Source organism: Lynx canadensis, chromosome D3, assembly GCF_007474595.2.
Source record: "Lynx canadensis isolate LIC74 chromosome D3, mLynCan4.pri.v2, whole genome shotgun sequence".
Lineage (NCBI taxonomy): Eukaryota > Metazoa > Chordata > Mammalia > Carnivora > Felidae > Lynx > Lynx canadensis.
Genome location: NC_044314.2, coordinates 4,573,633 through 4,640,074, shown reverse-complemented (window position 1 = coordinate 4,640,074; position 66,442 = coordinate 4,573,633). Strand labels below are relative to the sequence as shown.

General features: G+C 41.5%; 1 protein-coding gene across 1 annotated transcript; it reads left to right on the top strand.

Moving 5' to 3' along the window:
• Positions 1-8,737: 8,737 nt before the first annotated feature.
• Positions 8,738-36,202, top strand: CD3H18orf63 (chromosome D3 C18orf63 homolog). The gene is made up of 11 exons (XM_030335671.1): positions 8,738-8,871; positions 10,852-10,930; positions 12,711-12,767; positions 14,870-14,981; positions 15,558-15,599; positions 17,158-17,234; positions 22,437-22,546; positions 23,365-23,461; positions 24,984-25,037; positions 34,934-35,959; positions 36,146-36,202. The coding sequence occupies exons 1-11, from the start codon at positions 8,738-8,740 to the stop codon at positions 36,200-36,202; spliced, it is 1,845 nt and encodes a 614-aa protein (XP_030191531.1).
• Positions 36,203-66,442: the final 30,240 nt, after the last annotated feature.

The following is a 66,442-nucleotide window of genomic DNA, read 5'->3' as shown; positions in this document are numbered from 1 at the left end:
AGTCCCCTTTAATATTTCTTGTAAGCCTGGTTTAGTGGTCACAAATTCCTTTAGTTCTTCTTTCTGTTTGTCCGGAAAACTACCTTTTAAGTACTATATTAGCATACGTTAACTTTTTCCTTCAAAAATATCTAAATCTCTAATATGTATAGACTACTTGGTTGATCCCTCAATAATTTCCTATTAACAATAATATCTAAAATTTTCTAAATTTTGTATATTTTTATTCACTTTCAAATAAAGCACCTATGACTGAAGTTGTTTTTATCCATGTATATTTATAATACCAAATGTCAATTGAGAATCTCTGATCAATTGGACTGCAGCAGCAGAAATGAAAAGTAGAGAGCAATGGGTATTATCTGACCACAAATCTTATACAAATGTCTGAAGTTCATTGCACAGGTAGGGCAATTTTCCTCACTGACTTCAAACAATGACAAGTTAATTATATGCAGGTTATCTTATTGTAAATACATTCTTAGGCACATTTTCCTTATAAATACATCTTTAGGAGTAGGCAAATAATGAGAGTAAATATTTAATTGTAGAACATGGTTGCAATATTAAACTTATTTTTAAAAATCTCTTTTTGTCTCTAGCACAAGTAAATAGAACAAGAGTAAGATGGTATAGATAAGGAAAATTCCAGATATCCTATTTAACTTTGTAAAGGGTTTAGGGTTCCAGACAGTTCTATGAAATTCAGTTACTGGTGTTCCCAAGTCAGAAGCTTGTAAATCATCCAGGTCATCCTCAAAATTGATTCTATCACTGCATTCCAGAGATTTTTCCTCGTAAACATCTAATGAGTGCTCTTTTATTCCTCGTACCATTTTGCCAGATCTGCCTTTCATGATTAGTTGCCTACTACCTGTTTACAATATCTCAACAGGTTCTTCTTCCTTCTAGTCTCCAATTCCTCAGTCCCATATTCCATAGAACAGTGAGTCTAAAATTAAAATCTGATCACATCACTTCTTGCCTAAAACTTTCCAATGTCTTCCAATAACTAAAGTTCCAATTCCTTACCAGAGCATCCAAAATCATTCAAAATCTGCCTCTCTCCAGCTTTATCATTTGCCATTTCCATCCCAAGCCTACAGCCTAGCAACAGTGAGCTATTTTTAGATCCCTGGAGATAGAGCATCCTTTCCTCACTCCCATACCCTTGCTCAAGCCCCCTTCTCTACCAAAGTATCCTTCTTACTCCTTCCTCCCAACTCCTTTTTCTTGGTCTAGGACTCAGGACCCTTTCTGATTCAGCCTAGGGGTCACCAATGGAGGAGGCATGTGCTGATCACACTTTCCCCTCCCACTAGTGCCCTCTCAGTATTCCTTGATTCTCTGATCATCTCTATCACACACTCACTAAGTCATCATTCTACGGGTCTGTCTTTCTCACTGGGCCCAGAGTTCCTCGAGGGAAGGTACAGTTTGGTCATAGCTATGTCTCCATCACAGGGCCTAGCACTTAGTATGTGCTCCATAAGCATTTTTGAATGAACATAGGTACAAATGTGATATAGAAGATGGCATGTAAGAACTTGGAAATATAATTTTATTACAACCATACAGAAAAACGTGAACTAATTTATCTGTCACTAGCAAGAGAATTAGCCAAGTTTTCTAGCTTTTCCTGAGACATCTACTAAAGGTAAAATTGTTTTCTTTCTTTCCCAGTCTAGGAAACAGAGAGAGTCTAATTGCTGCAGCAGCATGATAACAGTTAAAATGAACAATGTGCACATATAGGACCTACCCAAAGTGCTCAATGCATCCACATAAATGTAACAAGTAATGTGAAGGATGAAGAGGGCAATGGAGTTCTTGCAAGCTGGAATCCCCATGTCAGAAAGTTACCTACCTGAACAAAAATATCATTTAGGACCTGTAAGGTTGATGCTAGAAGGAAGTAAATATTAGTCTCTAGGTATCCTTCTTTTCCTGATTCTATCACTGATTACTGTTTCACTCCCTGCCACCTGCCATCACCCTACTCTCTTCCTCGGCACTCTGGCAGAAATATGGATAAATAGCTCTCTCTTTGCTTTCTTATAGCAGGGCCAGAATATTCAAATGAACTTTGCTAAAGGAAGCAAAAAAATAATTTACCACCACGTACTATGATCCTAGAGCCTGATATAGTCTATTCATCTTTAATAAATGAAGCAGCAATGTTAATTCAATAAGTTCGTCAAATTCTCAAATCTCCTTAAGTGATTATGAGGTGCACACCCAGTAAGTCCCAGGCTCCCTCCATATATTTGAGGACAGCTGATTATGCTCTACCCATAAATACAATCTTAGACATCCAAACTCTTCAAATTCCAGGCAAAGGTGCATGGTAAACACAGCCTCAACCCCCCACCTGGGGTTTATCATCATATGCCAGCTTCCTGACTAAAGACCTGACTCTTCCTCACGTAATCTTTCTTAGAAATGACTTCATTTTCTGGGGTGCCTGGGTGGCTGAGTTGGTTGGGCGTCTAACTTTGGCTCAGGTCATGATCTCACAGTTTGTGAGTTTGAGCCCTGCATTGGGCTCTGTGCTGACAGTTCACAGCCTGGTGCCTTCTTTGGATTCTGTGTCTCCCTCTCTCTGCTCCTCCTCTGCTCACATACTCTCTCTCTCAAAAATAAACATTAAAAAATTGTTTTTTAAAAAAATAAATGGCTTTATTTTCATGTGGTACTAGCTTACCCCCCCCCAAAAAAATGGCCTAATTTTTGTATGTCCAATTTAAACATGATTTAATACAATGCAACAGCCTTAATCATCATAAAAGAGATACATTCAGTCAAGCTGGAGGTGGAATCTTTAAGAGGATTCTTTCCCATCTGGAATGCCTGTGAGTGATAAACAGAAACATAAGTAACTCATATACCTGGTAAATTAGCCTGTCCACAAGCTTGTCATCAAAATGTATTCTGTCAGTAAAGTTTTTCCCAGGATAAAAATTCTGGTTGGTCCTATTACATTATGTGCCTTATTAATTAAAAATTATGATTTAATGTTTAGTATAAGTGGAGGTACGTATATGTTTTGAAATTTAATAATATAAATGAGCACCAGTGAACCCTTCACTTGACTTGGGGACTACAGTTCCTCCCATATCCCATCCTTCTGCCATCCAAAAATCATTATTATCCTGAATTGTGTTTAACATTTCCTTGCTTGTAGAAAAAATAGTTATGCACATATACCAATAATTCATTGTTCAGCTTTAAGTTTATTTATTTTGAGAGAGACAGAGATAGCATGAGTGGGCGACGGGCAGAGAAAGAGGGAGAAAGAGAATCCCAACCTGGCTCCTCTGTGCTGCCAACACAGAGCCCGACATGGGGTTTGAACTCATGAAACCATGAGATCATGACCTAAGCCAAAACCTGGAGTCAGACACTTAACCGACTGAGTCATCCAGGAGCCCCCATTGTTTAGCTTTGCTTGGAGAACTACTGAGCTTTACAAAAATGGGATTACAATGTATGTAGCCTTCTAGGACTTTTTTCTTTTTAATGTTTTATTTTATTTTTGAGAGAGAGAGAGAGAGAGAGAGAGAGAGAGAGAGAGAGACAGGCAGAACGTGAGCAGGGGAGGGGCAGAGAGAGAGGGAGACACAGAATCCGAAGCAGGCTCCAGGTTCTGAGCTGTCAGCACACAGCCTGACGTGGGGCTCGAACCCACAGACCATGAGATCATGACCTGAGCCGAAGTCAGACGCCCGACTGGGCCACCCAGGCGCCCCAGGCTTTTTTTCTTAATAAGAATTCCCTTCACAACATTCTTCATAATAATCCCAAACTGGCAGCAATCTAATTGCCCATTTAACCTCAGAAAGGATAAAATGAAGCATATACACACACAATGGAACACTATCCATTATGTAATGGAAATGAAATGTAAGTAATGAAAATAAGACACTGCTACTCTCAACAATATGGATCTCATGGACATGTTTATGAGCGAAGCTAGACATAAAAGAATTCATGTTGTATGCTTCCATTAATAGAAATGTTCAAAATTAACAAGATTAACTTACAATTTTCGCAGTTGGGACAGTGATTACTTCCGGAGGAAGTGGGTAAATGGCTGGGAGAAGGCATGAAGGGGAATGTTGGAGATGCATGAAGGTAATGTTCTATTTTTAGATATGACTGGTGGGTAAACAAGGATGGGCATTTTCAAAAAACCATAAAACTGTCTACTTATGACTTATTCACATTTTGAAAGATTTATCCATGTTTTCACAAAAAGCAATATTTCATCTTCATGGAATAGAACTGGATACTTAGCACTTGGGTGTTATGTGATTTCAAGTATTTTTAATTCTGCCGTGTTAAAATCGTTGAAGTCAGAGGCCGTAAGTTCAATAGCAGAGATATTAAGAACAGGAAGTGTTGACAGGTGTGCTTTTCAGAATGAGGAACACTAGGTTTATCTTTATTTAAATATATAAGAAAGACCATGGAGAAATATGCATTTATTGTTAGATGTAAGCTGAATCTATATTTATTTTTGACATTGTCTTCATGCAGTTGTTTTTTTCCCTATGTGTATATCCCAGGTAGGATAAAGAGCTTTTCTGTAATCTTCAGCGGTTTAATAATTCCAATGATTGTGGACATAAAACCAGAGTATAAAAGTTTAGGACAAAAAGTTTATTTGTTGGAATGTTTGTTTCAGAAGATTTTATTTTGTTCACTTAATGTTGCAAACTACATTTGTCATAGGGGGCTGATTTTGCTCATCAATCTCATGATAATTAATTACTTACTATGATCTCCCAGCTGGTTATAAGTAACCAAACAATTAAGTATTGAGCACTTTCTCAATGAGTTAGGAATATACCTAAAAGGACTCCTCTTTGCCAAAGTTTTTTTGCAAATACAAAATAAGTAATGATTCCAATAGATCAAACATCAATCACGAAACGAAATCTCATCCTTTCACGATAGAACTTCTGGAACCTGGTAAGATATGAGGTTGAAAAATGGCTCTTTGCTTAATAAAAAATATGCTGGCATTCCACACAGGAGGTTCCTCCTCTTCTCCAGGAACTTATATTGGAGTCTGCCAGGATTCAGTGTAAGGGCTTCTTTTCTTCCTACACTCTCTCGGTGATCTGGTCTTGTGGCTCTATTCTATTTTATTTTTTTAAGATTAGCTTTTTTTTAATGCTGATTTTTGAGAGAGAAAGAGACAGAGCGTGAGCAGGGGAGGCGCAGAGAGAGACAGAGACACAGAATCGGAAGCAGGCTCCAGGCTCTGAGCTGTCGACACAGAGCCCAACGCAGGGCTTGGACTCAGGAGCTGTGAGATCATGACCTGAGCCGAATTTGGAGGCTTAACCGACGGAGCCCCCCAGGCGGCCCTCGGGGTTTTAAATACCATCTATTACACACACATCTTTCCCCGGACCTCCTCCTCTTCACTTCTCAAGGTCAACATGTCCAGAATGGAACTCGTGTTGATCTTCATCCCCAAACTTGCTCCTCCCACGGTCATCCCCCTCTCAGATGATGGCAATCCTATCCTCCCAAGTCATTAGTACAAAAACCTTGGAGTTAAACTTGACTCCTCTCTCTCAGACCCCACATCATACCATGTCCAAAATGTATTAGATTTAACTTCAAGTATCTTGGGGCGCCTGGATGGCTCAATCGGTTACGTGTTGGACCCTTGATTCCCACCCAGGTCATGATCTCGGCGTTTGTTGAGTTCAAGCCCCGCATCAGGCCCTGCGCACTGACAGCTTGGATCTTGCCAGGATTCTTTCCCTCTCTGTCCCTGCCCCTCCCCCCGCCGTTTCTGTCTCTGTCTCTCCAGATCAACCTAAAAAAAACCCAAAAAGAATTAGGTATAACTTCAAGTAGCTTCACAGCCCAATCCAACCTCGTCGGCCCTCTCCTGAACCTAGCACATCCCCTCTCTCTCCCGGATTACTGCCATTGCCTCCTGACCACTCTCCTCCCTGTCCCTGTGTCCCCAGCAGCCCCCTCTGAGCACAGCAGCCCGGTGCGCCTATTACAACACGCACAGCTTAGGCCTGATGCCCTCTGTCCGGCTTGGACTTCAACCTCTCCAGACCCACTGCACCCCTGGTCACCTCCTGCCTCAGGCCCTTGCACTCGCTCTCCTCTGCCCCACAACCTTGTCCCCTAACATCCGAGTAGCCACCCACTCCAACCGCCTTCATGTCTTACTCCCGTGTCGCCTTCTCCACGAGGCCTCCTGGCCTCTGTCACCGCCTCTCCCCACACTCCGTCTTCCCGGCCCGCGTTATGTTTCTCCCATGCGCCTAGCACCATCTCCCATCCTCGTATGTTGCTCATTTATCCCATTTCCTGTCCCTCAAGGAACAGGAACTTGTGACGCGCAAGCAACGTGTGAGGTCCACGACTCCACAGAATGCTGTTCGCTTAACGCCCCGTCGCTAACTCCTGGAAAAGCTCCAGGCACACAGCAGGCGCTTAATAAATACCTGTCAAACGGACGGGAGGCACGCCTAAGGCGCCTGCGCCCTACTGCCTCTCCGCGGCACGCGGCAGAACGTTCCGGCCAGGGCCGATTCGGCCACCGCGGGCCTTGCGGGCGACACAAAAGGCTCGCTTGCCTCTGTGAGGGCCAGGAAAGCGGCCCGCACGGCGTCGGCGCCTGCGGCTCCCCCGCGGCCGCACTCCGCCCACACGGCCGTGCGCTTCCTCTGGGGCCGCCGGGCCTCGCGCCTGAGCCCCGCGGACGTCAACCCCGGCCCGTCCCTCCGGGACCGGCCGGGACGCCGGGCGGGTGCCGGCGTCAGCAACGTAGGCGGGAAACGCTGGGCGCCCGGGGCACGCCGGGAGCACCCGATAGGTGGGGCGGGCTGCGCACGTGACACGCGGCAGGCCGGGACGCTCGGGGCACGCCGGGAGCGTGTGGCGCGCGGGGCACGCTGGGAGGGCAGAGAGGGGAGCGCGGGAGAGGCGGCTGAGGAGCGCGGGCCCTGAGGCCGGGAGGCGAACGGCCCTCGAAGGCGAACCAGGGCCGAGCGGGAGACAAAGGGGTGAGGGAGCCGGGCAGGGAGCGGGGAGGCCGCTGCAGGCCGTGCCGTCTCCCCTTCCGCGAGAAGGGAGAAGGCTCGTGCTTCTCCCTCGGGAGGCCGTGGCTTCCACGGGTTTTAAAAACGTGCTCCCGGACGTGGTTCTCCGCCAGGAAGCGATCCGCGGCGGCGTGGGGGACCCCGTGCCAGCGCCCGGAGCAGCGCGCGCCGACCTTGTGGGCCAGTGGTAATGGCGGAGGTGGGGGTGGGCGGGAGGACGGGCCCCAGGTTCCAGTCTTCAGGGTTAGTCACAGGGTCGGCGCTTACACCCTGGATTTCAGCCGAATGAAGACCTTGGCCATGTTTCCACCGCGGTCCTCTAGCCTCCAGGCCACAATCTGGCGCACAGGCCGCGGGCTGCTCAGACCCCGGCCCCGGGGCCAGGCTTGCTTGCCAGTGGGCTCTGCGAGCCGTGGAGGGCGGGCCCCTGCTGCTGGGTGATCGCCCCGAGGGAGGGCAGTGTGGTACCGCGGTTCCCGAACGACACGTGAGCGCGGGCGGCAGGGTATCCGGGAAAAGAGAAGACGCTCTCTATCTGCGACTTGGCCTGGTCGCGAACTCGAAAAGCAGATTTTTGCGCGCTCCTGAACAGAGCAGTGCGGTTTGCGTGCTTTTTTCTGGCTAGTCTTTGAAGACAGGCGGAAGAGGAGGGGGACTGCTCGAGGGGCAGAGAGATGGGGACAGAGGATCTGAAGCCCACAGGCTGACAGCAAAGAGCCCCGTGGAACTCAGAAACCCGGAGATCGTGACCTGAGTGGAACCCAAGAGTCAGAGGCTTAACTGACTGAGCCATCCAGGCGCCCCATCTGCCAGAAGATATTTAAAGGAAGAACGACAAAGTCATTTCCGTGGGAAATGGGTTTTAGAAATAAAAGTAGCGAATCACAAACTTTCGCCTATGTCTTTGACTGAACTTCTTTAAAATATGCACAACACAGGGGCGCCTGGGTGGCTCAGTCGGTTCAGCAGCCGACTTCGGCTCAGGTCATGGTCTCACGGCTCGTGAGTTCGAGCCCCACATCAGGCTCTGTGCTGACAGCTCGGAGCCTGGAGCCTGCCTTGGATTCTGTGCCTCCCTCTCTCCCTGCCCCTCACCTGTTCATGCTCTCTCTCCATGCTCTCTCTCTCTCTCAAATGTTAAAAAAATAGAAACATTAGAGAAGTTTATTAAATAAAGACAATGTGATAGAAATAGATCTAGTACCTAGATTAGAGGAGGCATTTAAATAGCTGCTTTTCGTATTATTGTATTCAAATTATTTAGGATATAAAACTTCGGGCTTAAAATTCTAGATCGTCTTTTTGAAATGATGAAAATTTTCTAATGTGTACTGTGATGGTTGCATAACGGCAAACATAGTAAAAACCATTGAATTGTATGATATAAATAGGTGAGTTGGAGGTTATTTGCATTACATCTTAATAAAACTTGTACCAAAAAGTTCTAGCAGGTAAAAAATTCTTAAAGATAAAATGTTAGTGATATTTAAATGCTGAAGTCTGCTCATTTGTTTTTACTGACTTATTCCAACACAATATCAAATATTCTGTGGTGGGTTGGTATTAAATCCGTATTGGTAAGAGAATTTATTACCGCTTTATTGTTGTTTATCTTTAAAGGCCTGATAGCTGAGACATTCAGTCAACAGGAAAATATGAATGATTCGAGGCAGCAATCATTGTTCTTCATCACATCTCCAGATTTACACAAACTCTGTGCTGTCAGGATAATACTGAGTAATGGGGTGGCGGATACTGAGATTAGGAGTACGCAAATGAAGATGTGCAGGTAAAAAGTACACTTTATGACTGAGGCTTTCTAAATTTTTTGAGACTTATACGTTCTGTTTTAGAAGTATCTCCTTTTGGGGCGCCTGGGTGGCTCAGTCGGTTGGGTGTGCGACTTCAGCTCAGGTCACAATCTCGCGGTCCGTGAGTTCGAGCCCCGCGTCAGGCTCTGGGCTGACGGCTCAGAGCCTGGAGCCTGCTTCCGATTCTGTGTCTCCCTCTCTCTCTGCCCCTCCCCCGCTCATGCTGTGTCTCTCTCTGTCTCAAAAATAAATAAACGTTAAAGTACCACAAAAAAAAAAAAAGAAGTATCTCCTTTAAAGCAAACTACTCTTCTACTCAATCTGTGTATATAGTTTTAAATAAAGGAATTCAGTTTTCTTCTGACCAGGTATATCGGATTACATTTGGGGAAGGACTTAAAATACTTGAGATGGAATATCACACTATTGAGTTTTTATAGTTGTGACTTCTTGTGTGATGTTTTTAATTTAAATTTTTTACAGACATTGATGAATTAGATCAGACTCCCCAAAACTTAGAGATAGAAATTAATAAATATTTATTGAGTACCTACTGTTTATGGACACTTTAGGAGATACTGTAAACACTTCAGATGACAGTTTCTGTCAATTTTCTGGTCAGCATAAGATCACTTCTGAAGACTGTTTCTCCAAGAACTATCTTGAAATATCTGACCCAAGGTAGTCTGAAAAACAGCTTGGTTGAAGCCTAAAGTATAACTCCATGATTGCTGAGGACCCAGCATGTATTAGTCCCTTAAATTGTTTGAGGCACTCAAAGAAGGACTCTTAGAATACATGACAAGATTACATCTGTAGCTGCCTTTCTTGGGGAGGAGCAAACAGAATATTGCTAAGAGCCAGAAATAAAGAAGACACTCTCGAGTTGTCCTCCCATTTTGTTCTTAATTACAAAACTTTCCTTCTTCCCTTTGTATATTCTCCCACTCAAGTGCATCCAGGAGCCTGTACCCTTCCTGCTAAGGTGTAGTTTGAAACCTGTTGAACATTTACCTACGACTCCTTTTGGAAACAAATAGGTGGAAAACCTGAGATTTTCTGCTGTTTACTCTCAAACCATGCCCACAGAGAGGGATGTCTTGACTCAGTCCCAGTAGCTGACAAAGAGGCTGGGACAGATTGAGAGGAGACTTCACTATGTCAGACAAAGGCAAGCACTGCAAAAATCAAGTGCTTGCTGCACTTGGTTCTGCACCAGCGTTCTGAGGAGAAACAGGTTGGCCCATCTTACTTTTTGAGGAAACCCCTCCCCGCTCCCCCCACACACACTCATGTCTTTTAAAGTTTGTTTTCCTGATGATGAATTTTGAAATTTTTCATATTTCCGTTTCTAGTCCCTTTCATGTTTTATCCACCTTTTCCTTGATCTTTGAAACAAAATTGATGGTAATTTGAATTGTGATGATTGTTGTTATGAGTTCATTCGGCTGTTGAATGCTAAACTGAAACAACCACCCTCTTCATTTTGGCTTGGAAAAAATTTTCTTTTTAAAGGAAAAGCATCATGAATCCTTATAGTCTTGTCTCTAATGCCTCCTGATCACCACTTAAAAAAAGGAAAACAGAAGAAACAGAAGTTAAAAGAGCTGGATTCTTAATGTTTAGACATCTTCAAATCTATACTTGGACAGAAATGGAGTTTTAAATGAGGAATCTAAGTTCACAGATGAAAGAGATTGGGAAACTCAGATGCAGGGACATGTTTTCATATTAATATCAACATTTGGAACCTAACATTCTTAAATCTTGGATGAATACCTAAATATTCAAGTTACCATGTTAAGTGTGGGGAGAGATACAGAAGTCTGTAACACAGTCCTTCCCTAGAAGAAATGTAAACTTTTGAATAGAACTAAGCAACTGTCTAAATGTTCTGATAAAGTGAAACCAGACAGTGGGCAAATCCACTTTACGATTAATACATTTCATCTCCACAGGCAATTGCTGTTTTTGTACCAAGATATTCTTACATCACCTGTGCCTGGAATATTAAACCAAATTTGGGTAGTGATGGCGGTTAGTATTTTAAAATTTTATGAAGTGTTATTACTAATTATTGGGAGCAATATTGATAAGAGAATTAATTATAGCTCAAATTGAATGTGGTTTATGAAGCCAAATTACCTGTATTATAGTTTGAGTGAATCAATTATAGACTTTAACTTTGATATACCTGATATTTAAAATTCATTTTCATGGTTCTATTTTAATATTTTCTGTCATAAATACTAAGATAAAGACTATGAATGAGTAAAATCATATAGCATAATTTTTTTAAAATAGCATGGGCTTAATATTTTTCTTATATTTTTTTCCTTAGAATTCCATTAAAGTAAAGGAAGAAGTTTCCCATTCCAACATATGTCCAATTGTTTTTAAAGGACTTAGATCGACAGTGTTTTTAATTTGGAAACTGTATTTAAAATTTTTTTTTTATACTTAATAAAATTAGAATGAATTTTCCCAGTGCTGTGTGTTACTGGGAATGATAATGAAATGCCAAAAATCTTTATAAAAATTATATTATTCTGTGATTTTTGTCAAAAATCTTTGAGAAAAGATCCTCTTACTCTCAGATTTCATTTCCTCAGAATCCAGTGAAATGAACATTTATTAATATTAATAAGCTATCAATAAACTTTTAGTTCCTTTATTTTTTCTTCTATGTTATATGGTTATATATTCATCTTATCTTTTCATTCTTGATATCATTTTTAAGAAGGATAAGCTGTTCGTAGACAAGTAAACACTAATAACTCTTATTTGTGTTCTTTTCTACCTGAAAATCTTTATGGAACAAGGAGGACATTGTTTCAGAGTTCTCATAAATTCAAATATCCTAATCTTGGCAAGAATACTAAGAGGAAAGCAGGCATATAAAAATATGTTTTGCTTTCTTACAAAGATATTACATAATTTTTTTTATATCTAAAGTAGAAAATGGAATTATTACACATACTATTTTAAACTTGCCATCCATTTCCCCTTGAACAGCCTCTCCTGGATGTTATTCTGTTTCATGGTTGAGGCTGTGAAATATTTTATTGTATTGATGTATAACAATTTAGTTAATATTTTCTAATGCACGTCTGAATTTCTAGTTGTACTACTATAGTGCTTCAGAAAGCATCATTGAAATTATATCATTTTTATTGGTCTGGAAGTTTCTATGGGTTAAATTCCTAGAAGAGGGATTGCAGTGCATTTTATACTATATACATTTATACATTTTATACTATAATCTAGATAATGCTAAATTACTCTCTGAAAAGCTTGTGCTGGATGGCATTTTCATAAAGAGTATATTGAGAGAACCTGTATTTCCATATCCTCATAAACACTAGATATTAGCAGCCTTTACATATCTGCCAATCTGTTAGGTTAAAAATAGTATCTTCTTTGAATTTCTGTGTCTTTCATTGGTTAGTTATAGCACTTTGGCCTTTTGAACTTTCTCTTGATCTTACAGTTGTGTCCATTTTCTTTATTCATGCCTAGAAATTTACTGTGTGTTAAGAGAGATGTCAAATATTATAGAAATGTATTAGCCTTTTCCTTTTCTAGGTTTGTATCACTCCCAAAAATGCTTTCTTAACTTTGAGAATGTACCTACAGATTCTGTTTTAGAGAGAGAACGATTATCACTTGCTTCTCCAACACATAGGAACTGTTAGGATGATGGCCTGATGATGTGTCCTCTGCTGTATAATGTTTAAATTCTTTTTGTATTTTTTTATTTAATAGTATATTTAAGTCATTTTTATAAATGTGGATTTTTGTTGTTTTGTTGTTATAGATACCATTTTATAAAGCTGGAAAACTTAATGCCTATGTTGAAAAACACGGAGCTAAAGTAAGTTCTTAAGAGAATAATAATTCCAAATACTATTTATAATGATTTTGTATTCAACTTCTTTTTGTCATCAAACAAAACTTAAAGTATCTTTCTCATAAGTTATTGCCATGCATGTGAAAGAACCTGCCTTTTTGGCTTTTGAAGTTTGTGTCGAATTTTTATTATTTCTTCCATAAATTCTTGATAAAATTCATCAATCAAATTATCAGGGTCAGGCATTTTCCTTGTGGGAAGGTTTTTAACTATAATTTCAATATCATTAATAGACAATAGAACTATTCAAGTTATCTAATTCAAGGAATGTGTTCATTTCCTCTAACTTGTCACTTGTACTGACATAAAGTTGCTTCTAATACTCCCTTAATTTCCTTTGCTGTAGAATCAATCTGTAGTGATACCTCTCTCATCCTGATACTGGTAACATGTGTCTTTTTCCCCACCTCCCTAATCAGTCTTCCTAGAGGCTTAGCAAGCTTATTGATTGCAAAAAACAAGCTTTTGGTTTTGTAGATTTTCTCAGTTGTTTTACTGTTTTGTATGTCATTGATATTCATTTTGGTCTTCATTATTTGTTTTCTTATGCTTATTTTGGGTTTAGTTTACTCTTCATGTTTTAGTTGCTTCAGGTGGAAGCTGAGGTCATTGATTTGAGAACATTCTTTTCTAATATAGAGACATTTAGTGCTACAGATTTTCTGTAAAATATATGTTTTGTTTTTATTTTTTCTCTAATTCTCCTTTGATTTCTTCTTTGAACTATGGGTTAGAAATGTGTTATGTAGTTTCCATATATTTGGGGATTTTCCAAGGATACTTCTATTATTGTTTTCTAATTTAATTGTAGTTAGAGAGCGTGTTTTGTATAACTTGAACCTTTTTTTAATTTATTGAGGCTTATTTTATGGCCCCAAATATGGTCTTTCTCTGGGTTCATGTTTGAGTTTAATGTTGCAAGTTGGCCTCATCCTGCTGCTTGAAGTCCTATTGATAGTATCCTTAATTAAAATATCTGTGAAACAAATTGAACAGATTTGGTCTTCTTCCTTGCCAGCAAATTAGTTACTTATATCCTGGGAAAATTCACCAGACCAAAAGGTCACAAAAATGAGGGGTGAATAATCTTTGGGAGACAATTCTCCTTGGCATGTCTTGCTAAGAGAAGCAATGGCAGCATCTTCTTCTAGGCTATATTTGCAAGGATATTTGTATAGAAAACAACCTTGGTTCTTTCCTCAGCCCTGGGTATTTTCCTTACATGCACGTGCTAATCCGTACTTAGCTGATGACTCAAGACGGACTCTGCTGATCTCAGAGTTTGCTCTCTGTTCAGTTCTCTCCCTCTAATGCTTTGCCCTCAACACCAGCTCACTTGGCTTCTTGGACTCTCAGCTGGCTCCTCAATGAAGGGAACCCATGGCTCTTCCAGGGTTCTCCTTCCCTGCACCACAGCCTAGAAACCCTCCTTAATCAATACAGAGGAGGTAATTGTAGGTTTCCCGTCTCTTAAGGATTGCTCGTCTTTATTGCTAGATGTCCAATGTCTTGTGAACCATTGTTTCATATAACTTGCCCAGTTTTTTAGTTATTCTAGGGGGAGGATAAATCTGAGCCTATTACTTCTTACTACTCAGAAGTAAAAGTCGGGATTTTTCAAAATTCTCTACAAGTAGAGACAGGGTGCTGGTTTCATGTGTGCCTATGTAAGTATTTAATTGTTTTCTGATGTTGAATTAAAGTGAACAACAAGGAAAATTATTATAGTATAGTTCTGGGCTGGTTTCCTCTGTGCAAAGCAACATACAAAGTAAAGTGTAAGGTCCTACCTAGCACAGGAGTTCAAAAGTTTAGGTTTATTGGGCCAGGATAAGGAGGGAGAATTTGGGCATTGTAGCATGATAGTCTTCCTGGTTTCAAAGCAAATATGTTTTAACACTTCTTTAACTTTAGAACAAGATAGGATTACCTATAGTGATGACTATAACTCATATCCAAAATAACCCAGTTTGTTTGATGGTGATCTAAACAAACATTTTCTTTGAGTTTACAGGGGCATGCCAATTGCTGTGAATTTGCCTATGTTTTTTCTTTGATATGTTTAGGTGGAGGCTCCACAGAGAGTAATCCCTGTAATTCTTCAAAACTGCCTTTCATACTCACTCATGGCTAGGCTTGCTCCAGCCTGGAATAAAACTGGCCATCTCTTGGTGCAAGGTGACTTTATCTCTTTCAGTCATCAGGGGTTTCTGAACTAGATTATTTCTATTATGGGCATCTATTTTAAATTTCAAGATATATCATTTTGAGGGAATAGTTTTTAAAGTTTCACCCCAACTAAGCCTTCTTAGGCAAGTCTACAACAATATAAATGTCCTCTCCTTACTTAGGATGGTATCCAGAGGCCTACTGATGTTTTTTCAAATAATTTTTAAAAATTATATAATACTTGATGTTTGGAAAGGAATAACTATAAGTTATGGAGAATTATGATAAAATGAACACAAATTACCAACATTGTTGGAATCAGAAGGCTCTTCTGGATTTTGTGTTGAGGTCTGTCCATTTTCTAAGTATTTTATGCCAGGAAATAAATATTAGAAAGAAGAATTTCTGAACTTGGATACTTTTTGAGTGTATTTTTTTTCCGAACTGTCTTCGGATATTCCTTTGTGTAAAACTGCATTTTAAAATATTTTGCTTAGCTTTGATAATTACACAGAAAAAGATTTTATTTATCAAGCATGATTTATAAGTTATAATAATAAAGCATGTCCTATGAATTTTTTTAAGGACGAGAATTTCTTTCTCAGATGGGAAAGCAAAGTGCTGTTGGTAAGTAAAAATGTAGAAGTCAATAGATAAAACATTAATATGGTCAACAGTTGTTAAATAAAACAATGTTACCGATTGTTGGGTTTACAATCAATGATTAGGTTATGTCATAATTGAATCGGTTGTTAATATAATCACAATTTACCCAGGATATCACCTCTGGGTCAAAATATATGTTCTTACCTATAAGAGAAAAAGTTAACTTCTCTTAATTGGAATAAAATCTATATTTTTAATTTCTCTACTTAGTTAAAATTATGACCCTGAAGGAATTTAATTCTACAGGCATTTGTAATGTATAGTTTCCAGAATCATATAATTAAAAATTGTTAGTATCGTTGTAAGTAAAAGATTTATTGCTTATGAGAACATAATTCTTCTCCTTAAAAGAGTAAAGAAAGATTGTCTAAAGAGACAAAGATGATCTAAAATACATAGTTTACAGTGTAATTTGTTATTGATAAGCATGGCTGTTTGGCAGGTAGACCTGTTCCTAAACAGTAGTCTAGAGAGAGCAGAGAGGTGGAAATCCTAAATCCAAGGAGACATTGATCAATCATGGTAGCTTTCACCACAATTTGTTCATCGCCTTAAATCCTGAGCTAGCACCTCTAATCCAAAACTATTCGCTTTGAGTTAACTTTCAGGCTGAAGCCTATTCGCCTTCCTTACACTGGTTTTATTTTTAAGTTGGACAGTGGCAGTCACTGTGCTCTAGCTCTGGACAAATGGGTTCATTACAGAAATTCAGTTTCATCCCCACTGTCAAGAGACTATAGCTGCCAGAGATTAAAGAGAAAAGTTCAGGAGAGCAAAATCCCTCACTCTTGTATTACAGTTTTTCTTTTAGTTTTACCAAATGTAATATTCTACAGCAAAACTGACAAATTGTTAAGTGTATATAGCTCATCGGATTTTCACAGACTACACATATCCTCATAACCAGTTCTCAGATCAAGAAACAGAACATAACCAGTTCCCTGGAAATCCCCTCATGCTTTCATCCAGGTACTACCCCTTCCCAAGATAACTACTCTCTGACTTCCATAAGTAATTTTAATTATAGAAAGCAAGGTAGAAGCTTTGGGTCTCTATGAAGTCTGTATTTTATCTGCTGGTATATTGATAAGCATTTGTTAGGAAAAGACTATGAAGTCAGGAGCTCGGCATGGTACCTCTCCTGATTTAAGAAGACAGTGTCCATTTTTCACATATAATATATAATAATAGACATGAGGCTTGTAAAAGGTATTTACTGAATTTTTCACTCAACTGTAGGATGACTTGCTGTTTTATTGTAACCCTGCCCTATGACCCCTCAACACATACATGCCCATATATCAGTGTTGTTTCAGGCCTCTGTCTCATCTGCAGACTCTCAAATATTATATGGTGATTTTTAAAAATTTTACCACGTGAGGAAAAAATACATATTCTTAACTGAGTTTCTAACGTGGATAAATTAAGTTAAAGTCCTTTCTCTCATTACTAAAATAGTTAACTTGATAAAATGGGGTAATAGTTCCATAAAATTCACAGTTAAATATTTTATTTTCAGTATTAGACATCAATGTAACTGAAACTCAAGTTTGTCTAAGTATAGAAGCTTACACAATCAGACTGCCACCACCTGAGGTACCACATATTTTGATTTCTATAATTAACTTTACTAGATTTATTATATACTTAATGTACTATTATTATTACCAACATGCTAGTAGATTTTAGTTTTTAATAAGAGTGATAAGAGCTTTTTGTTATCAATATCCATAGTATTAAATGCTTAATATATTGATATTGTTCTAAATCTTTTACTCAAAGAAAACAACATACTGTCAGTTTAACACAGATTTAATCATATTTTCTTGTTCAAAAAATCTCTTTAGATGACTTTCAAGACAACCCTCCCTTGCCTCAGCATTCACTACTTGCCTCCGTTTTCACCTCCAAATATTAAAAGCACTGTTTCAGTTCATACTAAATATCATATCCCCTCATTAGCATTCTAGTAGCATTTTTTTTGCATCTATTTTCTTATAATGGTTTTTGCCTTCCTAGTAGAAGGATATGTCTTTTGTTTTACTAATTCTCATAACACCCAACATAGACACTTACAGATTAATAGTAACTCAATAAATATTATTTTCTTTCTTCTGTTTCAGTGGTTCTCGGTAGAGGGTGGGTAGAGAAGGAAATGAATGATTTTGCTCCCCAGGAGATATTTGGTAATGTCTGGAGAAAAATTTGATTATGACATAGGGAGAGGGTTGTGTTGCTACTGGCGTTTAGTGGTGTGAGGTCAGGGATGCTGCTAAAAAATCCTATAGTGCGTGGGATATCACTATAACTCCACCCTAACAAAGAGTTATCCAGCCCAAAGTGTCAGTAGTGTCCAAGTTGAGACAGATGACTCCTCCTTTGCTTAGTGTGACCCTCTAATTAGTTATAGATCATACTCATATTTTAAGAGCCAGCTCCAATGCTACTCCATTCGTATTTCTCTTTAATTTTTTGATTACCTGTTATATTGAGGCACTAGGCAAGTCAAAAGTAAATAAGATCTAGTTTCTGGCCCTTAAGAATTGTGTAAGCAAATAGGGAAACTGACCTGCATAAAAATAAATGGAATGGGCAGCATGACATGAATATCTTGTACTGAGAGGAAACGTCCCAAAGCTTGGAGCCATGGTGACCTCCCAGCCTCTTTTAAACCTTCATGCTATTATGCAGCATACTCACATACTTATTTGTGTGTTTATTATAATTATACTCATTTTTCATATTGCCAATTTACTTTATAATAAGCTTCTTAAGGACTAATATCATGCTTTACTCCCCTTTGAATTTTCTATAGATTATACTTGTGTTTTATATACCCGAGTTTCGAATCAATTAGAGATTGACAAAGAAGAATAAGACATATAGAAATCAGAATACCACCTTTATTATTAGGATGAGAATATAATTTATGGTCCAAAATGGATACTTTTGAGAGTGAAAGGGGCACTAACCTAATGGAATACTGGCCTAACCTGTATGAACTGGAGTCTGTTAAAAGTAAAATCAGATCAGTTAAAGTTGTATTTATTGTATTTATTGCATTTATTGCACATAAAAGAATAATTTGTGAACCAGGAGTCTTCAAGCCAACAGTGGAATGAAGCTCAGAAGGGTGTTGTGACAGGACAGCTTATATAATGAAAATGTGGAAACTATTTTATCTTTATAATGATTGGTTATAGTAATGGAGTTTTCAAAATGACAGGTAAGGTTAAAAGTTACTATCTTACTCTGTTTTGGAAAACAATTTAAGTTTTATGATTTTTAGAGTATTTACAAGAAATAATTGAAATTAAATTTGACTTGTTATACAATGAGCTAAATTAGGTTTTACTTGCATGGCTTAACTGGTTTTGTCTGCTTAAGGAATTTTCAAGTTTGGTCTCCATTTTATTTAATTCATATATGGTCACACTGTTTATTATTGAAAAAAAAAAACAGTTGTTAAAGAATGTAGCCTATCTGAACCCTAGAATTAAGTAGATTCCCCAACTACGTATGAGAGTAGTGGAAACCCAGAGCTCCCTTGGGAGATCAGGCACCAACCCCAATATGACAGAATGCAGTACACTACTCTTTGCCAGCAGGCCAGCTCCCAAGAGGAGGAAGAAGGAATTGTCCCAATTTTATCAACCAGGTAAGTCACCCCATCTGCCCTAGGGAGGAATGAATGAAAGGGCAGGGAGATACCAGGAATATGTGTTAGAGCTTTCTCAACATGGAAGCAAACACCAGAAATGGGGAAGACGTACTTCTGTCTTCTACTCAACATTATGTATTCAACGCACACTTGTTCTATTGATTCCCTAAATTATAATTGATCATTAGCTCCTCTAAATCTCACTGTACCTAAATTTTTGATATGGCATTTTTCACATTCCTTTATAAAAATTGGTTTCATACATGTCTGTGTTCCTACTAAGTTGTAATCCCTTTGAGAGTGTTGGTTTTGCCTTATTTGTCTTTGTTCCCCATGTAGACTAGAAGATAATTACATTGAATTTTCCTTTTATCAAAATCTAGTATTGGTTATAGGTCAGGTGAGGGGAATAAAAGTGAGGAGGAGGATGTTTATCATCTCACCCCTTTCTAGTTTATTTTCTATACTTTCATTCCCCTTACGGAAGCGAATTGGGACAGAGGTTAAGTAACTTGCTCTGGGTCATGAAGGGTAGTAAGAAAGAGATTCAGGATTTACAGTTTTTCCTTTGACTCTGTTCATTCTTCTATACTGCATCATACTTCCTTCACCTAGCCTTAGGTTTCTTGATTCAGATTTGTATGTCCAATAGAGCCTGACAGGAGTGGATACTTAAAATGTATTGAAAAAAAAATACAACAATTAAATAACCATGTTTGACAATATAGTATCAAACTAAGTGTCGTAGGAACTACATGACTTTAGAGTTCAGAGAAAAAGGAGATGTTTGAGGGAATTCATATTTGAAACCTTTGGAACTTAGACAGTGTTTTCTACCCTTTCCTTCTTGAAATCATCTGAAATTTGATTTCCCTGAAATTGCTTTATCCAGAATTTCGTACCATTCATTCGTGGTTCTTCTTTCTCTTGTCACACTTTTAAGTGTTACTATTTCCTAGGGTTCCATTTTCAGCATGCCTGTCTTTTCCTTAGCAGGTTCAACTAGTTCAGTGGTGAGCTGGTGCACTGGTACCTCCCTAATACTCTCGTATAGTTGCAGCTTGCCCTCTCAGAAACTGTCACAGGAGTGTACTCATGATGTGCAGTCTTGGTTATGTGTAACACTGAATTATTTATTTGTCACCCTCCCTCGCCTCAACTGTGTTCTTCCTTTGTACTTATTCTTGGTTACTGGCATCAACAGCTAATAAGTTACCCAGCTACAGACTTCAGAGTTATCCTTGGCTCTTGCTTCCTGTATCCAATCAGCCATTAAAGCCTCCCTTGATCTCTGAAATCTCTTCCTCTGTCTCCATTTCCATTGCTCTAATTTAGGCCCTCTTGTTTGCCCAAACTATTAAAATTGGTCTCCATATTGGCCTTTTTTCTAGCCTTTCCTCTTATTTACTCTCTAATTCTTCACAGTGTCAGCAGAGTTCTCTTCCTAAAACAGACAGCCCCAACCTAAATATCTCTAGTATCTCAACATTGCTTAGAGAAAATAAAGTCCAAATTCTTTAGATTGGTGTTATAAGGAAGAAGTGATATTTACCGAGTACTTTCTTGTTAGTGAAGGTCTGTTCACATAAGGACATGTTATAAATATTTGTTAAGTAAATACATATAAGAGGTTAAATGTCTTTGGGGGGGTGTGTATGGTGAACACTTGGGTAGTTTTCCAGTCTTCAGAAAAATCTGTGTTGAGAAAATCCAATATAGACCTTAAGTGCTGGTACCGTGGAGATCTCTGCAGCAATTTTCTTGGGTCTCTGAATAGTGTTGAGATAGGCAGAAGAATATAAACTCAAGCTAATGTAAGTGGGTGTATATGAGAACCCATAAACTGTGAACATTTGGACATACATATCCTCTCTGGATTCAGTTTTAGGTGCTGTTTTCCCTCAAATAATCTACTTATTCACCTGTAGTCAGTCTTCCCTGATGTTCATAGCCATCCCAGTACTGACCATCCTTTCTTTTGTCACAGATTGGACAATTCATCTCTTAAGCACAGTATGTCACAGTGCAAGATTTATCTCCAGTGCACAGGACAATATTCATTCTTAGTGTCTTTGCTCTCTTACCTCACAACATAACCAGCACATCTTATCTTCCTGTTCCTACATTCATGTTTTCCTGCTCTGCCCTGTTCCCTCATTTCCATTAGTCTTAATAAATGCTGTCAGAATTCAGAGAAGGATCAATCACTGAACATAGAGGAGATGGGTCTAGCTCTAGGCCTATAAGGCTTTTACTGGTAGAACTCAGATAAATCAGAGTAAGGGCAATGCTTTCAGCCAGTGTATTGTTATGACCTGTCTAGGCAACAACAAAAAAATTGGCCTGTTTAGTTGAAGTTTAGTGAAAAGCAGTACAGAATGAAGTTAGGCCATTATTTCCCAAAAGCTGTATGATGATATGTTAAAAAGGGGATGAGGGATTATGAAATTATGAACCATTCTCTCTGACCCTAATACAGTGTCCTCTTAGGAGGACATTAATACTTTATTCTTCACTTCAATGAAGTCCCTCCTTATCTTTGACTCACTGTATTAAAATGTCCCAGAGGGTGAGGAAATGTAAATGAAGAATTCTTGGCAAACTATAAGCTTAAATACCCTGCAGATAGGGCACCTGAGGACCAGAGGAAAAGCATTGCAGGAGATAAAGGATACAGAAGGAGAGTTGAGTATTGGCTCTCCCTCCCAAAGACCAAATAGAGGAACAACTCTCTGACTCATTCTCCAGTAAAAAAAAATTTTTAAAGTAAAGAAAAAATTAGTAAAGATGCTATTCTGACAAAATGCAAATACCTTCCTTTAGAAAGAATTCAACTTCCTATAAACTAACATCATCAAAACATTGAAAACCACTTGCAATAAGTACAAGATAGGCATTGGGGTTGGAAAGTGAGAGAAAGCATAAAATACATGATATGTTGTATAGAGAGAAGCAGGGTGAACTGAAACACTGATTGCATTATGTGAGGTGCCATGCACCTCCAATGTAACCAAGCCTTTAACACGACTTTGTAATTGACTGTGTGCACATGTGTGTGAGATATGTGTTTTTTAATGTTCCTTTTGTTTCACAAAATCTTTTGAGGACTAATGCATTAAATCTTATTTCTATTAAAGCTAAGAGAATTTGATATTTCTCAGAGTGTTATAAAGGATTTTGATACTAACAAGAATGCCATCATTGAAGGACATTCAATTTTAAGCAACTGGTGCTACGTTTTGCCAAGGTGAGATTTCAATTTGTAGCATCTGGGGTGGGTCCAAGGTGTAGTGGTTCTCTCTCATTTTGCTTCGACATCAATGTGTGAAAGTATAAAGGAATTTTTGAAACTGACTTGTAACTTGAAAAGTGTTGTCATACTTACAGAAGTCATCAATGTCCTTTATCAAATTAGTAAAATAATTTTATTATACACTTAAATTTTTGTTAAATATAATTTTTACAAAAGTAAAATTTCTAGATAGCTCATTATGAAATTTCACATATTATAATATCAATAAAACCTTATAAACTTTACATATAACTAATGATTCATTATCATTTGACATGAGCTGTTTTTTAAGATTGTACCATCTGTAGGGGAAAATGGCTTATTATTTATATAAATAGGACTATTGGGATGCAATTTTAACCTGCTTAGGAAAAAGAACTTTAATTAACTAAGAGAATATGCATGGTAATTTAATCATCAAAGCAGGGAAGAGGTAGATAGGGAACACGGGTTTGACTCTGATTCATTCAACTCTTAATAGACTTTTCCCTAATGTCTAACAGTTATACGCATGCTTCTGTGTGGCAACATTTTATTAGTCATTATTTTGTGTTTATAACTGGCATGTTGTTTGTATCAATTCAATTTCACTTTTCCCTAACAATTCTGGTTGTTGAGATTTACTACAGTGTGTGTTAGGAACTAGGAGCAAATGATTAGTTTTTACTTATGTAAAGAGAGTTGCTAAATCTTTTTGAATACTTCCTAAATTAAGTTACATAGTTAAATAAAATGATATCCAAGAATATTTTGTCAACTCTTATTTTTCATAGTATGAAAAGGGGACAAATAATAAGTATTCTTCACACCATACCCCCTGACTGTCCTTTTCATTCATATGAAGATTTCCAGATGCACTGGGATGACCTGGTAAGGAATAGAAACGTATATTATGTTAGAAGCTATTTGATTTTGCTTCTTATGATTTAACCCAAGTTTAGCTTTCTCTTGAGAGAATTTCAGCTTGGTTCTTAATTTTCAGTATGGCTATAAACTTCCAGAAGATTGTGGAAATATTAAAATATACTGCAGCATCTACTTCAAAATGATAGGAGAAAGGATCTTCACATATCCTTTACACATCATGTATAACAGAAGCCCCCTGCCAGCCTCATGATCCAGTCTTGCTTCTGGCCCTGATGTACATCATCCTTTTCAATCTTCTCTGCATCCAAATGAAACTGCTTTCCCCTCTAACTTCTTTTTCTTCTGCTTGAGTGTTTCTTGTTTTCCTTAGTTTTTTTACATTAAGGATGAGCTTAATAATGATATTTTTTCTCTTAAACGCCATTGCAACATTTTAGGCAACAAAAGGAACTTCAGAGTGCCTAGAAAAATGTTTACATGATTGCTAGTAGACAGTAAATAATCCTAGAAAATAACCCTAGAATTCTCCTTAGTCAGGGGCTCCCTCCAGTGGCATTTTGGATATTACTGAAAGGGTGGAATTAAAAGAATTTGTCTTTTAACAGAGATTTTTCTTTTTGGAAGATTATTTCATCTCACAGGCAAAATTTAGAGGATCTCACTTGCACTTAATGCACCTGAATGATTTAAGAAAATGTCTTTCTTAACATTACTTTAAATTTAATAATAATTACATGTGTTCAGGTGAAACTCTTCAATTGTAATTGATACTGATTTCACATTCCTGTGTCTGTATTCCGACCTGCTAGAGTTTCAGACTGGAAGAGGGAAGAGCCATAATGTTCTCTTTCTGCATTCTACACTTCCTAACCCAAATCTTAATGTAAAATTGAGGCTGACAGAGATCAACTGCTCCCTTTCATTAGATGCAAAGACATTGTTCCAAGTCCTCAGAATATTTTTCATTAGAAAAGTAACCACTTTTCTCAAAGATCTGCTTTTGGAGCTTGAATACAATCTGTATGTGTTGTTTCTCTGTACCGAATTTTTACGGCATTTGGAGATGCAACCTGTTTATTGTTTATTACAAATACTTATTTTTGTAATCTATAAAGGTCATAGTGTCTTTGTTATAAATCATTTTTGGAATATCTTAGTCTTCTAGCTCTGTAATAAGGATACAGTAAGCAGTCTGGAGTGTTAAAATAGAAGGAATCAAGATCCCTGTGATAAAACATACTTTTACCTTTGGAAAATATGAAATAAGAAATGTACAAAATAGGATTTAGTTATGTGTGCCTTTTAACAGTTACTATTGTAATTACTTTTTAAATCCATAGAAATTGCTCTCTCTTAAGTACAAAAACTGTTCTATTATTCGTTAACATTGTTCAGATACCCTCTCAGCTGCATCAGAAGTCAGCCTATACAGTTCTTTCCAAGAGTAAATTTGGAAGGTGTGTTGCAAAGTTTCCTTTCAGATTTAAAATCTAAACTGCCTCATATATGTGGCTTTCCCATAAAGATGACAACGAAACCATGCTACTACACACAAGAACTAATGAAGCCTCATGTACAGGTAAGAGATTTCATATCCTACTGAGTTTTCCAGGACTTAGTATGCACCTGTCTTACTTGGATCTCTTGCTCTCTGTGAGGGACTACCTAGCCCATTGTGCTAGAATTCTTTTCTCTCAGGTCAGTGTTTCCCTGATGCTATTTGATGTGATTGTACTTGATCATTTGTCACTGACATTTATTGTTATTACTGTATTTAACATAGCAATATAGTAATAGTTGCTTACTGGTCTATTCTAATTTAGTGTGAACTCCTGGAGGACAAATATCATACTCATTTTCTTATACCAAGTACCTGGTACAAAATAGATGTTCACTAAAAGTTTTTTTTTTTTTTCAATAAATAAATGATCTTATAGTATAGTTTGGAAACATTCGCCTCATACAAATCCAAGTTTACTTTGAATTGCCACTTCATTTGAGTCTGGTTGATGAAAAAAGCCTTTGTATAATTCTGTTTACAGAAATCGAATTAATTCAATAACGTTTTCATTGTAAGAGGATACGGGAAGTGAAATCTTGTGAAGAAGTACCAGCAATTAAGTAATACTGATGAAGAAAGTATTCTGGGCTATCTTTACACTCACCAGAATATGATTTCTTTGTCAACAGATAACAAAATTGAAAGGGAAGTTTTTGAGAAACAAGTATAAGGAAACTTAATTAAAAAAATTTCAACAATGATCTTTCTTATAAATGATAATTGTGTTTTCATAAAAGGGAAAGAAGAAAGTTTGAACAATTTGAGTAGTCTGAATTGTAATATGAATTATATGAATATTTGTATTGTCTGCTTAATCTCTTTTCTTGGTTCACTGTGTCCTCTGTTTATTGTAGTTTCCACTGCTCCAATGATTTCAGGTTTCACATGGCATTGACTTGCTGTGGCTCATGGCATTTTTTCAGTTTTTGTTTCTATTGTCATTCTCTTAATAATCCTCAACTAAAATTTGCCAGCGCTAGTATCTGATAGTCCCCATTTATCTTTTCAGACCAGGCTGCACTTTCTGTCCCTGGTGAGCATGGGGATTTGTTATCCTTGAGTCAGGGACACCTCATGTAAATGGTGTAAAAACATGGCAGCCCATTTAGATATCAGGGCCAATAGACAAGGCCATTTTCGAAGAAAAGAATGTGAGTGAACAAATTCCAATTGACATCCTTATGATAACGAATCTTAAGTTTTGCCCAGACATAACATTTTTAGAAGTTTAGTTGCTGGCCAAGTCCGTATCTGTGGAATTAAGAAGAAAATACGTCATTACATAATGCGTTTTTATTGGATATATTTATTGAATACTTAATTATTTCCAGTCCATGTCTGTTTTAGAAATAGTGAATCTGGACAGTATACTTGTTCAAATTTGCTTTTTCAATGTAAAACAACACTTAATTGGAAACCCTGGTCTTTATATTCCTCTTGACAGTAAGAATTTATCATTCTCAGTTTTATTGAGTGCCTTCTGTGTGCCAGCTGCTTTTATGTGTATTATTTCATCTTAATCATAAAAACACAGTCTTGGAATAAAGAATTGTTTTCCAAGTTTTGCAGAAGAACCTGAAGCTCAGAGCATCCAAGTAATTTAACCAAAGCCACACAGTTAAATACATTGCAGAATTAGAACTGAAACCCCAGAGGCAGATTCTTAGTCACAAAACCGGGAAAAGTTTACATCTGTGGTTAAGAGCTCTGGCTCTAGGAACCCTTACTATGTGCATAAGCTTAGGCAAGTTATTTGATCTCCTTGTGCCTCAGTTGCCTTGTAAAACAAGGCATGGTAGTGGTGGTGATAATAACATTTGTTGCAAATTGGGCTCTCTAGGAAGCTGACTCTGGAGTCTAGTGCATGTGATGTTTACTGGGGCTGAACCTGGAACACTTGCAGAAAGTGAGGATGGAAGAACATGGGGTCAAGGGAGAAGTCAAAAGCAAAGCAGGTAGCAGGTAGCCTTGGCCAATCTTCTGAGGAGCTCTAAGGCTAAAACAGCTCATCATGGTGGTTTTTTATCATCCAAATAGCCAGACCTTTGTGCCCCCTCCTCCATCTGCCATTGGATTTGCACCACACGGGGATATAGGCATGTCCTAAGATGAGGTAGGTTGGCCCATGCAGGGGCCAACTCCCAGGAGTGGGGGCAGCAGCCCTTCTGTGAAGGGGATCTGAGCAACATGTCACCATGTCCTTCACGGTACTTTGCGGTATTTTGTTTTTTGCTTTAGGATCAGATAATACTTAGAACTGTTCCTTGTACTCAGTGAGCTCTCAGTAAATGTTAGTTCCTGTTATTGCTACACCACATGTTAGCTCTAAGATTCAGGTAGTCTAAAATGCAGAAGTTTAAAAAATAGAAAATAGCCGTACCTAGGTGGCTCAGTCGCCATGTCGGTTAAGTGTCCGACTTTGGCTTAGGTCATGATCTCACAGTTTATAGGTTTAGGCCCTGCCTTGGACTCTGCTGACAGCTCAGAGCCTGGAGCCTGCTTTTGATTCTGTGTCTCCCTCTCTCCCTGCCCCTCCCCACATCCGCAACTTTGTGTCTCTGTCTCTCAAAAATGAATAAACATTAAAATTTTTTTTAAAATTTTTTTTTAATGTTTACTTACTTTTGAGAGAGAGAGAGAGAGAGAGTGAGCATGAGCGGGGGAGGGGTAGAGAGACAGGGAGACACAGAATCGGAAGCAGGCTCCAGGCTCCGAGCTGTCAGCACAGAGCCTGACATGGGGCTCGAACCCATGAACTGTGAGATCATGACCTGAGCCGAAGTCGGACACTCAACCGACTGAGCCACCCAGGCGCCCCTAAAAAAATTTTTTTAAGTAAAAAATAAATTGATCAGACTATTTGATAAAACTCAGCTGACTTTTTAAAACACTAAATTAACAGGAGTGCTTTACCAGACTAGATTTTTTTAATAAACTGATTGAAATTCTCAAAGATAGATAAAAGAAATTACTATAACAAACTCTCATATGTCTAGCATCTAGCTCTTCTTTGATATATTTTTGGGTGGGGAGTAAACTGGAGTATTATTTTAAAAGAAACCCAAGATGTGGGACTTCTGGATGACTCAGTCAGTTAAGCATACAACTTCAGCTCAGGTCATGATCTCACAGTTTGTGGGTTCAAGCTCTGCATCAGGCTCCATGCTGACGGGGTGGAGACTACTTGGAACTCTCTCCCCCTCCCCGACTCACACTTTCTCTCTCTCTCTCTCTCTCTCTCTCTCTCTCTCTCTCTCTCTCTTTCTCTCTATCTCTCAAAATAAATAAATAAACTTAAAAAAAAAAAAAACCCAACATGTGATGTTGTTTCATCTGTGAAGACTTTAGTATGCATTTCTATCTGACAGGAGCTTTTAAAAAATTATCCAATAATTCTTTAGCATCGTGTAGTATCAGCCCATATTACAATTCCCTATTAATCTCAAAGATTAATTTTAGAGGTTTTGTTTAAATCATAATCCAATCAAGGTCCACGTAATTTCATTTGGTTGTTATCTCTAAAGTCTCTTTTATTCTATAATATTCCAACCCCCTTCCCCACTTTCCTTTTATTTATGTCAGTTATTTGCTGGAAGAACTGGACCATTTGCCCTGGAGAATGTACCATATTCTGGAACTGACTGTTGCTTTCTTAGGTCATGTCATTTGAAGTTAACATATTCTTCTAAACCTCATATTTCCTACAAGCCTGTGGTTAGATCTAAGCTTAACTGAATTCTGGTTCAACTTTTTTTTTTAATTTTTTTTAACTTACATCCAAATTAGTTAACCTATAGTACAACAATGATTTCAGGAATAGGTTCCTTAATGCCCCTTCCCATTTAAGCCCATCCCCACTCCCACAACCCCTCTGTTTGTTCTCCATATTTAAGAGTCTCTTATGTTTTGTCCCCCTCCCTGTTTTTATATTATTTTTGTTTCCCTTCCCTTATGTTCATCTGTTTTGTCTCTTAAAGCAAAATTAGTCAGTCAGAGAAAGACAAGTATCATATGACTTCACTCATATGGTTCAACTTTAATCAAGAAACACTCAGGTGGTGTATTACACAGAACCAGATTTTAATAAAACACATTTGATCAGTCATTTTGGTCAGTCCTCAAGTTTCATTTAATTATGACCTTAATTCTAGGACTCCATTAAATGACATCTATTCATATCTAAATAATATAGGTTAAGGGGCGCCTGGGTGGCGCAGTCGGTTAAGCGTCCGACTTCAGCCAGGTCACGATCTCGCGGTCTGGGAGTTCGAGCCCCGCGTCGGGCTCTGGGCTGATGGCTCAGAGCCTGGAGCCTGTTTCCGATTCTGTGTCTCCCTCTCTCTCTGCCCCTCCCCCATTCATGCTCTGTCTCTCTCTGTCCCAAAAAATAAATAAATGTTGAAAAAAAAATTAAAAAAAAAAATAATATAGGTTAAGGCTTTTGGTTTTCCTCTACACTTTATGTTAATGCATCAAGTTATGTAAATTGTATGTAGAGTTCTAGAAGTTAAAAGTCAACTTAGCCACATTTGCCAGTGATACCTGGCAGAATAATGATAATAATGTAGTAAAGCATATAATTTTTTTTAGCTGTGACCTCATAAAGCTTTGGTTTTTGACCATTTAAGTATTTTAAGTTCTATGAATTATTTATGATATCATCTGCTATTTACATAGTACTTTTTTGTAGTCTTTTTATAAATTTTGAATATAAACCTAGAGGTTTCACCCTTTGGGCTATTTATTTTAGAAGTTGAAAGAATGAGGAAATAATACATTGACAAGCCAGGGGGCAAAACAAGTCCTTGGAAGTTATTTTCATCAGATGGATGTTCCTAACACAGGTGAAAACAAAACAGGGTGTGAATATAAGCATATTTCAGACACATATTCTATGTAAGTTTTATGTCAGAATACAAGTAATCTATTCTCATATGAATCTGCTTAGAACAAGTTTTTCTTTTGGAATCTCAAGTAGTAGGTATGTTGTTTAAAAGTTACTATAGTTTATGAAACCCAAGGGTCAAAAAATGGCTTAGTTCTTCAACCCTTTTTTCATCAAATGGAGATATATACATATTGAAACATTTTAAGATGATCCAGTCACTTCTGATAAAAGCTCTCTTTGAGGCAGAATTTCATTGAAATTTAAGAATTCTTACTTTCCTCATGGTAGCATCTATACAAGAAAAGGCTGTGTAGGCTGAGGACATTTGGTGCATTTGCTTAATATGGTCCATGAGAATGAATGCCCTAAGCTCTGTTTCTGGACACCTACAAAAATGATGCGTGGATACTTAACTTCTGCTAACTCTGCAACTAAAATAGCAAAGGCATTCATAATTGAACTTTCCAGCAGAAACTGCAGAAGTGTGGTTTTATCTCACTTCTTCCTTTCAAGTAATGTATGATTGTGTCTGATTAGTTGATCCTAACTTGTATTCTGAACCCTAGCTGCAAAGGAGAAAATGTCCATTTTAGATTTCCAGGCACCGGTTTAGGAAGGAACACTAGACAGAGGATAGGATGGATGATGAACTTCAGTCCGCCATACCCATCCCACAGTCACAGCTAGGTAATGCAGGGGTGAGGGAGGCATTCACTTCTTGACCTAGATTGGTCTGACGTTTGTGGTCTCTGCTCATGAAGTATCTTGACGAAGATAGTGTGCAGGGTTTTCTCCTAGCTCCCTTGTACAGAGGGCCTTCAGAAGGACACATCACACCCTGTTATGGGTTGAATTGTGTCCTCCTTGCCCCATATTCATGTGTTGAAGCCCTAACCCCAGTATCTCAGGATTTTATCTTGTTCAAAATAGGATCACTGCAAATGTTCATAGCAGCACTCTCAACAATAGCCAAATTATGGAAAGAGCCTAAATGTCCATCAACTGATGAATGGATAAAGAAATTGTGGTATATATACACAATGGAATACTATGTGGCAATGAGAAAAAATGAAATATGGCCTTTTGTAGCAACGTGGATGGAACTGGAGAGTGTGATGCTAAGTGAAATAAGCCATACAGAGAAAGACAGATACCATATGGTTTCACTCTTATGTGGATCCTGAGAAACTTAACGGGAACCCATGGGGAAGGGGAAGGAAAAAAAAAAAAAAAAAAAGGTTAGAGTGGGAGAGAGCCAAAGCATAAGAGACTGTTAAAAACTGAGAACAAACTGAGGGTTGATGGGGGGTGGGAGGGAGGGGAGGGTGGGTGATGGGTATTGAGGAGGGCACCTTTTGGGATGAGCACTGGGCGTTGTATGGAAACCAATTTGTCAATAAATTTCATATACATAAAAAAAAATAAATAAATTCAAATTTCAAAAAAAAATAGGATCACTGCAGATATAATTAGTTAAGATCAGGTCATATTGGAATAGAATGGGCCTCTAATCCAATATGACTGGTAATGTTTTGTAAAAGAGAAATTTGGAGACAGGCACATGTACAGGGAGACCTCCATGTGAACATGAAGATGACCATCTACAAGTCAAGAGGAGAGGCTTGGAACAGATACTTTCTTCATGGCCCCAATCCTAACAACACCTTGATTTCAGACTTCTAGCCCCCTTAACTTTGAGTCAATACATTTCTGTTGCTTAAGCCACTCAGTCATGGTAGTGGCATCCCCATCCATAGGGACAGCATCGCTATCAAACTAATACAAACCCCTTTGTGATGCATGCTTTTTCATTCAAGGTAGCAATCTGCAGGGGTTATAAGCCAGCTCTTATTCCTTGGTCAGCCTCTGTATCCCTTCACTCAGGGTCATGAAACCTGTCTGGGTCTTTGGTGCCCTCTGAAAATTATGGGGAAGTAAAGTGTATTCTTGCCCTACTGACATGGATAAGCCTCCAACTTGAGAAATATACAGACAAACAAGAAGTGAGCCCTCCTCATCTGTTTTTAGCATCAACTCAAACCTCACCCCAAATTTTTCTTAGAGTCTTCCCACTTCTCCCAAGAATAACCAGGGTAGGAGAATGAATATTGTTCTCCATGTAGACTTTGTGTTATGTCAACTTAAGTATGCTAGAAGTCCATTTTTCTGAATTCCTGTCTCTACGTAGTTCTGGCATAGGGTAACGTGATGAGAAAGGTGGAAGTGAAGCAAGAACCATATTTACACTTGGAATTTCCATCTCTGTGAGGCCTGTATGGCAACTCAGCCCCTTGGGGGATATCCTATGGCACCTTGTTGGTGTGGAGACATAATTGGGCCATGGTTCCTTCATCTCCCACCATATCTCCTCTTTAAGCCTGTCTAAAGCCTGCATCAGATTTTTGTGCAACTTCATTGCAAAGTGCACCAGTCCTTTGGTACTGTGACATTGGAGGCTTGAAGTCGGTAAGGGATGACATAGGTTCTGGCCAGAGACAGAATGCTTTTTGACATGACCATGAGATTGTCCATTCACATGCCCTTATGACTAATGACAACACTCAGGCTATTGCAGGGTGGAGTCTATGTTCCCTCCTCCTGGGTCTGGGCAGGACTGTGGCAGAGGTGATGCTGTGTGTCTTCCAAGGCTAGGTCAGGTAGAAACTGTCTCTCTCAGGACACTTGCTCTGGGATCTCAGGCAAAATGAGGGGCTGCTTGAAGTTAATCCAGTTTACAGCCAGGATCCACCATCACACGCAAGTGAAGAAGTGACGCCAGCCCCAGGGTCATCTCACTACAGCTCCGTGAGAGACTCCGAACTAAGCCAGGTCAGGTCCCAGAATCATGAGAGAGAAGACAAGTATTGTTTTGAGCCACTAAGTTTTAGTGTGATTTATTCTGCCTAATCAATAAATGGATTGCTGTCTTACGTTTTCTTTGCCTATTTCCAATGCTTATCTCCAGTAGTGGAGAGAGGTAAGTCAGTTGCACTGGGTTTGCACATTATTTCTAGCAGTTTTTAAAATTTTATTTTAAGTTGTGACTTTATGGGTTTTTGATGCCAGAGAGTGAGAAAAGAACTCCCATTCCATGTTTCAGATTATTGTCACACGTCACTTTTTTACAGACACTAGGACTCGATAGATACATATTTTAAAAGACTATAGGGGCACCTGGGTGTCTCAGTTGGTTGAGCTTCCAACTTTGGCTCAGGTCATTATCTCACATTCATGGGTTTGAGCCCTATGCCAGGCTCTGTGCTGACAGCTCAGAGCCTGGAGCCTGCTTTGGATTCTGTGTTTCCTTCTCTCTCTGCCCCTCCTCTGCTTGTGCTCTCTGTTTCTCAAAAAATAAAGTAAAATGTTTAAAAAAATAAAAGACTGTGAACACTTCCCATTAACAGGTGGCTAGATAAACAAAATGTGGGATTTCCATGCAGTGGAATATCATTCAGCCATAGAAAGAAAGGAAATTCTGGCACCTGCTACAACACGGATGAACCTTGAAAACATGCAGAGTGAAATAAGCCAGACATAAAAAAGTCATCACATGTTGTATGATTCCACTTACACAGGATACCTGGAGTGGGCAAATTCATAGACATAGAGAATAGAGGTTCCTAGGAGCTGCAAGGAGAGAGAACAGGAATTGCTGCCGAAGACCACACAGTTTCTGTTTGGAATGAAGAAAAAGCTGTGGAAACAGATAGTGGTGATGGTTACACAACTTAAGTTCAATGAAGAATGCACTCAGGGCCACTGAATTGTATACTTAAAAATGGTTAAAATGGTAAACTTTATGTTTTATCTATATTACCATAATTTCTTTAAAAATTTTTTTAATGTTTATTTTTGAGACAGAGAGAGACAGAGCATGAACGGGGGAGGGGCAGAGAGAGAGAGACAGAATCTGAAGCAGGCTCCAGGCTCTGAGCTGTCCACACAGAGCCGGACACGGGGCTCGAACTCACGGACCGTGAGATCATGACCTGAGCCGAAGTCGGACGTTTAACTGACTGAGCCACCCAGGCGCCCCCATAATTTATTTTAAAAGACTATAAATACTTGGCTCTCTTTGGGGTATCTGACAAGTCAGTGTGACAGATCCTTGTTGAATTGCTACCAGGTACCAGCACTTTTTAGACAATGAAAATACAAATGATCAAGACACGGACAGCCACTGCCCTACAGTCAAAATCCTACTAAAGGCCTGGTATAGGTGCAGCCACCTCTTCCATTCATTTAATTTCTTGGAACAAGTATTTTGTAGTAACTGTGTGAAGGGTTTAAGAATGTGAAGTATAGGGGCACCTGCATGGCTTAGTCGGTTAAGCTCCAACTTCACTCAGGTCGTGATCTCACAGCTCGTGAGTTTGAGTCCCGAGTCGGGCTCCGTGCTCACAGCTCAGAGCCTGGAGCCTGCTTTGGATTCTGTGTCTCCCTCTCTCACTCTGCACCTCCTCCGCTCATGCTCTGTCTCTGTCTCTTATTCATTAAAAAAACATTTTTTTATAAAAGAATGTAAAGTATATAAGAATAAATAATGGTTCCTACCCTCAAAGGGTGATGGAACATGCACGCTGAAAGTTACGAACACCACCTTTTATTGGGGTGCGTGTGTGCGCGTGTGCGCGCGCGCGCGTGCGCCTAATACTGATAGTAGAAACATGGGAAGTTGAAAAGGAAAAAAGTGTACACGAGAAAGAAACACATTCTGAGTGAGAACAGCGTGGACATACTTGGAGGGCAATGGGCAGCTAATTGTAGTTTTCATAGTTAATTTGTATAGAATGTAGAGCCTATCTTCATCTTAAAATATCTTGAAAGGTTGGCATGTAAAAAAGGATGCAGACCGTAAGAAGTGTACGTGTTTCCTCAAGAAGGCTCATTTGTTTTTTTGTTTTTCTTTTCTATTTTATATATTGTAGTGTTATTCGGTATTCTTATTTTGATGATATTTTATATATTATTTCTTTTCCATTAACATTTTTACATTTTAAATTTTTCCTAATCTCTATCCTTTTAGGAAAACAAAGTCAAGGCGCCTAATCTGACCACTAAACAAGTGTTTAGGTCCTCTCTGACTCGGGCCCCTTGCACCAGACCTGTCCTGGCTCAGTGTCTTGTACCAGGTTCAGGAGCCATGAACCACAGGATGGAGATTCCAGGCAGCCAGCTGAAGAAAACCTGGGTGTCCTCAGCACTGCATCTCCAGCAGCAGTCTGTTCAGAGCGGAAAGAAATCCCTGTCTGACAAGGCACCACAAGTACATTTGGAAGCACCAAAGCCCAACACAGGAAACCTTCAAGTTCAAGGCACAGACTTAAGCTCCCAGAATAATACTGCCCCTACATTCATACCAGTTTTCAAAAATCGATCCTTGCAGATGAATAAAAAGATCTTAGAACCTGGCAACCTGAAAAGGGAACAGCATGTTGTTACAGAATCTAAATTCTTTTCACTTAAAACTAGTGTGATCCAAAATGACAAGCTGAATTTAGATCCAGCTATTAAAAAAAGATCTAATCATAACATTCAGATGAATGCTAGAAATTTAAATCAGAAGATTTCCAGACTTCTGCAAGGAAAAAATACTGAGTCCTGTGAAAATATGACAAAATATCCCCCTTCTAATGGAGAATCACCAACTGTGAGTTTAAATGAAAGTAAACACCTCTCTAATAGTTCAGTATCTCATATATCAAATAACAGTTTAGGTGTAATAAAAAGTGCGGTTGACTTCCAAGTGAATAGAAAAGAAAATTTAACAAGGAAATATATAACACAAATTTTGGGGAAAGGCCGCGAATCACTAAAAATGAAAAAACAACCATACATTTTTGAATCAGACACAGAAACAGAAGATCCCCAACTACTGCAGCCACAATCAATAAATCAGACTATAAAAGCTGATGTAAGTGACCACAAATTGATGATAAGCAAAACATCCGAGAGGTCTAAAAGAAGATTGTGTCAAGAATCTTCAAAAGCTTCAAAGAGACCTCATTCCAATACTATCCATTATGGACAGTCCAGTTTTCCTAGGAGCAAGGTAAAAAAAAATTTTTAATCTGGGTTATTTGCCATATGGTGGGCCCCTAAAATCCCTAAATAAAGATTTAAGTGATTTGCCCAAGATCATCTAGAAACATAATGAGAAATAGAATATCTGCTCTAACACAACTGCAAGTATATACAGTTCATTTTCACCAAGTGTGATTCTTCAATCTGATTACAGATACATGATGTGGACAAATCAAAAGTTCAGAAATCTCTCATCATTCCTAAAACTTAGAACATGGATGTGAAGGAAGGACATGACTACCAGGTAACTTAGGTGACCTATTTTCCTTTATTTTTCATTACATTATCTGAACTGGAATTGCCACGTTTAGGGAATCCCCAACCTCTAGGTAAGAAGGAGCTACTTTTAAATTCTTTGAAGCTTTATAATCAACAAGGAAATAGGAAATGTTGGGAACAGTGCAGTCCGTTAATAAGGGCCATACACAGGGTCTGTTGCAAATCGTAAATGACCCCACAGAGGGATGAGGTGGATAGAGGTCCCACTGTGGCTGCCTCCCACTCTGCTCCATGGTCTTTGCAGACTAAGAGGTCATAGCAGTAGCAGATGGCCCAAAGATCCAAGATTCCACAACCACTGGAACATGTACCTTTGGGACTTTTACCCAAGATAATGTTAGTCATTAAAATGTACTCCACAAAATTGCAGCGCTGGCTAAAGACAAACTTGAGATTTAACTGATAGTGCTGAGTCCAAGTCACTGAATTCAGAAAACCATGCATCTGGAAATTACATTTTATTCCATTCTGCCATCTGTTTTATTCTAAGAACAAACGTATTACTAAAATATCCACAAATACTTTTTTTGCACAGAACTGTTGGAATATTTTCAATTCAAATTCCTTATGAACAAAATAGAAAACATTTTCTTCTTCTATATATGCTATTTCTTTCTGTAATTAATAGAATTTCAGCCTGATTTCAATTAACTGAAAGGTACATAATTATATTCTTTTTTAAAAAAATCATGTAGTTCATGTAGTTTTTGACATCTTACATTTTAATACACTCAGTAGGTGGTTGAGGAAAAAGAGTGTGTTTGTTAAAATGCCTTAAATGTTTTCATTTTCATTTTAAAAATAAATCTATTCCAGATTTCATAATTTTTTACAAGTATAGAACTTCCCCACTTTGAATTACTTAAGAACTAACATAATTTTTAAAACTTTTTTTAATGTTTACTTATTTTTGAAAGAGAGAGAGAGAGCATGAGGGGGCAAGGAGCAGAGAGAGAGGGAGACACAGAATCCAAAGCAGGCTCCAGGCTCTGAGCTGTCAGCACAGAGCCCGACACGGGGCTCGAACTCACAAACCGTGAGATCATGACCTGAGCCAAAGTTGGATGCCTAACCGACTGAGCTACCCAGGCGCCCCAAGACCTAAGATAATTTTTAAGTTTAAAAAAATCATTCCATGACCTAGAAATAATAGCATAATGAGAAAAACTACAGGATATCGTTATAGAAAATAATTTCTGCCCAATATAAAGTTAATGTATACCTTGTAAAAATTTGAATAATACAAAACAGTTTCAAGAGAAAAATTAAAAACTAATCTGTAATTCCTCTTTGCAGACATAACCCTCTGAATGTGGATGGACATTCACACACTCCTATGAACATGAAATCAGGTTCTGTGCACTGCTGTGGAACCTCCTTTATCACCTGACACTCATTATTCTCATGGGCACATAGGATTCATTCTGTAGCATGGGGGTGTTACTACATTAACTGTCCCTACTGATTGACATTTAAGTTGTTTCCAGCTTTTCACTGTGGTTACAATATTGTATAAACCGTTTTGTAAAAGATAGACAAGTATAGAAATGTTTTTGTTAGTTGAAAATGTCTTTATTTTGCCCTTAACCATTTTTGTTGAAATTTCTTTGAATTTATTATTTTTATCGTTGAAGATTTCAAGCTATACAAAGTATAGGTAATAGTGTAAAGAGCCCTGGGGCACCTGGGTGACTGGGTCAGTTGAGTGTCCGACTCTTGATTTTGGCTCAGGTCATGATCCTAGGGTCGTGGGATCAAAACCCTGCGTTGGGCTTTGCACTGAGTGGGGAGCCCGCTTAAGACTGTCTCTCGCTCGCTCTGTCCTTCTCTCCCACTCACGTGCTCTCTAAATAAATAAACAAATAAATAAGTTTTAAAAAATAGCGTAAAAAGTAGTTATCACCCAGCTTCAATAATTATTAATATTTTGCCACTATATTTCACCTATTTCTTGCAGATTCACTTTTCTTACTGAATTATTTTTTATGTTTATTTATTTATTTTGAGAGAGAGAGAGCAAGGGAGGGACAGGGAGAGAGAGGGAAAGAGTGAATCTTAAGCAGGCTCCGCACTGTCAGCGCAGAACCCAACACAGGAATCAGTCTCACAAACCATGAGATCTTGACCTGAGCTGAAATCAAGAGTCGGATGCCTACCTGAGTGAGCCACCCAGGTGTCTCTTTACTGTACTATTTTAAAACAGATTCAGTACGGCATAAAGTTCACCCATAAACACCTTGATACAGCTCTCTACCCGACGAGGGATAGCATAAAGAAAAAAATATGTGTACGTACTGTGAACCGTCTGCAGTGTCTTCACTGACTCACTAAATTTTACTTTAGTCTAACATGCAAACTGACAGGAAGTCCTCAGTAAACATACGATCTATTTTACAGAAGAACTAGAGCCTTCAGTCAAACAACCAAAATACTGACGTGAAGATTTATTTGTTCAGCTGTATGTGTGTGCTCTGTGCCAGGCAGTGGACTGAGCACCGTGTCCCTGAAATCACAGAACTGCCGTTGGCTGTGTAGTCTAGTCCCCAACCAACCCACTCTGGGCTCCTGGCAAAGATGTAGGAGCCTGAGAGTAAGGAAGCAAATGCAACAGTGACGTTTTGGTCCACGTTACAAAAATTATGGAGCGTATAAAAAATGAGGAACAGAAATAGAGCTTCTCACCGAATTAGTATTTTTCTGGCTTTCAAACATTTTAGATGTTTAATTTACAAAATGTGATACAATAGTTGTGGTAAGATATTTAAAAGAAATAAAAAACCCTCACTAATATTGCACTGAAATAATTCTTCATTAAATTTAAAAAAATAAGCAGAGAACCAAGTATAAGTTGAACTTTGATTTTTTAAAATGAGATTCACTATTTTTGCTCCTTCGCTAAACATTACAATTAAAGGCAAAAGCGAATACGAGCTCTACTTGAAAACTGTAAATATAGTTCCGGCTCTTGGAATTGTGCCTGGCTAATTCATTTACTGTGTGTCTTTTACCATAAGCATGTCTTTTTTCCAGAGTCTATTTTATAATATTATTTTACCATTTTCATAGGGAAACACACCTGGTTTAAAGCCCATTTTGAGTGCGCCTTGCTCATTCTAGAACTGGTATGGTAGATAACGAGTAGACTGCAGTAAAAAATAGTATATCATTGTGTTTATGAGGCTGTGCTGAAAATACCTGTTAATGAAAATACTATGAATAAGGATATATATTCGGTCACTCAGTCATCCACAGAATGTACTTTCTTAAAACCAGTCTTTCCCTCTGCTCCACACATTCCCCGCTGCCTTCCTGCCGCTCTCCTGCTGCTGTCCAGTCTTCATGCCTGAGGTAATAAAGACTTGTTTTATTCTAAGACTAAGTGGAATAATTAAAAAGATAAATCCACTGCTTAGTGTGTAGTATCTTCCAGTTCTTTATATAAATAATCTTGCTAGCTCCTCCTGCACTCCATTAGTGTCTAAAACTAATTTATAGGATACTATTTCATTTAGATAAATTTAACCTACATGACAAAGCCTGCTTGCGTTAGATCAGCCTGTTTTCTGGTGTAAAGTAGGTTTATTTTTGCTCTTACAATATTTATCCTAATGAAAACTTAACACAAAAATATATATGATATATATGTATATAACAGATATATGTACAGATGATTTACTATAGAGATACTTGAACAGATTGATTGATTATTTACTATTCCATGTTCAGAGAAGAGGTCCCAGGGAGAATTACTGGCTCAGACTCCCTGAAGAAATTAATGAAGATTTTGTTTCATTTTAAAGATTATAATTTTGAAAGCCAGGATAATTCCAAATCTAATTAGGGAAAACTAAATTGTACTTCCTTGTTTAAATTTTGGTTTATATGCATCATGGTCACCACCTCCACCCTGCCCTCAAATCATTTTTCATATTCCAGCTGTGAGTTTTAGAACCATTACAATTTTAAATAATTTTGTGTTTGCCTATATACAGAAACTTAAAAGATTAGCCATTTCATTTAAAAACCTGTGGCAATATGCCAAACTAATGCTAAAGAATCATCTTCATAGAAATGTAAACATCCTTTCTTGAACGATTTATAGTTTAAATTTCACAGTATTTTTTGCTTACTATATTTGAATTTTTTGTTTATATTTTTATTATATATTTCTGAAATTATACATTATATATCATTTTATTTGTATTTGCTTACCATAGCAAATAGGTAAAAAATACGGGTTTGTCAATGATTATTAACCAGTTCACGAACCAGTTTTGCTCTCGTTTTCAAATTGCACATCATCAGGTGTTATGACAGAACTGACAATATATTGATAGTTATTGATACTTAGGAATGGTTAGTATTTAAAAATGTTTAAAGATGTCATGGTCATTTATTGGTGCTTAAAATGTCCATTGTTGTTGTATCCTACGTAGTGTCTTAGTTAAAATAAGAAAATAAAGGTATTCAAATAGGCCTATTTTCCATGTGTTGGAGTGACTGCATATAGGAATGGAAAGACTTGGATAAATTCCAAACTATTTTACATTTATGGTTTCCTTTCTTCACATGTATTTGCTACCACATCCATGTAAACTAGTTAGGTCATCACCACTTCACAGAAGTTTCATTCTCAAAAGTTCTTCATCATTTCATTCAATAGATATTTATTTAGTATCTGCTATGTGTCAAGCACTATTGTAGATGCTTGGGATATATCCATGAACACTGACCTTGGGATATATCAGTGACCACTGAGAGAGATAGATGATAAACATGACAAATAAATAATGTAATGTATTAGAAAGTGACAAGTATATGAAAAATAGAGAAAAGTAAAGGAGATGGTTAAGGTAGGCTTCCTTGAGCAAAGGTGTGAAGGAGGTGAACTCTCCAGGCTGTTATGTTCAAGAGACATCAGGGAGCCCAGAGTGGCTAGAGTAAAAAGAGCCAGATGGGGGAGACCAGAAGATAAGATCTGATGGTATTGGCAAGGATAGTTACTTTCACACTAACTGAGATAGGGTTGGGACCAGAGGGGGACAAGGCCTGACCTGGGTTTTAGCAGACTCATCCTGACTGCTGCATTTAGAAGAGACTGAGGCCAGAGGGGAGCGCAAGAGAAGAAATAGGGGGACCAGCCCAGACGTTGTTGACGTCATCCAGGCAAAGATGGAAGCGGTGTGCCACATGGCAGCCAGGGGGGAGATGAGGAGTGGCTAATTCTGGGTGTGTTGTGAAAGCTACCATCCACTGGATTAGGGTTTGAGAGAAAGAGGGGTGCTGAGGATGCCTCACGTGTTTGCCTTGGTCACATCTAACTTGAGATGAAAAGGAGCAGGCTTTGGAATAGGAGGAAGACTGGGGATTGACCATCACATTTCACAATGTGGAGGCCCTTGATGATGAGCAACTCCATGGAGTGACAGAGGCAAAAGCCTGACTGTGTTTAAAGGAGAAGAGAGGAGGGAGAATTGGAAATCATGAGTGTAGACGGCTCTTTCAAGTGTCATCAGTGGACTTCTCAGAATCCGTATTTTCTTTTACCTTTAACAATACTGTCCTTTGATTATCCCCTTCTTGAAAGAGTATTCTCCCACAGCCTCTATAATCTTACATCTCTGAACACAAACTTTCTGTCCCTCTTATTGATGGGCATTGAGTACCCAAGGACCTGGAAGGATGAACAGTGGTTATGCCAGACACATTTGGGACACAGAAGGAATGGGAAGAAGGGCATTCCAAAGAGAAACCAAATGAGAAAAGGCACAAAGAGGTACACGTGGTTAGGAACAGTGAATACTGGTTCTGGTGTGGTTAGCATGTGCTTTATACAGGGACCAGAATGAGTGCAGACCAGGCTAGGGAGAAAAAGGAGAGTTTTAGGGCAGGCAGTGAAATCATCTGGAGGCTGTTCCAGAAGCCTAATCCGGGCAGCAGAGAATAGAAAATAAGACACTACTGACAGACCTAGAAGTGGCCACCAGGGAAACTGGCTGTCGATGACAAATGCTGGAGGTAGGGGTCAGAGGTGAAGCTGGATTTTCAATCCTGAACCACTGCAAGAAGAGTGTCACCTTTTAAAAATACGGAAAGTGGAAGAGTGGTGGGGCAAATGTAACAGGAAGATGGTGGGTTCAGTCCATCATGAACTGAGCTGGCGGCGTCAGTAGAAGAAGCTCCAGGTAAAGACAGCCACAGCCAAGAGACAACTATATTAAAGCTCAAAGAAATGTAGTTGGGGTGTCATCCACACAGAACTTTCAGCTGAAGGTTTGTGTGACAGTGTAGGAAGTGAAGAGAAGAGCATGTGTAAGGAATGGGGGAAGGGAGAAGGTCAGAAAGAGGGGAGGGGCCCCAGAGCCAAGGAAAGGGGAGTGTGGGTGTGACAAGGTCAGCACCCCTGCCTGTCCAGGAGGAGACCTGAGACACAGCAGGCTCTGGTCTCCCAGGTCCCCAGTGTCTGCTACAGTTCCAAGGTGACCCAGAGGGCATGGTCAGGTGCAGAGGAAACAAGTGCTGGGGTCCTCTGCAGAAAGGACACCTGCACCATGTGTCTGATGGCTTGAAGGGATGGCAAGAAGAAAGGGACATTTGTGCACTGAAACAAAAGGATAAAACTCTTCAATACAACCAGGAACAAATAGCTGGTGAGATTATATCAAAGTGATAGGATTTTTCCATCTTAAGCTTTTCCTCTATAATTTTTTTGAAATCCTGGAACCTACAGCCCCTAAATATTAACAGAAAAAATCATAAATAGTTGATCATCTTAGCTTATTAGCTTTTGTTTTTAAGAGGAATGTTCATTAATGATTTTCTTAATATTGCATGTACCTTTCATTCTGTTTTCTGCCAATGTTCCTAGTTCCCACAAAAAAATAAAATGCATCAATATTTTATTGCATTCTACAAAGATCATCTTGGCTGCTACCATATAGTCATTATATTAAATTTCTGAATTTAAATATTCAAAGAATGTTTTGCGATTGACATTCAGCCATGAAAGAAATTACATATAATATGTGCATAATATTTTTTAACTTTGTTCCACTAGCTTTTTTCCAGAGTACCAATGGGAATTATTTCTAGTTGCTAGCTTATATTCCTACGTAAAAATAGAAATCTGCAGTTGTAATCAAGGAGAAACTTGGGAAAACATAATTGGTTCTATGGTTTATTATATATCTACTTATCTCACCACTAAAATAATTCAGGAATAAAACATTTAAATATCTGAAAAACATGAGTTAAGTTGCCTTAAAATAAAATCTTGCGTCTACACTTAGAAGGAACATATGTCAGGGTGCCCGGGTGGCTCAGTCAGTAAAGCGTCTGACCTCGGCTCAGGTCATGATTTCACGGTTCTTGAGTTTGAGGCCTGCATCGGGCTCTGTACTAACAGCTCGGAGCCTGGAGCCTGATTCCGATTCTGTGTCTCCCTTTCTCTCTCTGCCCCTGTCCCTCTCGCACTCTGTGTCTGTTTGTCTCTCTCAAAAATAAATAAACATTAAAAATTTTTAAAAAGAAGGAACATACATCAACATAATCATTTAACTAAAGTGAATAGTATAATGGAATTTTATAAACATACTGTTTAAACTATTAAAAGTTTTATTTAAAGTGTGGTTTTTTTTTTTCAAATCTATTTCGAATTCTGCTCCATACCAATGCTGCCATAGTGAGATAATAAAGATGGCACTTTTATGAAGCAGAGAGCCTCCTCTACCCTCTTTCTCCTTCAGTTCTGGACTCAGTGAACTTGTTCTGGTCTAAGTCAGAATTTGACAACTAGCTTCCTTGTTGGAGTTCCTGTTTTCAAAAATGGTTACCTAAACCAAACCTGTCACAGAAACCAACCAATAATGCTGGATAAATTTTTTTGAGTCCATAGAAACATTCAAGAACCAAAATGACATAAAGAATTACCAGGATAAATACTAGGAGAAGACGAGAAAGGTAAACAGAGAATTCAAAATCACTTTTGTTCTTAAGATATTTGATAACCCAGATGGAAATGGAGCTGTGTTTTGATGATGTGGAGGAGTGAGGGGAACAGAAATGTAAAACATGAGTGCCTGCCAAAGCCCGGGAGCCTAACGGAGATGCCCACCTCACTCGGCAGTGGACGTGTTTCCTGGGACCCTGAAGACGGTGCCCAAGGTTAAGGTGAGCCAATCAGTCACCACCCCCAGGAGACTGTGGGGGTGCACTGCTGTAGTGTGAGAATAGGGGGAACTCATGCCCGTTGTCTCTGCCCAAATTCACCAAGATGATCCAAGAGAACCCAAACCACGAATTTAATTTAAAATAATATCAGAAATATAAAAGTGCCAGAAATACCAAAAACATTAGGGAGAAAACTAAATGGCATTTGAATGGCATTAAAGAATATCAAAGTAAATGGAGCCCTGTGCTTATGTTCATAGATTGGAAACTCGATAATGGAAAGATTCAGTTGTGATTTTGAGCCAAACTTCAACATGTTTATTTCTAGAACTTGATTGGCTTATTCTAAAATTGTTATGGGCATGCAGAAGTCAAGAATAAACAAAGACTCTTCTAGAAAAACAAGAAGAGAGAGAACTTGCTCTCCAGATAGCAAGATTTCTACAAAGCTAGGATAACTAAAACAATATGGTATTGCTATTCAGGTTGACAAAACCACTGAAGCAAAAGAGCCCAAAAATAGACCGTAAATAAATAAGATTTCATACAATTACTGTTCATAATGGCCCATGTGCCACAAATGGCCTTTATGAATCTTACTAACATGGTAAGAAGTGAGATGGGAATGAGCTTCCATTCATATGAAGTTGAAAAACAGGAAAAATCCAACCATATTGTTTAAGGATTTTTTTTGCTATAATTAATATTTTATTCTTCCTTTCAATGCTTCTTAAAGGCTGAAATATATTAGACAAAGAAATCTTTGATAATATAAGTGCTAATTCTCTGCAGACAACCATATAATCCTTTAAGAAATCACATAAACAAGATAAAGGTTTCTGCAGCCTACAAATGCCTCTTTTGGGAAAAAAGAAAAAGGGGTTTATCGACAACAATTTAATTATAGTTTTAAAAAATGGTTTTCCTACCAAACTTTAATGTGTAGTAAATGAACCCATCATCTGTTAGAGCAGTGAACCCAAGTCAGATCAAGCACAAGAAAAGTAGAACAGTTATGAAGAAAAGCAAGGGAATTATTACTTAAAAATTCAGCATAATGGTGCATTGTGAGAGAGAGTAGTCCGGGGGCAGGTGGATGGTAGGGCAGTCCTTCTGAAATACTGATAACATCTGTTTTATTTCTTGTCCCGGGTGGTAGTTACACAGGCATTGACTTCATTATTGCTCATTAAACAGTACCTATATGTTTATGTACTTTTCAATGTGTGTGTTATATTACACAGGGTTTTGTTCTTTAAAGAGAAAAATAAAATGGAAACAATAAAAACAACCTTCACCCAGTGCAGAGGACTGAAGGGGCTTTTGTCTGGGACCATAAGACGGTAATACGGAGCTGTGGGTCGTAAGGATTGCTTTCTGACAGTTCTCGGAAGGATGGTGGATGTCCAAGACTCTCAGTGTAACTGTGGCTTGATGGCAGAGTGAGCTGCTTTACTGAGGTGTGTGGGATGAGGTAAGGGCAGAGGGCACCCGAAATGCAGCAGGATAGCATGGAACCAAGTGGTGGAATCAGGTCAGACACTTTGCAAAGTTCCAATTAGGCATGGCTAGTGAAATGAGCCGTGAATCGAGCTTCAGTCTACAGTGGTCTTATTGCATGGTTTTTACCTTGTGGACCTCAGTTTTAAAGTCAACTCATGTGAGTTCTGAAATTAGAAACCCATTTAGAATCTCTGCTTCCAACTTAGTTTTATTCAACACACATCCACGTAATGAGGATGCTGAGAGGTGTTCCCGAGGAAAAAAGCAAGGAGGGAAGTTCCGTGACAGCTGTGCGTGACCAATATGAGCCTAAGGCATTCTTATTTTTATTTCGTGGATTTGCTTCAGGGTTAAGTATAAAGAACAACAGTGCATGAGAAAGCTATTCCTTTATTAACGTGGAAAGCAAGTATACGTAACAATACTGTGCGGTAGGAAGCGTTATTAAGAAATAGCCATGTCCTAGCATATCACGTAAACTTCAAAGGGAGAGGAAATGCCCCCGCCTCTGCCCTCCCCCCCAAAGAAGACCCAGAGAAACAGGAAATACGTAGTTACCAAAAAGCTACGTTGTTTGAGAATGGGGTATGGGGGAACAGAATTCACAGTTACTGTCAGTAGTACAAGTTGGAGGGGGAGAGTCCGTGGGAAATAGACTTCATTCAGCATTTCGGGAGCATTGTTAGGAACCTCGCTCCCAGGGAGTCTCTCCTTCTGCTACTCGTGGCCCCTGGAATCTCTTCCCACAGCCAAGCCAGTCTGGAAGCCCAGACACCCACGCATCACGAGAGAGATTCACGGTGGTTTTAAGCCACTGGGTTTCAGGGTTAGTGTGTCACACAGCAAGAGGTGACCCATAGAGCAGGCCAGTTTGGAAATGAGGACAAAGAACAGGGCTCACAAGCAAAACTGCCAGGCAAGAACCGAGAACATAAACATGACAGATGTAAGCAAACATCCATGCAGAGCCACTGGGCTGTCACTGCAGTGCTCCCCATGTGTGCAAAAGGAGGACATTTCATTGACGCAGAGCTGCGAGGCCTGGAGTCAGATGGCCCAGCACGTTGGGACACGTGTTTTTCTCACGCTCTGCTGCACAGTGGGAAACACTGATCTAACTGTGCTGGGGGCGGAGGGGGGGGGTCAGCGGTGGCAGACCACCAGGTCCTTGTCCTTGATGATCGCCCGCCAGTATTTCCAACACCAGTCCCTCCGGGGAAGCCTGTGGACCCCCTAAACCAGGGTGGGCAACCCTCCCAGGCACCCCGGGGCTTTTCAGTGTTGTGATGGCCCTTTGACTCCCCTCCCTGGCCGTCTGCAGGGGAGGGGGGGTACTGACATTCCCTGCCTGTACCTTGGAGCCATGTGGGGGGCGGGTGATGCAAAGGGACCAGATCCTCTGGCCTGGACGATCAGAGCACTCAGGGCAGCGATCTCTCTGCTGAACCTCGTTGCTTCACGACGTGCAAGATTTTCTTTTTTTTTTTTTTTTTTAATTTTTTTTTTCAACGTTTATTTATTTTTGGGACAGAGAGAGACAGAGCATGAACAGGGGAGGGGCAGAGAGAGAGGGAGACACATAATCGGAAACAGGCCCCAGGCTCTGGGCCATCAGCCCAGAGCCCGACGCGGGGCTCGAACTCACAGACCGCGAGATCGTGACCTGGTTGAAGTCGGATGCTTAACCGACTGCGCCACCCAGGCGCCCCGTGCAAGATTTTCTTAACACGCGATATTAAAGAAGGGTTTAGAAGACATGCTGATGTGATCCTTTTCATGAGTATCAGCGATCTGCAAACACATGCAGTGTTTCAAAACCTTTCTTCATTTAGTAGTTCTCACTCTGTCCTCTGCCTCACCGCCCCCGTGTAAACTCGCTCCCTTTAGAACACGTGTGACTCCCCACAGTGAGTCTCTAGATGGAGGGAGGGTTTGGCGGTGGTGCCTGGAGCTTTGACATTTGAAAAGGCCCCTCAAGAGCCGAGGGGTGTAGGAGAGGAATCCTTCCCCTCCCCTCTGTTTCCCTTGAGAATCACTCTTAGTCGGGTGACGCCAGCACCCCCAAATCCTCCCAGGTTACAGCACTGAGAACTATTTGAGAAACCAGTGTAGGCTTCTCTCAAGCAGAAAGGCCTGTGTCCTCAGAGATCATGAGTCCATCTGGTGTTCCCACATTCCCGTGCTAACCTCACCCAGCCATGCAAATGCCTTGTGGATGATGAAGATGTCACAGGCCTTGCAGAGTGACTGCGGCCCGCACGATCTACCAGCTCCAGAGGTCCCTGCGAACTTGAGCGAGCTTGCTTTGGGCCCCAGTATAAATGGCAGGTAATGATTATGACCCAGACTTTCATGGCATGTCTATAAAACAAAGAGCTCCTATGTTATAAAATTGAGGAAGCTCCGTGGTTTCCCACAGCAATAAATTCAGCTTGCCTTTTTCCTCCTCAGAACTGGCGTTAGGACTTTGTAAAGTAAAGTAAGCCACGCTATATATGGGGCTGCTAAGATGAAACAAAGGAAAGTATTTTTAGCTCTATTTCTCTTTAACCACATTTACCACATTTCATTACTTTGCTGCCTACTATTGCTCTGTGGTCCCTAAGGAAATAACCAGATGAAATTGAGAATAAAAACAACATAAAGTAGGATATTCAATACGCCAGGTTGCATGTACCCAGTCGGGTCACACAATGATTAAATTTAGCTCTAGTTAACCTGATTTCAAGTGCAGTTCAATCCTGGGGGCTATGAGAAACAGAATGCTTCTTCCACATTATCAGAAAATAGTTATATTGAAACACATGAGTCTGTGTGTCCCTTCCATATAAGAACATTGACGTGCATCAGACAGGTTCTCCTTTGAGAGACTGCTGAACGTTGTATTTGCAGCAGCAACTTGACAGAGATTTTATTTGGCCAAAGAGAGCATTAGCCCCGTGTCCCTCTCCACACACGCATACTACCTGCCACATCTCTGCGCTGTTGTGCTCTAGGAATGGGTATAGGGTTCCATCTGGGTGTTGGGAACCATGACATTTCTGATAGGCAGCTCCATTTAGACTTAGCATCCCCAGACTTTTCAACTTTGAATGTATCGTATCATTGTTTGAAAAGAGGCCCCAGAGTGTAAACCATCTATATAGGTCAGAAGGAAGAATTTTCAGATATTTAAAGTTAATTATATAACAAGGCTGTGTAATTTCTTCCTGGGGAGAGGGAGAGTGGGATTTCCAAATCAAACTGGTTCACTTTTGCCTGGACTGGTTTTAATTAACTGGCAATTTTCTGGAAAGTATGGAGATAAACCAGATGTCCTCTCAAGGTCCCTTCAAATCAGCCTGCTCTTTGCTGAATGGTAGAATGTAAGAACAGAAGGAGGTCCAGTCCATTCCCTTCACTCAACAGTGAGGGAACCAAGATACACAGAGTGAGCGTAGTTCACATTATTATTATGATTATAAGGAAAAAATAATGCTGTTGCTTTACAGTCCCATCTTGCTCTTTTTTTTTTTTTTAAAGAAAGAGCATGCATGCAGGACAGAGAGAGAATCCTAAGCAGGCTCCATGCTCATTGTGGAGTCCCACGTGGCATTCAGTCTCACAACCATGAGATCATGACCTGAGTTGAAATCAAGAGTTGGACGCCCAACCAACTGAGCCACTCAGGCGCCTCCCCATCTTAAAAAAACTTAAACTTAAAAAAACTTTTTTTCATAAAGAAATACCCTGAACTCAAAAGCATTTATAAAGTATACACATGCAACTTAAAGATTTAAAATAAAGCAAAGACCTTATCCTACCGTCCAAGTTCAGAGACACAGCCTCACTTGTACTCCAGGAAGTATTTTTTATTTATAGTTTTATTTATAGTTTTTTATAGGGTTATCTTTTATTTATAGTTTTTCTTTATGGTTTTACCACATATGTGGCTATATCCCCAGACAATATATTTGTAGGTTGTGTGGGTTGATTCAACACCAAGTGCATCCTCTGTGACTTCTTTCTCACATTCATCATTATGATTTGAGGTCCAACCAGGCTGATGCCCTGTTCTTGTCTATTCCTTTTCCTTTTGCTGTACTATCCCATTGCATGAATATACCACAATCTATCCATTCCACTATTGATGGACTTTGGATTCTTTCCAGTTGGCATTTTTCTTTTTTTTTTTTTTTTTATTTGTTTTGTGTATGATTTGCATATGTGCAAGTTTCGCAGGCTCTGGAGTTGACACGTGAAAGGAGAGCCAACTTTAAATTGGAAAATGACATTTGAGTTGAGTCTCGGATGGTGGGAAGGAGGCGGTCATGTGAAGCTTGGGAGCAGAATGTCCTGAGGGGGAGAAACAACAAACACAAAGGCTCTAGGGTGAGAGATCATGGAGTGGTAGAGGAAGGGCAAGACGGCCCAGGTGGCGGGAGTATGAGAGCCATGGGTGAGCGGTAGGAGATGAGATCTAAGAGAGAGCAGAAGCCACATGGTTTAGACACCATAGCAAGGTAGATGTGTGGGAGGCTGGCAAACAGGCCACTCAGGGTGATGTGTGGAGAATGGGTCATACATGGACAAGACATCAGGTCATTCTGATGTCATCTAGGTCACCCAAGTGAGACCTGGCGAAGGCTTAGATAAGAAAAGGAGTGGAGGGGCGCCTGGGTGGCTCAGTCGGTTAAGCGTCGGACTTCAGCTCAGGTCACGATCTCGCGGTCCATGAGTTTGAGCCCTGCGTCGGGCTCTGGGCTGATGGCTCAGAGCCTGGAGCCTGCTTCTGATTCTGTGTCTCCCTCTCTCTCTGCCCCTCCCCCATTCATGCTCTGTCTCTCTCTGTCTCAAAAAATAAAATAAACGTTAAAAAAAAAAAGGAGTGGAGATGGAGAGACAGACTGAACTCAGAAATATTTTGGACATAGACACATGAACTTCTTAGTAGGTTGGATGTGAAGGTGAGAAACAGAGAAGTCAGCTTGAGTCCTACATTTTTTCCTTAAAAAAGCAGCAACTCGTGGGATTTACTGAGATGCAGAAGGCCAGAGGAAGGACAGACGTATTTTCAAGACATGGAGAAAATAAATGTTTTTGTTTTAGCAGCATTAGGCTAGAGATGCCTAAAAGACGTCTGGGGGAAAGTATCAGGTAGGCAGTTCATCTGCGAATCTGGAGAAAGGTCTGGCCTAGGGAGGTATGTCTGCAGTCACCAGCATTATCGCTGGTAGTTAAAATCCTGGTAGAAAATAAGATTACCCACACAAGGTGTTGAAGTGAAGAGGTCCGAGTACTGGCCCTAGGGTACCCCCAACATTCTTGCACAAACTGAAGGAGAAGAGCCACCAAAGAATGTGGAAGTAAGGGAACCAAAAAGGTTGGTATTGTGGGAGCCAGGAGATGGGACTGTTTCTCGAAGGAAGGTATGCTCGACTGAATGGTGCCAAAAGGTGAAGTACAATTGAGGACAGAGGAATGCACAGACGCGCACAGACATGTGGTCACCTTCAAAAATCCCTTTTCCCTGAGGGGTGGGGCCACACCCTCCCACAGCAGATGCAAGTAAAAACGAGATAAGGAAGTGGAGGCCAAATCTAGGACCAGATAAAGGGGAATTGGTCAGCAACGGGTACAGAGAGGGCAGCTGGGGAGGGTATGGGGTGAGAAGGGCTTTTCTTTGTGCAAGATGGAGGGTACTAGAGAGTGTCTGCACCTTGATGGCATGGGTTTTCCAGTGGGGACCTCTGAGGTAGCAGGAGTGTCCTTGAGAAAGTGAGAGGGGCTCCAAACACAAGAGGAGAAGCTGACCTGTGATTTGAGCAGAGGGGCTCGTGAAGATTAATATTCAGGGTGCTCACCACCAAATAACTTATAACAGTAAATACTTAGAAACCAACGTGTCCAGCAGTAGGAGAAGAGTTTCCTAGAAGTTATAGCAGATCTGCAAAATGGAAGGTTACGCAAATCGCTCTTGGGGGTCCTGTGTGCACACAAGTGATCTACAGAAACATACATTCGAATTTTGAAAGGGAAAATACACATCGGTATTACGTGTGTAAAAACTTCTGGAAGGAAAATGCATTGGAACATTACCAGTGGCTACTTTGCGTACTGTTTTGGGTGATCCTTCTCTTTCATATACCTTTTTAAAATGTCCCCAGTGTTTATAATGAACATGAATTACTTGTATTTTCAGGAAAAAGACAAATCATGTTAGTATTTTGATGTAGCAACTCACAGCATTTTCTCTTTTGGCCAGACAGCCATTTCCTTTTGCTTGAAATGTGCAAAAATATCACAGGACTGATACTGTTTAAATTTAGGTTAATTCTACGTTGGTTTTCCTTTTTCACTCTTATCTGTTGCATCTCCTCATGGTGTTAGGCATGTTTCACTCTGACATGTGCCAAGTTGTTGTCTATGCTCTTTCTAGAGCACTGGGCAATCGCCCAGATACTTCTAAATAGTCCTGCCAGGAAACATAACAGGAATATTGCCAGCGAAGTCACCCAGCACGTTAGTGATATGAAGATGGAGAAATAGGAGGGCCCCGGAGCCTTTTAGGAAACCCCAGTAACTCATTTAATGGAGAAATTGCAGCTTCGAGCAGTTGAAACCACAAGAGCAGATCAGTTTTCTCAATGGAGAATATTTCAGTAACTGCTGGAGCCAGGCTAAGTATATGCTTCCCAGGAACCACGCAGATTCCCAAATAGAATTCAGAGCTGTCGTCAAGCTGGAAGCACAAGTGGATACCAGGAAACAACTGATGTTGACCACAAGCCGTAATCCAAAAATCCTGACCTCATCAACATGGAACCACAAATGTAGTGGTATATTTCCACTAAAATAGGAGTTCATTCATTTGCCACATATTTATTCAGCACCTACCATGTGCAGGAGCTACGCTAGGGGCCTGATACGCAATATCACATGTAAAAGCCACAGTTGCTGCTTCCCCGTCCAGTGGAGAAGATTCACAAATTCGACACACTGTGAGAATGCGTCAAATGCTACCACAAAGGAAGCACAATGAACTTTCATGGAAGCAATAGCAGGGGCGTGGCTTCCAGAAAGAAGGGAAGTTTAAGCTAGGATATTTCTATGGGTGAGAATTAGTGGTGTGAACTGGAGGTGTGTGGGCAGAGGAACTGTGTTAGTGTGTGTGTGTGTGTGTGTGTGTGTGTGTGTGTGTGTGTGTGAAGACCCAGAGGAAGGCAGGAGAACCCCAAGGAGCCAGAAGGTTGGCAGTCCTGGAATGCAAGGCAGGAGGAGCAGTGAGAGCAGCTGGACAGGAGGGACTGGAGATTTAGGTGGGAGGAACACAAGACTGGAGGCGGGGGATCATGTAGGGACTCAGTGGCATGATGCAGAGAAATACACTGGTTAAGAAACATCCAGGAAGTACAGCTGCCAGGACTTAGTGGCTAACTGATATAATGGAAGCTTAGATCACAGGCATCCAATCTTTCTCCTTTCTGATAGAAGCATTCAGTGCTATTCCTGTCCCTCTAAGCACTGCTTTAGCTGCATCCCACAATTTTCACATGTTGTGTTTTTATCTTCATTCAGCTTAAAATACTTTCAAATTCTATTTAGAACCTTGCTCCCTAATTTTCAAATATTTGTGGCTTTGGCAGGTCTCTTTCTGTCATTGTTTTCTAATTCAATGCTACTGTCATCATTCATTTTAAATGTATTTACCAAGACTTGTTTTGTAGCCCGTATATGGTCTGTGTACTGGGCCCCAAACCCAGTTGATTCCCTTCCTTTTTTCTATCTGACTTTACCTTGCCTTACATGACTTATTCTTTGCCTTTTTCTTTTTCAATCCTTCAGTGCATAGGAGTGAAGAGAAGGTCAAGCCTGCATGCATTTCCTGCCGTCTGCGGATTTTTTTTCTCAACACTGCCTGTGAGGAATTATGCACCAACTCCACAAAAGTAAGCAATAAAATATTGGCACGTTGTAGTGCAAATCTATATTTGGGAAAGAAAATTACTCTAAAGAATCACAGTCTGCAGAAATAAGACGTTGGCCACAATAATTACAGCCTTTACATTATTATGCAGAGGAAGTTTAGCCTCCCTGGAGCCAGAGCCACATGGTTTCAAACATCTCCTTCCTGGAAGAGGGTCTCTCCCCACTGGGGTGGCTTCCCAGAAGAAAAAAACATTCAGCTTCAAAGACCAATTCAACCTCCCATCTCTTAAGACATTGCAGGAGCTTGAGGATTACAATTGCCATTCTCTCTTCTTTAAGGATAAGTACATATAACTCGGTATCTACCAGGTCTCACCCAGGGCATCACCCCTTATTACTATTGTTCAGTGAGGAAGAGAATCACATATCGAGCTGGGAACATGAGCTGGGAATTGTGGGTTCTGCCTTGTCTGCCGTGAGTAGCTAGAACATAAGCACAGCCTCTGAATCCACGTGGGTTCTTATTGATATCTAAAGCCATCTCCTAACCCCTCTACCTTTTGCCCTTCTCTAACCAGAATAGCGTCTGGAAAGTGGTTGTTCAACTTCTTTCTCACAGCACTGTAGTCCTGCTAAGTTTCGAGACACTGGTCATTTCTCTCATTACAGAGATGGAATCCTCTTTAATGGGATCAAAGCCATCCTCAGGAAGCCCTGTACAAAGAAGCAACTGATAAAATAAGTGAGGAAATTCTGGAGTTGGTAGTTTGAATTCCTCAAATTCCTTAAAGTCACGAATTCTAGGGAATTTAGTAGTATGTAAAGGGAAGAAAGCAAGGAGGATTTTCTTGTCATTCAGAGCATTGCACTTTGAAAGAGGGCGTGGAATAGAACAGGGTCTAAACAGAGGGTTAAGAAGTTGTGTGGTAGCCTGAAGCAACTTTAATTGAGACCAGCTTGAGGGCACTTTTTATTCTCTGTGGAGGGTTATTTCTTCTTGGGGGACTTAAAAACCATGATGTCCACCCACACTCCTTAACTGGAAACTTCTAGCCACATCTGTCCCACATCTGAGAAGATCACGTGTGCCTCTGTGGGCATCTTGAGTGCTGTGCTAACCCTCGCGTTTCATTTTAGTTCCCCCATCAGGCTCCGGTTTTGAGTTCCACAAGCCCTGCCTTAACCACAGCCTAATGAGAGAAGATGTCATACATTCTCGAGTGGCAATGTGGGAACCCCCACATCCCATGAGGCTCCCAAGCCAGGGCGACAAGTCAGCTTCTCTGCATATGACTATCTGTCCCTGTCCTTAGGCCACCGGCCCTGCTCCTCTCACATCACCACCCAGGAGCCACCAGCTGCTAACGGCTGCCAGGGCCCCAGCCATCATCACGGAGGACTTCGGCAGTAAGATCGTTCTCTAAATGTCACTGTCTACCCCCTCACCGTGCAAGTTCTTTAGTCTGTGCTGGTGCCTTAAAAGCTTCTGCTGGCTTTGTGTTGAGCAAGCCTCGTCTGTACTCCAGGTGGATCTGGTAGTTTGATCGGCGCAAGGTAAGACGCGGGAGCCTGGACTGTTTATTCTGGAAGAAATCCAGAAAAGACAATGTGTTTTTGGGAAAGAGTGGTGGAAATTACTGCAGAGGAACTGGCATCCACAGGGCCGGCCCTGGCGGCCGCTTCCTCAGCCCTTGAGAGCAGAGTCGTCGCCCCAAATGTGGACAGTGTGGAGGCTGGGAGACCCCGAGCCAGCCAAGCTACGGGGGGCTTCCTGACCATGGGCTCCGGGAGGTGACGGCGCTGCAAGACCTGTGCTTTCTGTAACCCAGAGTCACAAGAGCCCGGGGCCTCTTTCACAGGGTGTGTTCACACGGGAAAAGGCTTGGATTCTCAGCACACCCAGTGAAGCCTAGTGAGTGGCCCAGCCAGCAGTGCTGGACCAGTGCAGGCGTTCCCCCTGGGGTGGTTGAAGGGACCGAGGGAAGCCTCCGGAAACGGACAGGATGCTGGAAAGTTACAGGTGTATCTGGTCACTGACCCGAGTGGGGGTGGTGAGGAGACGCTGCAGGGCAGAGGGTGTAAAGGCGGGCTGGGGTCCCAATAGGGGGGCCCTGAAGGGGCTCTGGACTTTATGGGTACCTGGTAACTTTGTAAAGTCAAGGGCAAAGGGAAGAAGGAAGACGTGGGTCTCAACTTCCCCTCCACCCCAATCATGTGGCCCCTACCGCTTCTATTTCACAGGCTGCTGCTTTCCCTGTAGACACCGAAAAGTAGACTTTCTCACTCTCCCGGCAAGAGACCGCAGTGCAGGAAAATAAAGATGTTTTCCACAGTGGGAGCTGCCAGCGGGGGACTGCTGTCCCCAGAACCCCGCATTCCATCCTCCAACAAATACTGACTGGGGGTCTACCGTGTTCCAGGGGCTTCCAACGCTAGTTCCTTAGGGAATCAAATCTCTGGTGCCAGGTGAAAACGAACCTGACCTGCAATCCGGGACCTCGAGAAACCTGACAACAAAGACACCTGTGGCTTGGGGGAGCTCCCGGAGCCGCCACAAGAGCAGGTGAGTCTGGCGTCCCTGCCTGTGGCTGGAGAACACAGGCGAGCCGTGGGCCCGTGGGGGCCGAGCTTGGGAGCCAAGCCCCGGCCCCAGGGGGTTGTTACCGGGACATTGTCGCTAGGCCGCGCCACCGGCTCCTTGCGCGCTTGCAGACCACAGACGCAGCACAGGCCGGAGCTGTTGGCGCATCAGACCCTGGATACGAGTAACCCCGAACCCCGAGTCCAGCCCCGGGTCGCGCGCCCACTGGTCAGTGCAGGCGGCCGTGCCGCGGGAAAATCAGAGCCGAGCGGATCGCGCTCCCGACGGAGGCGCAAAGGACGCACATGGCCACGTCCACGGCGCCCACGCAAGGACCGGCTGCTGGTGTGAGGTCACCGTACAAACCGAGGAGCGGCGCCTTCCTTATATGCGGGGGACCAAACCCAGGGAACAAGGAGGAGGGAAGAAACGTCGCCCCAGGACTCATGCAGCTAACTGCAGGTGCAGCCGCGGCCCGGCTTCCGGGGACTCGGTAAGAGGAGGTGCAAACGCCGCCACGCATCGTCTGCTGGGGCCGGGGGTGGGGTGAGGCGGGTCCCGCTGGCCGGGGGGGTGGGGGGGCGCGCGGGCGGGGGGGGGTAGGCGGTCCCCCCCCGCAGCCGTGCCACCTGGGAGCGCTGGTGATGGGACACACCAGCTTCTCCGTCCACTTCTGGAGCCATGTTCGAATTGTTGCTTTCTTCACAAATGCGCCTCAAATCTGCCGCCCACCGTGCGGTCAGCTCCGCTGGGCGCCGCTCGGGAGGCTCTTTCCTGCCGCCTAGTCCACTGCCCGGCTTTCAGGCCTGCGCTCGTGCGGGCAAGTTTCTTTCGGGTCCTTTAAGATGCAGCCCTGTCCGTTTGGAGACGTCAGTCTCACGGTTGACCCGCGGCCCTACTCGCCCACAGTGCAGGCCAGATTCGTGGCCCCAGCGGGGTTGCGGGGTGCGTGCGTGTGCATGGGCGCGTGTACGTGTGCGCGTGTGCATGCGTGAGTGTGGCGAGCGTGTGCTCGTGCGCATGCGTGTGCGCGTGCGTGCGGATGCATGTATGTGTGTGATTGCGTGTGCGTGCGGATGCATGTGTGCCCGTGTGCATGGCTGTGTGTGTGCGTGCGTGCAGATAGATGCATGTGTGTACACATGCGGACGCATGTGCGCGTGTGTGTGCTTGCATGTGTGTGCATGTGTGCACATGCATGTGTGTAGGTGTGCATGCTTTGTGTGGTGGGCAAGGGTGAGGAGGAAAGTGGGGGCAGCTTCTGCTCTTCCCCCCATTGCTCCTTCGTGGCTTACTCTCTGAGACAGGGTCAGGGACAAAGAGGGAACGGGACAAAGCCACAAAGCCGGGTCCTCACGCGGGGTTGGCAGGCTAGCACCCCAGCAGCCTCTCGGGAGAGCTGATGCGCCAGCTACTGGCCGGCCACCCTGTGTGTCCAGCAAAGCCTGGTGAAACCCTGCAGCCTTACACCGTCAGCCCCTCTGATGCCTGGTGCAGCAGGGTCAGGGAAGCCTGGAGCTTTCTCTAGCCCCGTTGTCCCTGCCTTTAGGAACTAGGACCTCAGGGCAGGTATTACATATGTGATCATATCTGATGTATATTGCATATAGTATAATACACATATAGTTATGTAACTAGATGTCATATATACCTGCCTCTTCACTCCTGTACCTTTGAGAATCTATCTCTTTGGTCAGAAGTGTGTGTCTCTATGTGGCACCACTAAAACCCAGCCCCTGCACCTCCTCTTTCCCTCCCACATGTCCGCTCACTTCCCTGGAACAGGATACACTGTCCCTCCCAGGCCATCAGCTCCTGGAGGGCTGGCCCTGCTCTTAATAGATTGTTTTTGCCCCCAGCACCCGAGGACATATTAAAAGAGCTTCAGAAATCTTGTAACCATTATGTTTAGATATATCATGCACTGTTTGTGTTAATTCCATTGGCCGTATGACCGGCCAGACGGTCCCCTTGTACTGTTAGCTATGCAGCCAGCACAGGCGCGTTCGCAGAATGGAGGCACATTTACTGATTTACTGATCTACTCCAGTAGTAATGTGATTTTAAAAACTGGAAAGCATCTGGGCAGGTGACATATGACTTTCATGCCTAGGATGGAGAGGGGGCAAAGTGAGGCAATAAAAAAGAGGTTTGTCTACCAGCAAACCCACTTCCTTTCCGATTCTGCCTTCCAGAGGTCCTGCCTCTCCACTCCCCAGTGAGTCTGACCTCCTGTGCTCTGCAGGGTGCAAACAGCTATCCTGCGGGGCACCACGCACAGCTGAGAGCAGATTCTCCTTCATACCGAAGAGAAGATTAAAGGCCAAGACAATAGACTGGTGACTCAATAAATATTTATTGAATTAATTATTATTTATTGATGAATTAATTATAACTTTATTAGATAAGAAGACTGATGGTTATGGGTCAGCGTGGCTAAGCCACAGTCCCCGGTTATTTAATCAAACACTAAGTGTTGCTGTGAACATGCTGTGTAGATGTGGTTATAACACCTACAAGCAGTTGACGTTCAGTAAAGCAGATTAGAATGTGGATGGGCCTCACCCAATCAGCTGGAGGCCTTAAGAGCAAAACTGAGGCTTCTAGGAAAAAAAGAAATCCTGCTTCAAGCTGCCTGAGCGTGCAGCCTGCCAGCCTGTCCTGTGGACTTCAGACCTGTGGACTGCCAGCCCCACAACCACAGAAGCCAATTCCTTGGAATAAATCTCTGAACATTTATAGGTTAATCCTACCGGTTACTGCTTCCCTGGAGAACCCTGATGGGCACAGAGATCCTCAGCTCTTCTCCTCCACCTTGTTCGTAGAACTAAGTCCCCGGGAAAGAGATTGAGAAGCACATTTCTGGGGAAGCTGACCAGCTCAAGAGGAAGTTCCTAAACACGAATACTGGCGTCACTGACTCCCCCAGTTACAGAGCTTAGCAGGTCTCCCCACGGCGAACCCTACACCCACAAAAGCCACCCAGATCCTCAGAGCTCACCACCAGCTTCTCAGCCCCAACCCTTAAATCTGAAGATACCAGACATCTGCCCTCTGACAGGAAAGAGAGACCAACACAGGAGACAACCAAGGAAGAAGAAAACTTCAGAAATACTATCTTTGGTATTCTCAGGGAGACAAGGGAAAATACTTTAACTGTGAACAAGATACCATTTTGCAAAAAAGGAAAACTGAGAGAACAACAACAACAAAAGAACCCTTGATATTAAAATGCCCTAGCAAGATGAAAAACTCAGTAGAAGTACTAGGAAGTAAAATTCAGGAAATTGAGCAAAAAGAGAAATATGGGAAAAAGGAGAGAAAAGATAAGAAAAGAGAGAATAAGTTCAGAAGACTAATATCTGAAAAGAAAATGCAAACAATGTGTTTAAGAGAGAAAATCATCAAAGAAATAATTCAAGAAAATTTCCTGGAAATACAAGATATGAGTTTCCTGATGAGAAGGACCCACTGATGGACCCAACTGAGAAGGACCCAACATGATGACTGACATTTCACAATATTGGAGGCAAAAAAAAAAAAAAAAAAGGGAAAAAAATCCTACAAATGTCCAGAGAGAAAAAATAGGTAACATTCACATAAGCAGGAATCAGAAAAGCTTCATAACTCAATAGCAGAAGCTAAAAGGCAATGAAGTCAATTCTCCAGTGTTCTGAAGGAAAATTAAATTTCCAATTTAGACGTCTGTGTGCAGCCAAACTGTCAACCAGGCTTCAGAGAGATCAAGACATTTCAGACATGCAAGGGGGACATAGATTAACTCCCATGCTCCCTTTCTTGGAAAGCTACCGGAAAATGTGTTCCCCTCCCCCAGATGAGAAAGCAGAAGATGTGGGCTACAGGAAGTAAGACACCCCGGACAGAAAGGAGATGAGAGTCTGCCATGCGCCAGCAAAGGGCGGTCCCCGGTTCGAGCCCAGAGGTGACCACAAGGCCCGGGCTGAGTAGAGGGATCTCAGACAGGCTCAGAAAAATGAAATCAGTGCTCCCACATGTCTTGAGAGGAGATTTGGACAAATGGAGAACAGTTTGAGGGTGAATTCATAATGAAAACGTGAAAACCAAACAAATGAAAAAAGATAATTACAAAGTTCAGGGAAAACAAAACTTTGTACAGCAAATTGCTCATGGCTCATCTATGAGTATTCTTTAGTCATAGCAACATAAATAGTAAACCCTGACCTAAACACATCACAGTAGGCCAGAATTGGGTGCTCAGGTGCACAGTTAAATCCCGGGGCAATATGCACTCACCTCTAGACCAACCTGGGGCTCCAAACCCCCTGGGAAAGAATGAGGGAGAGATCCCAACACCATGAGAAAATGAAGGAAAGAAAAATGCTTCAAACTTCTAATGCAAACCATATTCTCTTGTTAGACTTGGAGAACACTTGCCCAGCTCCAGATCTCTGGGCATATTCTCAAGAAACATCACTACTTACATCTATTAGAAGAGCTCCCAGGGAGAGCGTGGTTGAGTACTTAGGATTCCAATTTATGTATTACGGTCTCGTGTTTCCCAGCTCAAAATACCACGGTTAATGTATCAACGTGGAGAATGCAGCACTCAAGGCATTTGCTAACGTTTAATTTAATCTTGCATTTCTCTGGCACCTGGAGAAATTAAGAGCCTGGGGAAAATAACGATTAGCAAGCATTTGCGAGTTAGAGTGCCCTGCACTTGCAAAAACCAATTTTAAGTGCTTTTAAGATATTTGTTCTTCAGCACCTCTCAGTGAGAAGTTGGTTCTGCCCCAGACAAGTTAAGCTATGTGATTCCCACAACCCCCATGGACCATGTGAGGGAGATCGGAACTTTCGCGGTCTTCTGGTTTGTCTGTGTGTGTGAAACTTGGGGAGCGCTTCCTCAGCACAAAACTGTGTATAACCCAGTATCAGGTGGTGACTGCAGCCATCCACCCGATTAGCAACAAAAGAGGAAACCCTTCACCCCAATGGACTTTCCAGACAGAACGTGCAAATTACTTGTATTATTTTCCTCTGACATGTAAATCCTGTCTTCTTCATACTTCTACATCTCACTCGTAACATTAAATAGTATTGTGTAGAAACCCATATCCTTTTATTTATTTTTTAAACTTTTTTTTTTTTTGAGAGAGAGAGAGGGAGGGAGGGAGGTGCAGACAGAGGGACAGAGAGAATCCTGATGTGGGGCTCGAACTCACAAAACAGAGATCATGACCTGAGCCAAAATCAAAATTCGGACACTTAACCAACTGAGCCCCCAGGCACCCGGAAAGCGCCTGTGACCCTTTCTCTTCAAAGTAGCTGCTGGTGTGAGGGATGCCCTGGCAGGTCCCCAAAAGACCACAGCATATGTGACAGCGTTTCTCAATCTCTTCTATTTTGAAAAGAGGAGGTAATGCTTAATATAAAAGGAATGCATTGCTGATTGTGGAACTTAATGTGTCCACGTGGTTGGGGAAAGGCAAGAAGAAGGATCCTGCTGTTGAATCTCCCGACTGAGGTGTGGAAGGTGGCCCTGAAGGCGACACTGGCTTCTGCAGACCAGATTCCCTGAGTGTCAGTTGGGGTCCCGACCGGCATCTCTCTCCAGGTCCCAGGTGACACTGCACGGTGGGTGCAGGGACCAGGGTGCTCAAAGCCTCGGGGCAGACAGCACCTTTCCCAGGTAACCTCAAGCAGGTGTAGAAGCATCTAAGCCTGACTTCCGTCCTTAACCGCTGTTGTCAAGTGCGGGGTTTGATCCATGGTGTGTGTGGCAATTCCCACCCCCACCCCCATATTTCAGTTCGCTGTATTTAAAGTGTCTAAGCAGAATCATTTGGGAGAAAGAAAAGCTTTGAAGGTAAAAAAACAAAAAAACAAAAACAAAAACAAAAAAAAAAACAGAGAGAGAGAGCCTATGAACCGCTTTGGATTTTGTTTTTAAATTGTTTTTTTAAAGCTTATCTATTTTTGAGACAGAGAGAGACAGAGCATGAACGGGGGAGGGTCACAGAGAGGGAGACACAGAATCCGAAACAGGCTCCAGGCTCCGAGCTGTCAGTACAGAGCCCGATGCAGGGCTCAAACCCACAGACCGTGAGATCATGACCTGAGCCGAAGTCAGATGCCTAACCGACTGAGTCACCCAGGCGCCCCGGATTTTGTTTTTAAAAAAAATTCCTAGGCTTTGAAACTGTCACCTTTAAGACAGAATAGTGCCCATATATTCCTATTGAGAATCTCCAGCTACCCAAGCAACATGTTCTTCTTTTTTTTTTTTTTTTTGCATCCTAATCTTAAAATTCACATTTCTTAAACAACCAGTGGGCTTATTTTGTCTTTCCAGCCACAGAGTTATGTAAAGGCTATTATTTTTCAAGAGAAGAGCACAGGACGATTAAAGAAGCCAGGCTAAAAGAGGAAGAAGCCAGCAGAGGTAGCAATAATTTGAAGTTCTAGCACATTTCTGTGCTTAAAATAATCCACTTCCAGACTGCCCCACTTGCCACAGAACTGCGTCCTCACTGCCTGCCCACAGCTGCAGTTGGGGAACAGAACCAGAAGGAACCGTGCTCCTCGGCAAGTAGCCCTTCCCGTCTGTTTACTCTGCCAACACTGCAGGTTTCTCACGCAACCAAAAAAACGTAAAAGTGAGGTGGAAGGTTGATAATAGAGAAACCAAGATAAAAACCAAAGAAGGCGGGGGGAAGGATGTGGGCTTTCTGCAGATAGTGCAGCCCATCATTCCAGAAGCAGAAAATCAACGGCCAAGAGAGGTTTTTTATCGGACTTAGGCAACCAACACCTGACCAGTCATGTGGCCACTGGATGTAGTTCCTGTGTGGGGTTGGGATGTGAAATTAGAGGAAGCAGCATGGGACTCGCCTCCAGGATCTCACAGTGCACAAGGGGGGATGGTAGATACAACGCTGGCCCGCCCGCCCTACTTTCCAGAATCTGTGACATGTTGCCTTATGTGGCATAAAGCACTTTGCAGATGTGATTAGTTAAGGATCTTAGGTGCGGACACCATCTTGGAATATTTGGGTGGGTCCAATGTAATCACAAGGGTCCTTCTAAGGGAAAGAGGGAGGAAGGAGTGTGAGAGAAGACGTGATGATCAGGCAGAGGGAAGAGAAAGAGAGATTTGGAGATGGTACATTTCTGGCTCAAGAAAGAGGAAGGAGCCATCAGCCAAGGAACTGAAGGGCCTCTAGATGCTGGAAAAAGCAAGGAAATGAATTCCCCCCTAGAGCTCTTGGCTGGAACACGATCCTGTCGACATCTTGATTTTAGCCCACTGGGCCCATATCAGACTTCTCCACAAGTGTAGGACAATTAATCTAGGTTGTCTTAAGCCACTACAGTGTGGTTATTTGCTACAGCAGCAGTAGGAAATTATACAGAAGGAGAAGAAATTAGAGACAGTATGTGCCCCAGCCTGAGTCCCCCCCACCCAGCCCCCGACCAGGGCACCAGCCTGAGTGCCCCCATAGTCACAACCTGATCAGGGCCTGGAAATAATAGTCTCTCCTTACCTGTCGCAGGGTGGTCACTGACCTCTGTTCCCACTTGCGGTGGGAGCGCCCTGCCCAAGGGTTTTCTTCACTCCAAAAACATGTGGTTGGCCCCTTCACCTCCATTGTTGACCACAAATCTTAAGAGACTCAAAAGGCCTTATGCTAGTCTGGAGAGACTGAATATTGTGGAAATCCTACTAGAGTATTTTTCAGTACCTTCCCCTTCTGTGGAAATAGGCGTGAGAATCAGCTCCTCCGGTGGAGAACCCACTTAGAATTCTCCGTCGGGCTAGGCACGTAGTGTTTATGCTGCACCCACATGGCAGCAGCTGATTAGAGACAGAAAGATTTACTCACAAGAGACACTTTCCAATAATACTACGAAAAATACATGTGGACAAGCCCTATATTAAGCATTTGGAACAGAAAAAGTTGATTTAAAGCCATTCACTGCAGGAGCCAAAAATAATTGCCCAAGAGGCTTGGGATAAAGCCAAAGAAAGCACAGAGCAAAGCCCACAAGAAACACACAAAGCCTAGATGTACATTAACTTCAAAATGTGTAGCTTACACACCAATTGAAGTTGGTCTTCCTGTCCTGCACCCTATTTAGAAAGAAACCAAAAAGGAGGTAATATACAGCCCCCCAAGTGCAAGTCAAGAGGTGTGAAGAACCCCCAGTGGCTCAGGGTGTAATCTGTACAGCAGGTTCTTTATGTGGCAAAGACAGAGCAGAATTCATTTACTCTGCAGGCTTTGATGGCAGGTGTGGCCACAAGAAAGATGGCCAGGTGGTACCGGATGGAGCTCTGCCCATCATTTGTGCCCCAGGGTGCCGAGTGCCGTGCTGAGCAGTGGGGACCCGCGGGTGCACGCAGCCGTCCTGCACACCGCAGACCCCCACCAAGTGAGCAGGGGGTCACAAGTGCAGCAGCTGCAGAGATGTAAGTAATTAGTTACAATCTCGAATGTGGAAGAATGACTTGAGGCCCCACGGGACACACTTGGTGCACAATTGGTGGTCTTGTCGTACTCAGCAGATGGCTAAGCTAGAGTGTTTAGGTTGACGAAACTTTGAGGGTGGGCTGGGGAAGAGAGGGGCTGATTAAGCTTAAAGGATTTGGAGGGAGTGAGAGAATAAATAGGGATGAAACAGCAGCTGTAGGGAAAAGAATCTTGAAGAAGGAACAGAAATGTTTTAAAGGGGATTTTAGGAATTCATGTGATTTGCAATATAACATCCTTCTCCAGCATTCAGTAAAAGGAACATCACTCATCCATCCTTCTGGAATTTGTGGGAGAATTTTGAGGTGCAAAGATGTGCAGGTTAACCACCTAACACTCATTTGGGCAGTGCAGAATGGAAATACCCAAGATAATAGTGGCTTAAATGAAATACATATGTATTCTTCTCTCATGTAAAGGAAGTCCGTAAGCTGTCCAAGGCTGGTCCATGATGGTCCATGAAGATAAGATCCAAGGACCTTGCAATCTTCTGCTCCATTTTTCAAGTGGTGGCTTCCATACTCAAGAACACTTTGTTATCCAAAATAGCTGCTGGAACTCCGTTCATCACATCAGCCTTCCAGGCAGCTGGAACCTGGAAGGTGCGAAGGGCCAAAAAAGTGTACCAGTTCTTTTCAATAAAATTAGGATTCTATTATTAAGGAAGAAGAGAATGGCCATTGCACACCAGCGGAGCGGTCTCTCACACACTTACTCTGGCCCGAGGTCGGGAGTGGAGTGAAAAACAAGAATCTCTGTGAGTTCCTAATGTGACAAAGCTGCCGTGAGGAGATACAGAAAGGTCCATGAGCCATAGCGGTAAGTGGGCTGGATTCTGGCTGGGCAAGCTCTGAGGGGTTCCCCAGGGGCTCCCATTGGAATTGAGTCTTGACGCATGAACAAGAGTGTGCAGGCAAGAGGGGGGTGGCACTGCGGCAGGGAAAACGGGACGCCCCCACTGTTCAGACTGGCATCCCTCCGGCTCTGACTCCACCTCTGTCCTCCTCCTCCCGGCACATTTCCGGGAGGGGAGACTCGTGCACCACCGGCCCCTGCCCCAGCGCCCTCAGAAGCGACCACAGCTTTCTCCGTCCAGCTCTGCAGGGGCCAGGGTGCGTGCTGCCCTCCCATCCTCTCCCCACCTCCATCACTGCTGCCTCTCCTTCTGAAGAGGGGCCAACTCCCATTTTTCACTCCCAGACACTTCTGGAAATTCCGCCCCAAGTGATCAAGGATTCGAACCAACCTGCTCAGTGGAACCCACGGACTCTTGGCTACCCAAGAGCTCTCACTTAGAAAATTAGGCTCTACGTGTATGAAATAAAGCTTTGGTTTCTGTTTTGGGGTGGTGGGGGTTGTATTTTTTGTTTGGTTTTGTTTGGCATGAGGCACAGCAGCAGGGTCTCTGCGCTCTGGTCCAGAAGTTGTAGCCAGATTCTCGCACAGGGAGTCGTGACATGAGGCTTTTCTCTCCGGGAAGCGACTTTATTCCCGC

Coding starts and splice junctions, on each gene's coding strand:
- CD3H18orf63 (XM_030335671.1), top strand. CDS start 8,738: ATGAATGATTCGAGGCAGCAATCATTGTTCTTCATCACATCTCCAGAT. Junction 10,931..12,710: donor AAATTTGGGTAGTGATGGCG/GTTAGTATTTTA, acceptor TTGTTGTTATAG/ATACCATTTTATAAAGCTGG. Junction 14,982..15,557: donor TGGCCATCTCTTGGTGCAAG/GTGACTTTATCT, acceptor AATTTTTTTAAG/GACGAGAATTTCTTTCTCAG.